The 71,190-nt window shown below is 37.3% G+C and overlaps 7 protein-coding genes and 1 pseudogene across 8 annotated transcripts; 2 read left to right on the top strand and 6 right to left on the bottom strand.

Moving 5' to 3' along the window:
• Positions 2,392-3,734, top strand: LOC104789463. Its single transcript, XM_010515156.1, has 2 exons — positions 2,392-3,502; positions 3,649-3,734. Exons 1-2 carry the CDS (start codon positions 2,392-2,394, stop codon positions 3,732-3,734), a joined length of 1,197 nt encoding a protein of 398 aa, XP_010513458.1.
• On the bottom strand, positions 20,896-22,163 carry LOC109133037. Its single transcript, XM_019245568.1, has 3 exons — positions 22,012-22,163; positions 21,187-21,251; positions 20,896-21,080 (listed from the first exon to the last, which is right to left on the bottom strand). The coding sequence occupies exons 1-3, from the start codon at positions 22,064-22,066 to the stop codon at positions 20,967-20,969; spliced, it is 234 nt and encodes a 77-aa protein (XP_019101113.1). The 5' UTR covers positions 22,067-22,163; the 3' UTR covers positions 20,896-20,966.
• LOC104787359 (protein AUXIN RESPONSE 4-like) lies at positions 24,503-26,707 on the bottom strand. Its single transcript, XM_010512931.2, has 2 exons — positions 25,479-26,707; positions 24,503-24,906 (listed from the first exon to the last, which is right to left on the bottom strand). Exons 1-2 carry the CDS (start codon positions 26,661-26,663, stop codon positions 24,688-24,690), a joined length of 1,404 nt encoding a protein of 467 aa, XP_010511233.1. The 5' UTR covers positions 26,664-26,707; the 3' UTR covers positions 24,503-24,687.
• LOC104787358 (proline-rich protein 1-like) lies at positions 31,349-32,539 on the bottom strand. Its single transcript, XM_010512930.1, has 2 exons — positions 31,960-32,539; positions 31,349-31,863 (listed from the first exon to the last, which is right to left on the bottom strand). The coding sequence occupies exons 1-2, from the start codon at positions 32,495-32,497 to the stop codon at positions 31,550-31,552; spliced, it is 852 nt and encodes a 283-aa protein (XP_010511232.1). The 5' UTR covers positions 32,498-32,539; the 3' UTR covers positions 31,349-31,549.
• On the bottom strand, positions 33,629-37,955 carry LOC104787356 (mitogen-activated protein kinase kinase kinase 2). Its single transcript, XM_010512929.2, has 17 exons — positions 37,516-37,955; positions 37,188-37,229; positions 37,031-37,096; positions 36,826-36,936; positions 36,666-36,746; positions 36,504-36,581; positions 36,247-36,329; positions 36,080-36,161; positions 35,898-35,998; positions 35,758-35,797; positions 35,608-35,664; positions 35,467-35,516; positions 35,162-35,393; positions 34,874-35,044; positions 34,477-34,778; positions 34,092-34,162; positions 33,629-33,967 (listed from the first exon to the last, which is right to left on the bottom strand). The coding sequence occupies exons 1-17, from the start codon at positions 37,810-37,812 to the stop codon at positions 33,870-33,872; spliced, it is 1,962 nt and encodes a 653-aa protein (XP_010511231.1). The 5' UTR covers positions 37,813-37,955; the 3' UTR covers positions 33,629-33,869.
• LOC104787355 (putative UDP-glucuronate:xylan alpha-glucuronosyltransferase 4) lies at positions 43,697-47,056 on the bottom strand. Of its 2 annotated transcripts, none has more exons than XM_010512928.1 (4): positions 46,295-47,056; positions 44,868-45,328; positions 44,469-44,643; positions 43,697-44,139 (listed from the first exon to the last, which is right to left on the bottom strand). In XM_010512928.1, exons 1-4 carry the CDS (start codon positions 47,025-47,027, stop codon positions 43,829-43,831), a joined length of 1,680 nt encoding a protein of 559 aa, XP_010511230.1. In that variant the 5' UTR covers positions 47,028-47,056; the 3' UTR covers positions 43,697-43,828. The 2 variants fall into 2 exon arrangements, with proteins under 2 accessions (XP_010511230.1, XP_010511229.1); XM_010512927.1 differs by having other exon boundaries at positions 43,697-44,192; positions 44,528-44,643.
• Positions 57,258-59,257, top strand: LOC104787354. Its single transcript, XM_010512926.1, has 4 exons — positions 57,258-57,586; positions 57,651-57,818; positions 57,907-58,306; positions 58,495-59,257. The coding sequence occupies exons 1-4, from the start codon at positions 57,383-57,385 to the stop codon at positions 59,106-59,108; spliced, it is 1,386 nt and encodes a 461-aa protein (XP_010511228.1). The 5' UTR covers positions 57,258-57,382; the 3' UTR covers positions 59,109-59,257.
• LOC109132890 lies at positions 60,318-60,886 on the bottom strand (annotated as a pseudogene).

Below are 71,190 nucleotides of genomic sequence, written 5' to 3'. Positions count from 1 at the left end.
AGGAAAAATCTAAGGGGCTAAGTTCTTGGAAGATGGCCCTGAGGTGAATTACTTACTGTTCGCAGATGATAGCTTGTTTATGTGCAAAGCATCAATGAATCAAGTATCTTTTCTCCAAGATACGTTAGCTAAGTATGGGAATGTGACGGGTCAACTTATGAAACTAAGTAAGTCAGCTATCACTTTTGGATCAAATGGGTCCTACTGTAAACCTCAATATTCAAAAGAAGACAGGCATACTCAAAGAAGGAGGAACGGAGGTGTATCTAGGATTACGTGAGTGTTTTAGTGGATCGAAGGTAGAACTCTTGAGTTATCTCAAGGAGAAACTTAAGAGTAAACTGGCGAGTTGGTTCACAAAGTTTTTGTCTCAAGGAGGTAAGGAAATTCTTCTTAAATCAGTTGCTCTAGCTATGCCTATGTTCTGGATGTCGTGTTTCAAACTACCAAAGACCACGTGTAGTAATCTGTCTAGTGCGATGGCGGATTTTTGGTGGAGTAGTGAGGAACATGCTAAAAAGATCAATTAGCAAAGTTGGGAAAAGTTTTTCTTACCAAAGGCACAGGGAGGTATTAGCTTTAGAGATATCCAAACTTTCAACCAAACTCTTTTAGCAAAACAGGCTTGGAGAATTCTACAATTTCCAGACTGCTTATTTGCTCAGATTATGAAAAGCAAGTATTTCCCACATACTACTTTTCTTGATTCTCCTTTGGGATTTAGGCCGCCATATGCCTGGAAAAGTATTTATTTGGGAGGGAGTTACTGAGTAAAGGTCTGAAGAAGAATGTGGGAAATGGAGCCTCTTATAAGGTGTGAATTGATGAGTGGATTGAGGATGAAGAGGGGTGGAGATACCCGTGGAGAAGAAATAACTTCATTAATTCAGATCTTAGAGTCTCAGAACTGTTGGACTTCACTCAAAGGGAATGGGATGGGCAAAAGCTTAGGGAGAACTTTTTCCCGGCTGACATTCAGAGAATTTTAAATATTAAACCAGTTACTGAGCAAGAGGATTTCTACTCTTGGAAACACAACAAAAGTAGGGACTTCACTGTTAAATCGGCGTATTGGCTAGCTTCTCAAACTCGCAATGTATAGGTGAGAATGGATGCCACACAGTTACCGTCTACTAATGATCTATAAGAAAAAGTATGGTATATCCATACGAATCCAAAGTTAAAGGTGTTCCTATGGAAGGTTTTTGTGGAGCTTTATCGGTCGCAAAAGCTTTAAGAGGGAGAGGGATGAGAATTGATGAGAGATGCCAAACATGTGGAGAAGATGATGAATCGGTGAATCATGTTCTGTTTACATCTCCACTAGCGAGACAAATTTGGGCACTCACGGGTATCCCTTCCCCTGAAAATGGATTCCAGAATGGATCAGTGTTTTCAAATATTCAGTACCTACTGCAGAATATAAAGAACAAGGTATTGCCGGATGAACTAAGAAAGTCTTTCCCTTGGACTCTTTGGAGGATTTGGAAAAACAGGAATCTAATTTCTTTTGAAGGAAAAGGTTTCTCACCATTGGAAACTACTCAGAAAATCAGAGAAGATTGGATTGAGTAGAGGGATGCTCAGATTGTGGAAGAATAAGAGGAGGAAGTAGGAGAAAGGGGGGTTAGAGATGAAGTGCCTCTGGTAAGAAAATATGAGGGAAAAAGGAAGAAAGGTTGGAGAGCCCCGGCCTTAAACTGGGTTAAGTGCAATATTGGTGTGTCCTGGTCTATCAGAAATATACTGGCAGGTTTTGCTTGGGTACTGAGGAACCATGAAAGAAAGGTTCTGCTCCATAGTATAAGAGCTTGCGCTGGATTAAAAGACAAACAGGAAGCTCAGTTTAAAGGGTTGATCTGGGCAATAGAGGACATGAGGAGTCATAGAGTAGAGAAATTGATTTTTGCGTTGCAGGATGAAGTACTAGTAAAAGCGGTTACCAAGCCAACTGCGTGGCTTCTTTTAGATACCAATCTATGGAGGTGAGGAGGGTTTTAAGTTTTTTAATTACTGGAATAAAATATAAGGGCTTAGTCTGGTAAAGGGGAAAGGAAAAAGGTTGTTAGACCTTTTAGGTTAACCATATGAAGTGTATGTATTGTACCAACTATTTATTAGAATATAATCATATCTCCAATCACTTCAACCATCATATCTCCAATTACTACAATCATGGATCTATATATGTATAGTAGTATATTCTCTCATTAACTATGATTGTAATACCCTAGCTATATGTGTGTGTATATAAGCTCATCTTTGTGTAATAATATAATCATCAGTTCAATAATATTCTATATGGTATCAGAGCACTCACGCTCCTACACCTACTACAAAAAAAAAAAAAATTCCTTCTTTTGCTTCTTTATTTCTTCTTGCTTGTCGTCAATGGCTACCACACATGCTTCTAATGGTCCTGTCACCACTGCTGATCCGGTTGTCACAACCACACCAACCCTCTTCAACATGAAAACCTCCAGTGTTATGAAACTGAACTCCACCAACTACTTGATGTGGAGTCTCCAGATAAATGCCCTGTTTGATGGCTATGAGCTCTGTGGTTACCTCGATGGATTTGTCGTTCTACTACCTGCAACCGTCACCGTTGACACCATCATCACGGTCAACCCTGCCTTCACGTTCTGGAACAGACAAGATAAACTTCTTTACAGTGCCTTAATTGGCGCTATCTCCTCTCCATTCCAACCTCAGGTGTCGCGTGCGACTATTGCTTCGGAGCTCTGGCAAACACTTGCCGCCACAATTGCTAAACCTAGCCGTGGTCATATTAAACAGCTCAAGACTCAACTTAAGCAATGGGTCAAAGGAGCCAGATCCATTGATGAATATGTTCAAGGCCTTAGCAGACGTATGGATCAGCTTGAGATTCTTGGCAAGCCCTTTGACCTTGAAGATCAGATCGAAGTCATTCTTGAGGGTCTGCCGGAGGAATACAAGCCGGTGATTGATCATATTGAAGGTAAAGATACTCCTCCTACAATTGTTGATGTTCCTGAGCGTCTTTGGAATAATGAAGCGAAGCTCCTCTCCACTGCTGCCGTAGCTTCATTAGCTACCCCTATCACTGCTAATGTTGTTCAATCACGCCACAACTCCAACAACTATCGTACTCAACAAAGGTTCAAGCAAACCAACAATAGTGGTACGGCATCTTCTCAAGGACCGTCCCACCACTATGAACCTCGGGGTTTCAAGCTGTATATGGGAAGTGTCAAATTTACGGTGTCCAAGGGCATAGTGCCAGACGTTGTCTTCAGCTTCAACACCCTCTGTCTGCTGCACCGCTATCATAAGTCACTCTCGTTTACACCGTGGAACCCAAGAGCCAATCTAGCTGTTGCTTCTCCATGGGTTCTGGACAGTGGTGCGACACACCATATCACGTCAGATCTTAATAATCTCTCTCTCCATCAGCCTTATCATGGTGGTGATGAGGTTTTTGTTGCTGATGGCTCCACTGTACCCATAACACACACCGGTTATACCTCTCTCCGCACACCTACTCGTTTTATAAATCTACATAATGTTCTCTATGTTCCGACTATCCATAAAAATTTGATCTCGGTATATAGACTCTGTAATGCTAACCGAGTCTCGGTTGAATTCTTTCATTGGTTCTTTTAGGTGAACTATCTGAGTACGGGGGTCCGTTACTCTGCGGCCGAACTAAGGATGACTGTATGAATGGCCGAAGCCGGTTCACCGAATAAACGCCATGTTTGCTTCACCAAATTCTAAGGCTACTCTCTCCTCTTGGCACTCTCGCTTGGGTCACCCCTCTTCTACTATTTTGAATAATGTTATCTCTCTCATTTCTCTTCCTATTCTTTCTCCATCACAAAAGCTCTTGTCTTGCCATGATTGCTTAATAAATAAAAGCCACAAACTTCCATTTTCTCAATCCACAATTCGCTCCTCTCTGCCCCTTCAATACTTATTTTCTAATGTTTGGAGTTCTCCCATTTTGTCCACTGAAATTTTCAAATACTATCTCCTTATCATCGATCACTATACCCGATATACATGGCTTTATCCACTTAAGCAAAAATCCCAAGTCAAAGAAACATGCATAGCCTTTAAGAATTTGGTTTTAACACAAAGATCAGAACATTCTACTCTGATAATGGAGTGGAGTTTATTGTCCTGCGAGGTTACTTTTCCACTCATGGAATCTTCTATCTCACCTCTCCTCCTCATACACTAGAACACAATGGAATGTCCGAACGGAAACATCGACACATTGTCGAGACTGGACTTACTCTACTCTCTCGGGCATCTGTTCTAAATGAGTATTAGCCTTATGCTTTTGCAGCGACGGTCTACCTAATTAACCGTCTTCCTACACCGGTGTTGTCGCTACAGTCTCCATATCAGATGTTGTTTGGGACGTCTCCAAATTATGCCAAACTCCGAGTCTTCGGCTGATCTTGTTTTCCATGGTTGCGACAATACAATCCTCACAAGCAAGCTGGCCGTTCCAGTCATTGTGTGTTTGTTGGATACTCTCTTACACAAAGTGCTTATTTGTGTCTTCATATACCCACTGGTCGAATTTATGCCTCCCGACATGTGATATTTAATGAACATTCATATTCCTTTGCTGCTGAAACGACCCAACACGTTTTTTTAATATATAATAAATAAAATAATAATAATAATAATAATAATAATAATAATCATAATAATAATAATAATAATAATAAATACTCTAAACTAGTGATTCCATATCCACTAGCCACCTAACCACAACCAAACCAATCAGCGGAAAATAAACAATACCAATATCCAATAAATATCTAAAAATAAAATAACCAATAATATAGCATAACAAATATCCATTAACCAAACAACATAAAACATAGAACCAGCAACCTAGCACTGTTCTATTGACCCAACTCTAGCAATCTTGCAATGCCAGACAACAACCAATCGAGTCCCTAGAACATCCACCTCTTCATTGCCTTGATTTCACGATCACACTTTGCCTTTACCTGCACCACAAACACAAATTGAGATGCATAAGTATTTGATAACCACTCAGTGAGGCAATCCTCCCATCTACTAGACTATACACACAAGCAACTGAGATACCAATGTACAAAACAATCAACAAACAAAACATAGAAACCAGGAAGCAAGTATCGTCTCGATTGAAGGGAGGTGTCGACCGACACTGGCTCTTGGTGTCGACCGTCACTACCCCACAGTGTCGATCGATGCTGCTCACTAGTGTCAATCGACACTGACTCTGCAATCGCGAACCACTCAAAGCCGAAAGTCGAATCTCGCTTCCCATCTCCTCCAATCTGACCAATACTCAATTCCATAGCCATATGAATCCGTAGGAACCCTATAGCAACCATAACAAGCAAGAAAACACCACAAACAACACCAAACAAGCAAGACAAAGGAAATCTCAGGCTTAGATCAGTCATGGTCATGCATTCACCTCTCTGCAGGAAGATTCTGACCAACAGCAACGAATCCAACCCTCCTAGCAAGCTTCTAGCACCTTCCTAGCTTCTGATCTCCAAAGAACAGCCAAGAAATCTCACCAAACTCTCCCAAAAACTCAAGAACGCTTCTTTTCTCTCTTTTTCTCTCAAAACGATGAAACCGCGACAAACAAAACTTGCCAAAACCCTTCTGCGAGAAATCCTTTAAATCTCTCGGTTCAATGGTTTTCCTTAAACCAAACCGACCCCAATCGATAATTAAATTGAACTGGTCGAACCAGAAATTAATGGTGTCGATCGACACTACCCTTGGTGTTGATCGACACCCATCCCCAAAACGCATTGTTTTGGTTCGCGGATGTTACAATTCTCCACCACCAACATAGATTCTTCCTCGAATCTCGAACAACCATCAGACAAGGACTCACGTGAAACTGTCTCCACTGTCCGCACTCCTCCGACCGATCTAAGAAGGTCACCTCTAGGTGATAGACTCACGTTCCAGGCATTATTTACTCTCGACTTATGGACTTTTCTTTACTCATAGGTCTTAACCTTGAGTTTTTATTGGCTCCTCATCAGGCCTAAGCCTGCATGCCATAATGTTGGCTCCTCATCGGGCCTAAGCCGACATGCCATAATATATAAGGAATTCTAATATTCGTCTCCCGGGTAGCCACCCTACAGCGAACCACCGGATCTTCATCCGAAGTCGATATACCAATCATACTCTCCACCCACAAAGTCTCTGAATATGGCGGTACTAGGAGAACTAAAGTTCCCCAAGAGCTGCGAGCAGACAATTCTGAACACGGCTGAGTTCTATCCCTAACCAGGTTTCCTTCCCGTGGCTCGCGTAAGACAACACAATGTCCTACCAACCACATATCCCCTCACTGGAATACCTGACCAGACAAGGATCATATTCATGCCACAAGGGCCGCCACAAAAGCTAAAAAATGTCTTACACAGGACCGCCACCAAGGCCAAACAAATGTCCTAAACAGGACCGCCACAAAGGCCAAACAAATTTCCTCAACAGGACCGTCACAAAGACCACTTGTCCTGAAGGACCGTCACGAAGACCACTTGTCCCGAAAGACCATCACGAAGACCACTTGTCCCGAAGGACCGTCACGAAGACCACTTGTCCCGAAAGACCGTCACTAAGACCACTTGTCCCGAAGGACCGTCACGAAAACCATACATCCCGAAGGACCGTCACAAAGACCACTCATCCCGAAGGATTGCCTAAACAGGCCACATGTCCCGAAGGACCATCACGAAGACCACACATGTCGAAGGACAGCCTAAACATCACATTGGCGAAACGGCCTGCCACAAAGGCCACACAATTGGCTATACAATGTCTCAAAAGACCACCACACACGGGCACACTAACTCAAAAGTCCGCCACGAAGGCCACACCAGCCCCTCTAAGGCTCACAACCACTAAAAATGGACAAATTCTAGCTCCCATAATACTTTCCATTTTTAGAAATTTTCACTTTTGGAAACTTTCCACTTTTAGAAACTTCTATTTCAGGAAACATTCCCTCAAGACCACCGCCTCACGGAATTTTCGTACCTCGAACACCATCTCATCTTGTTACTTAGTCGCACAACCAACCACCCCTAAGCGACCAAGTAAACAAGAGAGATGGGCTGGAATACTCCATTTCCGCTCCAGCCACGGACAATAGATGGGACCAGGCTAGACAAGCTCAAGTCCCGGTTTGCTTCTCATACCACTTGTTAAACCTTGCCTTCATCCTCGCCTTTGGCTCCCAAGTCTTCTCCTCAACACCATCACATTCCCAAAGGACTCTCATCAAAGAAATCTTCTTCTTCCGAAGTTCCTTGATCCTCCTCCCGAGAACTCTATCTCCCACCTGAAACTCAAGATCTCTCCTCCTCTTGTCGGCATAACTCCTCTGTCGATCCTGAGCTGCCTTCATATTTAGCTTAAGAAGCCGAATCTTATCTGAGGTCTCCTGAACAAAACTAGCACCATATATGCCCCTCTCCCCTACCTGAGTCCAGCATAATGGTGTACGACATGGCTTCCCATACAAAGCCACATAAGGAGCCATCCCAATACTCGCCAGATAACTGTTGATGTAAGCAAACTCTACCAGGTTTAGGTGATCTGCCCAATGACCACCCCAATCCAACACACACATCCTCAGCAAATCCTTCAGAGTCTGGATCGCCCTCTCTGACTGTCTATCGGTCTGGGGATGATAAGTTATACTCATATGCACCTTAGTGCCCATCTCTGCCTGAAATGCCCTCTAGAACACCGAAGTGAACTTAGAATCCCCATCAGACACAATACTCGCTAGCACCCCATGCAACCTGACTATCTCCTTCACATATTTCTTAGCCAAGACCGCTGCTCCATCAGTCTTCTTAATGGCCAGAAAATATGCCGACTTAGTCAACCGGTCCACAATGACCCAAATAGCATCAAAAGTCCGAGACACTGGCAATCCTACCATGAAGTACAACGTGATCATATCCCACTTCCACTCTAGAATGAAAAGACTCTTCAGCAACCCGCCTGGAACTTGATGCTCAGCCTTCACTAGCTGACACACATCGCACCTCGCGACCCAACTACCTACATCCTTCTTCATCCCGACCCAGTGATAGTACCTCTTGAGATCACAGTACATCTTAGTTGCTCCTGGATGAATAGAAAACCTGCTCGCGTGAGCCTCCTTCAGGATCTCCTGCCTCAACTCCTCATCCTTGGGCACACAATTCCGCCCGTGCACCAGAATAGTACCATTAGTTGAGACTTGATACTATGAATCAACATCCTTTGAGGCATTCACAAGCCCCAAATCCTTCTGCTGACCCAACCGCACCCTGCTCAGAAGATCTGCTCTATCCGCCGCCTCCAAACCCAATGGCTCCTAAGAAACAACACACAACCTCAATGCACTAATCTCTCCTATCAGAGACTCCATGTCCTTCTCCTGAGTCGAAGCTGTTCTCTTCCGACTCAGAGCATCTGCAACCAAGTTAGCCTTACCAGGGTGGTAGGCTATCTCCAAATCATAATCCGCCACCAGCTCCATCAACCACCTCTGCCTCAAGTTCAGCTCGGACTGAGTGAATATATACTTCAGGCTCTTATGATCTGTAAACACCTGTACTTTTGCACCATAAAGATAAGATCTCCAAATCTTCAGGGCAAAAACTACAACAGCCATCTCGCAAAGCCCTGCACAAACCTCCTGTAGTAACCTGCCTAACCAAGGAAACTCCTGATCTCTGTTGCATTCTGCGGTCTAGGCCAATCCCTGATAGCCTGAATTTCTCTAGATCTACAGAAATTCCCTCTACAGAAACAATATGACCCAGAAAACCTATCTCACGCTGCCAAAAACTGCACTTGCTCAACTTAGCAAACAACTTCTGTTCCCGAAACTTCTCCAGAACTGCTCTCAAATGCACTGCATGCTCCTTAGGGCTCTTAGAATATACCAGGATGTCGTCGATGAAAATGATGACAGACACGTCTAGAAACTCCTGAAACACGATGTTCATCAATCTCATAAATGCTGCTGGCGTGTTAGTCAAACCAAAAGGCATCACCACGAACTCATAATGTCCATACCTCGTCCTGAATGCAGTCTTCCTCACATCTGACTTATCTATCGGTATCTGATGATAACCCGACGCCAGATCTATCTTGGAGAACCAAGTAGCACCCCTCAACTGATCCAACAACTCATCCATCTTGGGAAGAGGGTACTTGTTCTATACAGTGACCCGGTTCAAACCCCAATAATCAATACACAAGCGAAAACTCCCATCTTTCTCCTTAACAAATAACACCGGCGCTCCCCACGGTGATACACTAGGACAGATGAATCCCTTGCTCAACAAATCCTCAAACTGCTTCTTTAGCTCTGCCATCGTTGTTGCAGCCATTCTGTAAGGAGCCTTGGAGAACGGTGTCATCCCCAGTTCCAGTTCAATCATGAAAGGATCAGACCGAGATGGTGGTAACCCCTGCGATGAATGGAACACATCCTCAAACTCCTCAACAACCTGAATACGGTTAACCGTAGACTGCCCCACTGACTCTGGCATTGATATAGTAACCAAATAAGCCTCTTGACCCTTCTCGTTCATCTTCCCAGCCTGCATGGCCGAGATCACGAGACTCCCCGAAGTCGGTCTAATTCCCTGAAAAACCAACTTCCCTCCTGGACTTTCAAACTCCACTCTACCCCGATGGCAATCCAAATGAACCATATGCTGATGTAACCAGTCCATCCCGAGAATGACATCATACAACTCCACTGGACTGATAAGCAAATCTGTTGGCCACGACTCACCTGCGATCTGAATATCAACTCCCCTAGCTCGTCCAATGACTCTCGGAAACTTGCCTCCCGCAACTCTGACTACTCTTGTACGCTCCCCGAGATCTCCTCTAACATCAGCACTCTCTGCACATTCTGCACATTCCGGAGTAATGAAGCTATGAGTAGCTCCAGAATCATACATAACATGGGACTTAAACCCGCCCACCAACAAGGTCCCTACACAAACCTCATGTGTTGAGAACCTAACACTTTATCACAGGCAAAACATAAATTGTGAACCTACTGAAATTCACAAAGATGAAGTACCAAAAATTATACATGTGATCGCCTCGGCACTGGTTCCACCAGTCTCGACCGTCGTGTACACCCGTGGTGCCTGCTCAATCCGTGCTACCTGCTGCACTCCAGGATGCACCACATGTTGTACCGCTGCCACTGCCATCTACTGCAACTTGGGACACTTGGGCTTGATGTGTCTAGGCTCCCTGCAATGATAGCATACACGAACCGCTGCCGTCAGAGCACTCTTCTAGGGAAAGCTAGCTACCTTGTGATCCATGCTTCTGCACCCAAAGCACCCTGCACCACTCGGCCTCTACGTAGCCTCCCACTTCCTCTTGGTTCCCTGCACAGGCTTGCCACCCTTGCTAGAACCTCCATGATGCTGAGCCTTCCTAGGCTGAACTGTTGGACTAACCGCCATTGTCTGTGCTCGGATATCCTCCTCAATCTCTACTGTAGTCTCAATCAGCTCTGTGTGCGTAGCATAACTCCGCCCTCTGCAATGGACCCTCAAGTCATCACGAAGATCCCTCATAAACCTCCTGATTTGGGCCTCCTTAGACTCCATAGCCCGACCCCCATAAGACTGAAGTCTACTGAACTCCAAGTCCAGCTCCCGCACTGACCGTGTCCCCTGAGATAACTGAAGGAACTGCACCTTCAACCCGTCTAATGCCTCTCTCGGAAAGTACTTGCGGTTGAACTCCTCCACAAAGTCAGTCCAAGTCATCTCCCTCTTTACTCTCCTAGCAGCCACTGATCTCCACCACACCTGAGGATCACCAATCAGATTGTGGACCCATGAGGATCACCAACAGTTCAGCCTAGGAAGGCTCAGCATCATGTCCATCCAAAACTTCTCAAGACATTAAAGAGTCTGGATGTTACGTTCCACACTCATCCTCCACGCATCTGCAGCAGTAGGATCCATACCACCCGAAAACCGCGTAGTATCAATGTTACACATCTCCCTTAGCATAGACACATAACGGGAATGAGTTCCCTCATCTGCAGCCACAGGCTACCGCTCCTCCGCCACCACTGGTGGCACTACCTGAGCCTGAGCCGGTGCCACTACCGATAACCGCTCCAATCCCCGTGCTAACAAGTCAGCAAAGTCAACTCCAGGGACTCCACGTGCTGGAACTCCCACACCGGAATCCTAGCATCACCGGCCACTCGAGCGCCAACACTGCCCCCTCCGGTCACACTCATGGAATCCTCCTGGATATCCTGCGACTCGCCAACACCCTCAACTGTCACTCTCTGGTCCACAGTATCACTAACTGCTGGGCCTCTGCCCCTACCACGACCACGTCCGCATCCACGACCACGTCCACGTCCACGACCACAACCAGCAACAGCATCCTCTCTAACCATCTGCACTACCATGAACAGAAGGCTAAGCAAGTAATTTAAACAGAACACAGAAACATAAAATCACCGTGGAATCACACTGTAGGCTCGAAGAGGATTTACTAGGACTCCATGCCACACACAATTGACTAACTCACATAATCAATCAAGACATGCAATCCCAAACATCTACAGCACAAAACCTAATGAACCCAAACCTAGAACCGTAAGGGATATGATACCAAACTGAAACGACCCGACCCGTTTTCTTTTTTTAATAAATAATAAATATAACAATAGTAATAATAATAAATACTCTAAACTAATGGTCTCATACCCACTAGCCACCTAACCACAACTAAACCAATCAGCGAAAAATAAACAATACCAATATCCAATAAATATCCAATAATCAAATAACCAATAATATAGCATAACAAATATCTATTAACCAAACAACATAAAATATAGAACCATCAACCTATCAATGTTCTATTGACCCAACTCTAGCAACCTAGCAATGCCAAACAACAACCTATCGAGTCTCAAGAACATCCTCCTCTTCATTGCCTTGATTCCACTATCACACTTTGCCTTTACCTGCACCACAAACACAAATTGAGATGCATGAGTATTTGATAAACACTTAGTGAGGCAATCTTCCCATCTACTGGGCTATACACACAAGCAACGGAGATAACAATGTCCAAAACAATCAACAAACAAAACATACAAACCAAGAAGCAAGTATCGTCTCGCTGGAAGGGAGATGTCGACCGATACCAGCCAAGTGTCGACCGACACTAGCTCTTGGTGTCGACCGACACTACCCCACAGTGTCAATCGATGCTGCTCACTGGTTTCGATCGACACTGACTCTGCAATCACGAACCACTCGAAGCCGAGAGTCGAATCTCGTTTCCCATCTCCTCCAATCCGTCCAATACTCAATCCCAAAGCCATATGAATCCGTAAGAACCCTATATCAACCATAACAAGCAAGAAAACACCACAAACAACACCAAACAAGCAAGACAAAGGAAATTTGAGGCTTAGATCAACCATGGTCATGCACTCACCCTCTATAGGAAGATTATAACCAACAACAACAAATCCAACCCTCCTAGCAAGCTTGTAGCACCTTCCTAACTTCTGATCTCCCAAGAACAGCCAAGAAATCTCACCAAACTCTCCCAAAAACTCAAGAACGCTTCTTTTCTCTCTTTTTCTCTCAAAACGATGAAACGGCGACAAACAAAACTTGCCAAAACCCTTCTCTCGACAAATCCTTTAAATATCTCGGTTCAATGGTTTTCCTTAAACCAAACCGACCCAAATCGATAATTAAATCGAACTAGTCGAACCAGAAATTAATGGTGTCGATCGACACCAATGTTTTGAAACCCGGATCGAACCGGCCGGTTGAACCGATTTAACCGTGAACCAGAAGGTATCCCGGTCAGGGTTATGCTAAAAACTCAAGCATTTAAAACCCTGCATATAACCGTAAAAACTCAGCTAAAACCGGCTAACGGGCGGTTGAACCAGCGGTTTGGGTTAATTCCAAGCACTAAAATTTTAACTTAGACGAATTTAAAGATAGTGATGCAGGTACCAACTAATATAGTATAGCAATTATGTACTTTTTCCTCCATCTTTCGATGTGGGACAACATATATTTTTAAACTGAAGATGGTTTATTTTTTTATTTCTATTGTGATTTTCTTTTCACCTTCCAATCTTGGTTTTTTTTGTTTTCCTGTAAACACCAATCTCTATTTTCGTTTGGGTTTTACATAATTATGTATGGAAATTTATAATTATGTTTTAAAATAAAACCAATGTCAAAAAAAAAATTAATAAAACCAAAATATACATATATATATAAGAATAATATGTATTGAAATTCAGTAAACATTTGATCCGCAGTCGGACCTGATGATCCGTAAGGCTTTCCGGTTTGCTTTCTGGGTCGGGTTTAAAAACATTGGTCGACACTCATCCCCAAAACGCATAGTTTGGTTCGCGGATGTTACAGCTGCATCTGGATCTGATGTTTCAGCTTTCTCTACCATCAAATCTCCATCCCCTGATTTATGGTTACCTCATCTTGTTAACCCTGTGTCAGCGGCTCTTCCGGTGCAACACCCCTCGTGCTCAACTCTTCACCGTGACAACCTATCATCCACCTCGCCGTCGTTGCCTGCCTCTCCGTCATCTGAGGTATCGTCCTCTTCCTCTGATTCATCTGCTGTTTCTCCCTCCTCTGAGCCCACTGCTCCAAATAATAATGGGCCGCAACCAAGCCTTCTTTCAAACACAAGTCCAACTCCTACAACATCCATAAACACTTTTGATAGTCCATCACACACATAGGCCCACTGAAACTCATCTTCCACTGAAGCCCAAACACAGTCCACTACCGAGCCTCAGACTCAAACACAGTCCCAAAATTAACAATNCTTTAAATATCTCGGTTCAATGGTTTTCCTTAAACCAAACCGACCCAAATCGATAATTAAATCGAACTAGTCGAACCAGAAATTAATGGTGTCGATCGACACCAATGTTTTGAAACCCGGATCGAACCGGCCGGTTGAACCGATTTAACCGTGAACCAGAAGGTATCCCGGTCAGGGTTATGCTAAAAACTCAAGCATTTAAAACCCTGCATATAACCGTAAAAACTCAGCTAAAACCGGCTAACGGGCGGTTGAACCAGCGGTTTGGGTTAATTCCAAGCACTAAAATTTTAACTTAGACGAATTTAAAGATAGTGATGCAGGTACCAACTAATATAGTATAGCAATTATGTACTTTTTCCTCCATCTTTCGATGTGGGACAACATATATTTTTAAACTGAAGATGGTTTATTTTTTTATTTCTATTGTGATTTTCTTTTCACCTTCCAATCTTGGTTTTTTTTGTTTTCCTGTAAACACCAATCTCTATTTTCGTTTGGGTTTTACATAATTATGTATGGAAATTTATAATTATGTTTTAAAATAAAACCAATGTCAAAAAAAAAATTAATAAAACCAAAATATACATATATATATAAGAATAATATGTATTGAAATTCAGTAAACATTTGATCCGCAGTCGGACCTGATGATCCGTAAGGCTTTCCGGTTTGCTTTCTGGGTCGGGTTTAAAAACATTGGTCGACACTCATCCCCAAAACGCATAGTTTGGTTCGCGGATGTTACAGCTGCATCTGGATCTGATGTTTCAGCTTTCTCTACCATCAAATCTCCATCCCCTGATTTATGGTTACCTCATCTTGTTAACCCTGTGTCAGCGGCTCTTCCGGTGCAACACCCCTCGTGCTCAACTCTTCACCGTGACAACCTATCATCCACCTCGCCGTCGTTGCCTGCCTCTCCGTCATCTGAGGTATCGTCCTCTTCCTCTGATTCATCTGCTGTTTCTCCCTCCTCTGAGCCCACTGCTCCAAATAATAATGGGCCGCAACCAAGCCTTCTTTCAAACACAAGTCCAACTCCTACAACATCCATAAACACTTTTGATAGTCCATCACACACATAGGCCCACTGAAACTCATCTTCCACTGAAGCCCAAACACAGTCCACTACCGAGCCTCAGACTCAAACACAGTCCCAAAATTAACAATCCTCGTCCTCATCTTCGTCGAATGCTGCCTCCGCTGCTCCTGTCGTCAATGTCAATCCCAATAATCGACATCCTATATCTACTCGTGCAAAAACGGGTGCATCCAAACCAAATAAAAAGTATCTCGTTGCCACCTCCACACATGAACCGCGTACTGCTCATCAGGCCTTTCAAGACGACCGATGGAGGCCGGCAGTGACATTGAAGATTAACGCCCAAATTCGCAATCATACGTGTGATATTGTTCTGCCACTGCCACCATCAACTACAATTGTTGGTTGTCGATGGATTTTTACGACCAAATACAATCCCGATGGCACAATCAATCGCTGCAAAGAAAGAATCATTGCTAAAGGGTATAATCAATGCCAAGGTCTGGATTACACAGAAACTTTCAGTCCAGTAATCAAGATTACCACCATAAGAACTGCTCTTGGCGTTGCCATGGATTGATCTTGGCCAATTCGGCAGTTAGATGTCAACAACGCCTTTCTCCAAGACACGCTCATGGAAGACGTATATATGACGCAACCACCGGGGTTCGTTGATGCTGATCATCGAGACCATGTGTGTAATCTCCGGAAAGCTCTCTACATTCTAAAGCAAGCACCATGCGCCTGGTACATTGAATTGAAAAACTTTCTTCTTCAAAATGGCTTTGTAAACTATTTGGTAGATACCTCCTTGTTCATACTTCGACGGGGCAAATCCATTGTTTATATGCTTGTATATGTCGATGATATTGATCACTGGTAATGATCCGGCGTTACTCAATCATACCCTTCATGCTATTGGGAGTCGGTTTTCAGTCAAGGATCATGAAGATCTTCATTATTTTTTGGGGATAGAGGTCAAGCGAGGAGTTGATGGACTACATATGAGTCAATGCAAGTACATATTTCATTTATTGGCCAAGATAAACATGTTGGCGGCAAAGTCTGTCACGACACCGATGGCTAAAAAACCACGACTTACTCTTCATTCTGGTGACAAACTCTCTAATCCAACTGAATCTAGAGCTGTCGTAGGAAGCCTTCAATACTTGGCTTTAACACGACTAGATACGACCTATGCTGTTAATCGTTTGTCTCAATTTATGCACGCTCCTACTGTTGAACACTGGACGGCAGTCAAGCGAGTGCTTTGTTATTTGGCTGGAACCATTGATCATGGGACTCTACTTCGCCGTGACAATACTATGTCCTTACATGCTTACTCCGATGCAGATTGCACAGGTGATCATGATACATATCTTTCAACCAACAGATATATTATTTATTTGGGGATGCATCTGATATCATGGTCTTTGAAGAAACAAAAGAGTATTGCACGCTCCTCCACCGAAGTCGAGTACAGGTCTGTCGCCAATACTTCTTTTGAACTCACTTGGATATGTTCTTTACTTCGGGAACTAGGCATCCAACTACCAACAACTCCGGTCGTGTATTGTGACAACGTTGGTACCACATAATTGTGTGCCAATCCGGTTTTTCATTCACCAATGAAGCATGTAGCTCTGGATTATCATTTCATTCATAACCAAGTCCAGTCTGGTGCGTTGAGAGTAGCACATGTTTCGGCTAAGGATCAACTGGCGGATATACTAACGAAACCACTTCCTCGTGCCACATTTCAGAACTTCTCAAACAATACTGGAGAGTGACAAGAGCCCCTCCATCTTGAGAGGGCATATCAGAATGTAATCATATCTCCAATCACTTCAATCATCATATCTCCAATTACTACAATCATGGATTTATATATGTTTAGTAGTATGTTCTCTCATTAACTATGATTGTAATACCTTAGCTTTTTTTTTTTGTCAAACAAGTTTCCATTAAACTTAGATCCTCAAAAAGGAGAGTTCATACATAGAAAAACATAGAAGGTTACAAAGCTTAACAAGGTTACAAAGCATATAAATATATTGGTTTTCCAAGAAGGTGCAAGACTTTGGGAGGCTAGAAAAGCTTGAAAGATCTGTTGGGACCATGGTGGAAACGCATTTGAAGACATGCTCCGCGACTTCCTCGATCACCAAGTGATCAACAATAACTCTTGCAAAAGATGCAGCGGAGCGTTGACAAAGGTGGAACATAGGTGGATTGAGGGAGGGTGCTCTCGCCAATAAGAGAATGTTCAAAACATATTGAGCGAAATTTAAAGCAGTTTCTGGCTCAATTCTCATAACATGGATGAAAGCTACAACCGGGACTCGAATGTGATAAGTGCAATATCGTAACAAAGCAGGTGGGTCTTCCCTCGCATGAAGCCAAAGGCCATGGAGGTTAAGGAGTCCCACACAAAGCTTGTAGCCGATATTGCATTGTGATAATAATACATACCCGAGCTTACACCCTAGTGGAAATTGAAGGAGATTGAAAGATAGGATTGTTTTAAGGTTGAACCTAGGGCGAGGAAAGCAAAGGCGTAACAGAGCAGGTGGGTCCTCCCTCACATGAACCTCAAAGCCATGGAGGTTAAAGGTTCCCACACAAAGCTTGTTGTCGGCTTTGTTGTGATGCACTAAGATAGACACTAGGTTAGAAACAAGAGGCAAGTGGTGATGGTACAGACTAAGGGGTTCAGTGTGCTTTTGGTATACACTTTCTAGCTGATCTTGACAAAGGGATTTACCTAACCATTCTAGGAAGGCAATTACACAACTATATGATTGTTTGCGGCCAACCAAAATAGAGGCAGAATGACCTAACCAAGGTGGATTCGATAAACTTCTAGAGGGACTAATAGGCTTCAGAATTAAACATGTAACCAAGACTAGCCGAAATACTCTATCTACCAGGGTTCGCATATGAGATTTGGGCTCAAACCTGGATCGAGGGGACAGCGGAAACTTTGGCTGGTAGCTGCATTGAGGGCGTGAGTCATCTAAACTCAGTCCAAAAACAGGGTCGACATAAAGCAGAGTGGTCTGGTTTGTGAGGCAAATCTTCAATGGATAAAGCGGCAGATCAGAAGGGAAAATAGCCAAAACCCAAACTAACGAGACCAAGGATGCAGGAGGGGGAAACAAGGTCACCATAGTTGAAGCTTTTAACGACCAGATCTCGCGCAGTTCCGGCGTTAAGACAGAACTCACTTCTAGCATCAACCAAGTAGAACACCTAGCGATGGGGTAAGAACCCAAGGAAGAAGGAGGTGATGGGATTGACATCAAGGGGAACTGGTAAGAGAGGCGAAGAGCATTACACACATGGAGCCCAGAGACCTCAGATCTGTCATCGGCTGGCTGGAGTCTCGAGAGAATCACCTCGTTGAGACGAGCCACCGGATAAGCAGAGAGGGCGATTAGGAGTTGAAGCTGGAGCATGGCCGGAGTAGCATGGCAAACCGAAGAATCTCCTGTGGATTCGAAAGCGGTCCAAAGGCAGATTTGATAAGAGAGGAGAGAACAGCGGTTAACGGAAAACAGCCCAGTGGCACCGAACTGAGTCGACGCCGCCGGGAAGAGGAGTCTCGATTGTCGTGCCAGAGAGAGAAGCGGCTAGGGCGAACTGTAAACTTGTCTTTTTTATTTTCATTGATTATAATACCTTAGCTATATGTGATCATTCCTAGTTTGCACCGGATGTCCATCAACTTAGAAAGCTAAGAAGGTTCATGTTGTATAAAAGAGGTGGTTAAATGTGAATCAATTCATTACCATATCGATGATGCCTTGCTGGATACCTGGTCGTTCTGTTTTAATAGTATAGTTCTGATAGTATAGCTTCTGATGTGATCTAATTTATTATAAGTAATTAATTTGGAATTTATGGCGGTTAGTACCAAGACATGAACATGTTTCTGTGCGGGATCAGACTGTGTTGATACTTGTTCGTCGGGTTTGTAGTCTTGCTGAGCGATTTTTCGCTCACATAAGTTCTGATTCCATGCAGGTAAGTTTTAGAAAATTTGGTGGTCGAGTGATGTTAATCTTAGCTTAAGGATTTAGACCGAGACTCAGTGAATATCATTTGTATTATTCATTTTTAATTTAAGATAAGAATTTAAAGATTTCAACAAATCATAATAATTTTATGTTTAGTGATGTTTTGCAAAAAATTGTCAATTCTTGGATTCATCACTAAGGGTGAACTTCTTTCATTCTCCCTTTATTTATTAGTCAATCAAAATTTGCAATGTAATCTATGTAAATAAGAAAAAATAACTAGTACTATCTAAATAATTAAAGTAATTGAATTAAATCAACATACTATAGTTTAATAAATAAATAAAAACCAAAATATTAATTATAAATTCATAAGCCCTAACATTATTAATACTGTTTTCATAATAAAATCTAAACCTTAAACATTCTTTTATAAACCGAAATATAATTTTATTTAATAATAAAATATAAAGAAAAATAACCTAAAATAGCACTAAAACAAATTTTATGGACACTTATAGCACACATTCCATAAATTCCCAAAAATAACACTATTTAACACATTATAATATTTAAAATTGAAGTGAAGAATGGGGAGTCCACTTCATTCTGGTTTGATCACTGGTCTCCTCTGGGTTGTCTGTATGATAAGATCGGTGACCATGGTTGTATCGCATTAGGTATACCTATGTCAAGCTCTGTGGCTGACGTTATGAACATGGATAGACGACGCAGTCCAAGACAAACTCTGCTTGCAGCGGTGGAGGAGGAAATAAGGAAACAAAAACTTGTCCGCTCACCAAACGAACCCGATGTTGCATTATGGAAAGGGAAACATGGTGGCTATCACAAGCAGTTTAAAACTAAGGACACCTGGGAACAATTACGTACGGCTCACCCGATTATGGTGGACCACCGTGCGATATGGTTTCCTTACGCGACTCCTAAATTTGCTTTTATCACATGGTTGGTAGCAAAGAACAGAGTAGCTACAGGGGATAGAATGGCGAGATGGAACTTAAATACCAATACAGGCTGTGTGCTTTGCAATCATCCACTGGAGACAAGAGAACACTTATTTTTTTCTTTGTCCCTTTTCCAAACAGGTGTGGGAGGCTTTGGTCAAAGAGCTACTCACAAACAAGTTCGCCTTTGAATGGTCAGAGGTCATGACTTTGATTCTCGGTACAGAGTTGGAAAAAACAACAAGATTTTTGTTGGGTTACACCTTTCAAAACACGATACACTCAATTTGGAAAGAGCAGAACGATAGACGACACGGGGAACCAGCATCATCGCCGGAGAAACTGGTGACACTGATAGACAAAAACGTCCGTAACCGATGTAGCACAATGAAGGATGAAGGTGGCAGAAGCATCCAAGCTTGGTTTGCAGGAAGGTTCTACTCAGACTAATTTTAGTAAAAATAAGATTCTTCTGAACATGTTTTTCTTAAAACAGGTCATAAACAATTTGCATTTGTAATGTAACAATGTTTATTTTCTTTTCAATATAATTTAACATTAAATTCAAAAAAAAAATATTTAAAATTAATTTTTATTTTATAACTTTTTTTTAGCTTTGAGTTCTCAATTTTACATTTAGGATATAGTTTTGAGGGGTAAGATTTAGTATTTTGAATTTAGAAAAATTAATTTTGAAATATATTGCTATTTTTGGAATTTTATAGATATTGTGCTAAGTTTGGAAAAAAAACTTATTTCGGTGCTAGTTTTGAGAATCTCCCTTTATTCAAACTAATATTAAACTCATTAATAAAAAGTCTACTGAATCTTGTTACTTTAGTTAATTTTTTTTAAAAATTTTAATTTGTTTTTAAATATAATATTATATGGCAAATTTTGATTGACTATTAAAAAAGAGTGAATGAGAAAGGTTCCCCCACCCCCTAAACCCAAGAATTTTTCGCATTACAATTATAATGATCAATTGATCCCGTCTTAAACATTATTTCTTTATGAGGAAATCTTTTTCTTCATCATAGGATGTGGTGGACGAAAACGGCTTCCTCCCGGTGTGTTGGGGCCTGTTTTTGGATAGTCCATCAGGCTCTCACTACTCTCTTCAACCTGTAGTTTATTAAAAATAATAATGATAATAATAATAAATGATGACAATAATTATGATTAGCCGATATATATGGAAAGTAAAAACGTGTTTTATTGTATTGCTTACCTTGTCCGAGGAATGTTGATAGATAGAACTAGAAGTGACAGTAACACCATTATCTGTTTTAAACCCTAAGAAACAAAATATACAAGACGTATTCTTAAACATTGGTTTTATTAATATGAGGTGTGTTACTGGCGGAACTAGGAAAGAAAATTATATGGGGCACAACTAACTAAGGGTAATTTTTTTTTAGCAATAGAAGCACTTAGGAAAAATAATAAAATGAAAAACATGTAGACACACACACTATGATATTATATGGGGCACTTTTTCCAAATGAGCCAGGTGAAATTACTAATTAGTAAATAATTGAAAAATTCTTAAATTGAGGGTCGGGCCCGTGCCCTACCTCCTAACGTAGATCCGCAATGACAAAAAAGAAACATATTGCTCCCCTTTATATCATTTTATATCTAATGTATAAGATTTTCATATATACACGTATGTAAAGAATTCATTTTAAAAAAAAACATAATTTATTATCTACGTAAACATTTTTTAACCAATGAAAAATAAACTGAAATATACAATTTATAAAATATAAATAATTCATTACTTTTACATTAAAAATGTAGAAGATCACTAAAATAAAATACTTTTCTTTTGGCTAAAACATCTTATCATAAGGAATATTAAAATTCAGGTCATTAGGTATGAAATTCGTAAGAATAAGACTATGTATTGGCTATTAATCCTTACCACTATGTAAACAAATATTTTTTGAAAATCAAATAACAACTTTTGACATTTCTAAACTGTTATTCTTTAAACTTAACCAATGTGTTATATAATTCATTAGCGATTTTATTAATTTAACTTGTGATTTACCCGAAGAACACAATGAAAACATGAGCACGAGCGAGAAAAAAACCACCAACTTCATCCTTGTAGATACTATAAGTCTATAATCGGGTTTGAATATTTGGAGGAATAATCAAAATGTATAAAAATTTGCTAAGGGGCTTCGACCAAGAAAAGATGTTTTATGATGGTGATATTGATCTCCAATTTATAGCCTCTCATGAACCAATATATAATACATGTGCCACGTACAAAAGGTAACTTATCCTTGGAAAATTATTTGAAAAAATTTTGATATAGAAAAAATTGTATTTATAGTACGTACTAAGTAGTTAAGGCAACAAAATATTAAAGTTTAAAAATTGAGGCAACAAAATATTAGTACGTACTATAAATATTAGAGGGGGTATTGAAACAAGGATTTTAAAAGATTTTGGAGTTTTTTAAAAATATGGTGTTATTCAATTTGTGATTTTAGAATCTCTCCTCAAATACCATGTTATTGAATTTAGTATTTACACAAAATCATGCAAAATAATTCGCAATCTCTTGTTATTGAATTAAAGATTTATAAAAATCATATCAAGTCTACTGTTATTCAAACTTGACAAGTATTTTTTTAAAAACTAATAAAAACTGATTTTTAAAGATTTTGGATACATTTTTACTTGAAAAATATGAATAAACAAATCTCACCTCTAAAAGTGTTATTTTGAAGGATTTTAAAAAGAGTTCGTAAAGACAGAAGATATATTCTCATCATCACTCTCGTCAATGTCGTCATCATCACTCTTATCACAAAATGAACAAAAATATAGAATAATCTTCCACACTTCTTCTTCTACACAGTTCTCCTCCACTATCCTGAAACAGGGCTTCAATGGAGGGATTCTCTTTTCAATTTCAGATTGAACCCAAATTTCAATTCTCCAACCAATTTCATATCTTCCATACTTCGGCCTTGATTGGTAGTGTATATAAGTGAGCATATAGATTTTAGAAAGCCAATCACGTTTTGTTTAGAAAGCATAAAGGGAGCATAAAAGGCCTTTAAATGTTCTACAGCTCAATGCTTCTAAACGAAGCATTTCCCAAGCATAATAGTTTTAAAGTTATTAAAATACAATTTTACCCTCATTAATCACCTAGAGTTGTATATTTAAAATGTCTAATTTTGTAATTTTATATCTAAATGCTAACAGCTGTACCAATCACATATCATTGTTAATAAATAATAGCATACAGCTTATGAAGCATACTGCTCATGCTGCATAATGCTAATGCTTCACTAACAGTTGTTCCAATCAAGGCCTTCTTCTTCAAATCCTCAAATTGTGGTATTTATTTGTATCTCCAGTGAAAATTATCTTACTTAAATATCAATTGATCCTCTGAAACTGCATATGAGCTTTGAGGATTCCATTTCATAAATTGATTCGGTTTCCCTTGATATGTTAACAGAAGAGTGAATGCAATCATCGTGTGACGCTGAGCATCAAAAAATCAAAAAGTGAATAGAAAATTGTTATAAAGATGAGTCTGAGCATCAAAACCTTAAAACTAAAGACAAATCTCCTAAAATAATTATTAGAAATTTATTAATAAATCACAAAATATCTTCTAAAACTCCATCAAATCATCGAAAATCCTTCAAAGTCTTATAAAAACTAGAATCCACCAAATCTTTTCAAATCCTTGTTCAATAATTATAGTGAAACGATTAATAATTTAAACTTTTATAAATTGGATGAATTCAAACTAATATAAATGTTATACTAAATAAATATATTTACAAATGTAATACCTCAAACAAAAAAAATCATCCCGTGCAATAGCACGGGTTATTACCTAGTATAAATGATTTGATAAACAATATTAGTGAATTGTGCTTACGTGTTGTGCTCACATCGCTTCTCACAAATTATAACCTTTAATTAATTTGGTAAAATATTAAGGTAACTTTAAATCTAATCTTCTACGTCGTTTACAGATGTTTAAAACAAAATCATTTTTAATCTATAAAATCAAAAAATTAGATTGAATCCACCACTATCGAAGGCCAAAATATTCCGACACAAGCCTCGAAAACACAGGGTTAGATGATGATTTTCATAATTTCATTCAGAATTAAGATTAACTAGTTGATGATTTCCATAATTTCATTCAGAGTTAGTAAGATTATCTATTAGTTGATTGTAACGTCAAAGCATCAACATGAAATGAAAACGTACATAGGCATTTAATAATAAGATGTACAGTAAATTAATATGGCCGATGAGGTAGAAATAGGCCAAAACATCGACAACTAATTTGTGCACCATACCAAATAACATATACACGTTGCGGGCGATCGTTCCTAATTTGGTTTGTTTGTGTTTTATATGTTTACATTTATTATGTAAAGCAAGTTACTGTATATGTGTGCGTGAGACTAGACACTTTCAAAAGATACATTTAGTGAGCCGTGACCGTAAGCTTATCACTAATCGGAACGACCCATAGACATAAGAACTCTATAAATAAAAAAATGTAAGAGGAATTTTCTATTGAAATTTGTTGACTTACAAAAAAACACACAGATTCATATTTTGTAGTATTTAAACCAAAAAAACAAAAAAAAAAAAACGTCTCAAAATAGTCTTAAAACTCACATGGTATAATAATATAACTAGCAACAAGAACTCAAAAAGGCATATCAACTTATCAAGTAGTCATTTCTTCACCAAGACCGTAAGCATCCGTGTAACCAGCATGGGCATGCCCGTGGCCATGATGATGGTCATGGTCACCACCAGCCTTTGCTTCTTCTAACAGTTTCTGTACTTTCTCCGGGATAGGTTCTTCAGTAACCCTTCTGGTGGATCTTGGGAGCTGAGAGACAAATTCAGAAATGTAATCTGCAAGCTCGCCGGATTTGCTTTCCTGCATCATCAAAATGACCACAAGTTTTAAGGACTCAAACTCGAAAAAATCACTACGGAAACCAATATTGAGTTTGTGTGAATACTCTCAGATATGTACCCTTCAGTGATACAAGTGCCAGTAAGAACTCTACATCTAATCGAACACATTTCAGATTAATGTGCCATTTTTATTTTAAAACTAAAAAATTCAACGAGTGTATTGCAGTATTGGATGAACGTAAAGCTCACAAGTTTGTGTTCTTCAAACAAGTCAAGCAACACTAAAAGACAGGCTATAGAGCTAAAGATGCTCTGGTCCTATCGGACTAGAGAGCAGGATGGTAAAGATCCAAACTACTGGTAAAAAGAAGTATGTACAAGACCAAGAGAACAATCAAATTTGAACAACCTCAACTATAGTTGATTACGGCACTCTAAATTTTGAAATTGGATATGGTTATAACCTTACTGCATTACATACTAGAGATTGATTCGGTAGAACTTGCTGTATTTTAGTATAAACACAAAACCTTGTGCTTTGACAAATTCAAAAAAGCTGAAGTAACCTTAAAAGTCCAAAGAATCTCTAACCTGAGGCCACCGGCTGCCTGAGTGTGTGACAAACTTTGCTTTTGGAAGAGCCTTAGCTACAGATTGGCCCTCGTCGCTCCATTCTCTAGAACAAATCACTTGCATCGGGATACCACTGATCCCATCTGAATTTCCCCATTGTCCAATGTCAAAGCTATGGTTCAACTTCTTTAATGAAGCAACAACAGCTTCCCTCCCATTTCTTCCCTCCAAAAGAATCCTATGAGCTTCAATTTGCGGTAAAGTCATCTCCTTTGAGCACCGGAAACTCACTAGCTTCTGAAAACCAAACGAAAACCCTAACAAAAGCTCTCGAACCCCCGGTATATTCAGAACCCACAACGGCAAAGCTGGACTGATACTAGAGTCAATCAGAGTTATACTTCGAACACTCGGGTAATTCTCAGAAACCCAATTGGAAGCCAACCCTAAAGCTGAATCATGAAGAACCAAATGCACAGGAGCTAAACCCAAAGTATCAATCACTTGGCCTAAAACTCTAGCTGTTTCTTCACTCCCTAATTCAATAGCTTTCAAGCTTCTCCTTTTCGAGTTCTGAAGCTTTATGATCTCCTCATAAGGCAAATCTCCAGTTTCAACCATCTGATCAAACGCCCAAAACACACCTTTCTCTTGGATCAAACCATAAACTTCCTTAACTCTAGCCACAAACCCAATCTCTCTATCTCCACCTATCACTACCATTGACTTATCTGAGAACCCATTCCCAGGCAGATCAATAGCAACACCATGAATCCCTTTTGATCCAAGAGACTGAATCACTTGCTTAAAAGCAAACGAACTAAGACCTAACCCATGAACGATTACAACGTTCTCTGTATGAACCGAACCTGATTCAGCTACAAAGACTTGGATTGGTGACTCGTCTGGGTTTACTTGGACTTTGATTGTTCGTCCATCTGAGTAATGTTGGCGAAGAGCTGGTGGGAGTGAGAGAAACCAAGATCTTGGATCGTTGTGAGATGAGAAGAGAGAGAGAGATGTGAAGATGATAGTGGCGAGTGAGAAGATGAGTGTAAAGTAGAACCAAAATGGGAAAGGGTTTTGAGATTGGGGTTTAGGGTTCTTCTTCATAGTCGATTCCGATTTCGAAATGTCAGAGTCTTTCGGTGGAATTAGGGTTTTTGTATCTTCTTCTTCTTCTTCTTCTGTGATAATCGCCATTAGAAAAAAAAAAAGGAGAAAGCTTGGGGGTGAGTGTGAGAGAGAANAAGCTGTGTGGGGAGTGTGAGAGAGAAAGATGATTATAATAAAAGAGCAGACTTTACTGCAAAAGTGATAAAGAGAAACATCATTCAAGGAGCGTGTTTAATAAGATGACGTGACACAAACAAGAGGAACAACTTTTTGATTCCTTCTCTTGTGCCTTAAGCTTAAATCTTGTTCCTAGTCTTTGCAATTGTGGGGTTACAGTTGTTCTTGCCCAAATTTGTTTTAAATTTAGTTATTGATCAGGGGTATTATTACTAACATAACCATGTAATACACAAATCAATAGGAAAAAAGATTGTGACCGCGAGGAAAGAACTAATCTTTGATGATAGCCATTTCTAGCCAGTCGAGATCCTACCCAAGGTTAGTTTCGATGCAAGAGCCTGGCAAGCTGCCCAAACAGCCTTATCAGGAGATCTGAACACAAGCTAAGTAAGTTATTTTGGGTCTTAAAAAGATAATACTGTATTGGAATTCATTTCATTTTTTTTTTTAACCTATAAACAAGAGTGTATTAAAAGCTGAAAAAAATTATAGTAAAACTATGTTTTTTAATATGTCCAAATAAAATAAAAAGGTCAGATTTCTTTTTTCTCTTACCCGTTTTGCAAATGGTAGAGTTTAACTGATTCTTTCTTTTTTTTTTTGTTAAAAGAGAGTTTAACTGATTCTTTATTTTTATCCTTATGCTGTTTTGCACTTACGGGTGAAAAAACAGAAGAATCTATCTATCCTTGATTTCATCTCAGTGATAGTTTCTATCTATCTATCTTAAAGTAAATGCAAAACATCAAATTCACAATTTGACTACTACAGCGCTATAGGGAATGGTTTCTTCATCTCATTGTTTTTTCGTCGTTTCAGTCGCAGTTTTTCTATTTTAGTTTCAGCTTCGGCCTTGAACTCAACAAAAGACATTGATAAATTATGCCAAATGGAATATATCAAAGACAAAGCCTTATCTCAATATATATATATATATATATATATATGATTGAAAAATATATTTTTTTATAATAAAGTAAGGTTTTTCTTTTAACTATCTCTCAAATTGCACAAACATGCATCCTACCTATTTGTTCAAATTGTGAAACATCAGTTTTATACAATTACTCACCACCTTTCTGTAATAATAACGCTCCATTTTCGTAAGTCCACCTCCGTTAGAAACAACAAAGTTTCAGCAATTACTCACCACCTTTTTAGCATTTTTTTTGAATTTATTGTTAATATATTTAGAAAAAAAATAAATGTTTTTACAACTAGTGCAGCTAAATGTTGTAAAGAAAGCTGATAAAAAAACCTAGAAAATTTTGACTAAACGCTAAAGAACAACAATCGCCAAAGAGTTATGGGACTAATTAAACTAGGTCTGGCATAAAATCTCAATCAAAAAATCCAAACCGTATCCGAACCAAAATAAGCGGATTAAAATCAAATCGATATTAAGGAAATAACCGATCGGTTCTTGCCTTTTATTATTTTGGATATCGGATATTATCTGATCCAAACCGATAATCAATAGATATTCGAATATAATCGAACATATGAAAAATAGCTTGATATTCCGATAGATATGCTTCATATCTTTTATGTATTTGTATGGTTCTATGAGAACCTTGTCATTTACTTAATTTCTATCCTTTTTTTTGTTTTAATACTCCATTAGTATGGTTATTTGGGTACAATAAGATTAAAAAGTATTCGAATAAAACATTGTCCAATAACTTTTGGTTTAATTTTGGTTATCGACAATCATATCCGAACCGATCCGAAATCCGAATTATCCGAACCGAAACCGATCCAAATTTTATAAAAATGGATGTTAGAGTCAATATCCAAAAAATCCAAAATCCGAAAAATCCAATCCGATATCCAAACGCTCAGGCCTAAATTAAGGGGGTGTTATTGGATTGTGGTTTTTAAAGGAGTTTGATGTATTTAAGAATCAGGTGTTATTCAATTGGGTATTTTTAAAAATCCATTAAAATCTAGTGTTATTCAATATCTACTGGATTTTGTGTGATTTTGGATTTCAACGTACTTTGCTTCTAAAATATGAACAAACACAATACCACACTTTTCTCAATCATTTCATTTTCTTCTCCTCTCTTTAGATGGATCTCTAGCCTTTGACATATTATTGTTTGATTTTTTTTCTCAATCCTTTTATATAATCACACTTATTCATCAGATATGTATTATTTTTGAGAATTTTTTTTTTGTTTTCTTTAACTTTTTTTTCTGGGTTCATGATCTATAACTTTTTTTTTTGGTTTATGATATAATCACACTTTTTTTTTTTGGGTTCAATCTCTGTTTCTTCCTCCTCAAACCCTTTGTATATAATCACACTTATTCATCAGATCTGTGTTTTTTTGTATTCTTTAATTTTTTTTTTCTGGGTTCATGACATCTGGGTTCTTTAATTACACCAAAAATCTGGATTGAAAACAAATACAGTTTAATTCAAGTTTTCTATGACATGTGTAAAAGTCTGGGTGTTATTAATTTAATATAATTTTGGTGTATAACACAGTTTATGGATATATATATATTTTTTTCTAACAATAACTTTTTAAAAAATCCATAACAATCACCAAAAATACATTATCAATGACTTTCAAATCCACCTTATATGCATTATAAAGTCCACACAAATGCATTAGACTTTTAAATCCACTAATGTCCTGGGTTAATTAAAATCTATTAAAATCCTCAATCCAATAACACCCCCTAAATAAGAGATTGCAACCATCGTATATTCGCATCTTTAGTAACGCTTGAAGAGAAAAACCGTACGTTTGAATACAAAAGTCAATGTGATCTTTGAATTTTGTAAGAGATGGTTGGGCATGTGTCTTCAAAGAGAGGACGTGATGAAGCGCCCAAGCTAAGTGTTGACTACTTCTTCACGGCATATTCAAGTGTTATAAGCAAATTTAGGTTTTTGTTCATAAGACTTTTTTCTTTTAAATTTCAGTTGCATCATCATCTTATCAAAAATCAAATTTAAATATCTGATTTTTACGGTTACATGAAGAATGGATTAGAATTGGTTGTGGTCTTGTGGATAAGCCTACCAGCAAATTGCAGTTTTCAGTCATTAATTCAGATGTGAGTCAAGAAAACTTTATTTGTTTAGTTCTCGGCTCTCTGATTTTCAGAACTTTAAGTTTTCAAGAATACTTTTTGATCCCCATTTGGAAAAGAAAACGATATTATTTTGAAAAAAAACGAAATTATCAGCGGGTAAGCAAGCTATATGTTTCGTGACTCTGCTTTTCATAATCCTCATAAACTAGATTATGACCCGTGCTAGAGCACGGGTTGTAATTCATTTTGTTTATTTTATAATTACTGTAATAAAATATAATTTATATAATTTTTTAATATTTGTTTTGGATAAAATATTATGAAAAAATCAAGCTTTTTAGTCATTGTTGGATCATGCTATACACACGATAATCATTTTCATCGGGAATAATAGTCTTCAAACACCGCATTTGATATAGCATTTAATATTTGCATATTACATTTAATATATATGTAATATTAACATTATATATAACAAACATGCTATAATATTAATTTTAACATTACATGTTATATCATGTAATATAAATAAAAGGAATTTCAATCCGTGCTCTAGCACAGATATTAATTGTTATTATTTGCTTAGATTTTTTTCTTTTTTACGCTTATCAGTATTTTTTCTGTGGAGAATTAATTCGGAATATTCTGTTTATTGTTTTTGTAATCAACGTGATGTAGCAATTAAATCTTTGGAGAATATATTTTGGTGTAAAAGAGAAATAAGATTATCTCCTAAAATCTTCCGTGCACACCTAACATATTGTAACAAATTAATACAATTTTTTTTTATAACCTACTATTAAAATTATATAGTCTACAAATTTGAAGTTGTGTACTTCCGTTTTATTAAATAGGGGATTAAATAGGAATATATATGATTTTTGAATAATCTTTTGTCTACTGACTACTTCTTCTTCGTGTAGCTCTAGGTTTAGTTGGTGTTATTTGAGAAGGATCATTGCTTATTGATCGATCTTTCAATTTATGTATTGGCTTTATGTAGAATATATTCCTACTTAATTTATGTTTGATGGGTTTTTGTTTCAAGCGTTACTTGCTGCTCGGTTCATGATATACATAAAACTTGACAGAGCTACTAAAATATTGTTTGTTTGGTTTTAAAGATAAACAAAACGTTGACGCAACCGACATATAATTTTATTCTAATTATGAAATCTAAACCCTAACCACCTTATTTATAAACCTAAACCGACATATAATTTCGCTTTAATTATAAAATTTAAACCCTAATTCTCATTTATAAACCTAAACTGATATATAAACTTGTTTAATTGTAAAATCTAAACCAAGCCAATATTTAAATTTCTTTAAATAAAAGTATACATAATATGTTTCCTTTATTTGTTTTGTTTTTCAATTTAGTTTTGATTTATTTTTAAATAAAAAATTAGATAGAACATTTTGATTGGTTGAGAAGGAAAGGGGTGAATACAAAGGTTCACCCCAATGACCATCAAAAATAATAAATTGCACCAATATAGCTTAACAAAAATAAAATACATATTAATATTGATATTTTATACATAATCAGAGATTGTTGTTCTTACAATTTTATTATATGAAATAGAAATATATAATGCATTGGTTGTGCAATGAATCAAATGATATTGGAACAAACAAATAAGAACATTTTTCAAGAGAAAAAAGATTTTAAAATAATAAATTGATGAAAGCGACCTCATATGCCATGCAAGTTCAACTTCATAGTAATGTGATGATGATCAGTATTTGGGAGTGGTGGGAGCAGTCTTGGAACCGGTGAAGTAGAAAGGACCAACGTTAAAGAGTTTTAAGTTCTTGTCGGAGTTCATCGATAAAGGAACTCCGATGAGGCCCTTGTTGACATTGGTTGGGTTCTTGCAAGTCTCGATTGGAGATGTGTAGAGCTTGACACGGCAGTGAGATAGGTTCTTGATGTGGGTTAACGCCACGTGGAAGTATCCCTTAGAATCAGTTGGATTACTGTAGATCACAACTTCGTTCTTGCTTTTCCCGTATGATCCCATCTCGGAACACACAATCTTTGCCTTTGCTCCTAAATGAAATTTAATCAACCAAAGTTTCTAATTAGTAACTTTTATGCCTTAGGTTCACACCTTTTTAGGAAGGATATTTTAAAGTATTTTTATACCTTGAATAGGGTAGGTTTTGTAGCTGTTTTTGCATAAGATGATGCCATCAACGGCTTTAATGATCTCTGGGACATATTGCTTGGTGGGTGGAGTGTAGGTTGGTTTTGGTACATATGAACGTGGAGGAGAATAGTTTGGAGACTTTTTGTAGAATGGTGGAGAGTAGACCGGAGATGGGAGAGTTGGCTTAGTACTGTAGACCGGAGGTGAGAGTGTCGATTTGTAGACCGGCGTGGTGTAAACCGGAGGTGGGAGAGTTGGTTTAGTGTATACCGGTGGAGTGTAAGCCGGAGGTGGGATAGTTGGCTTAGTGTAAACCGGAGGTGTGAGAGTTGGCTTTTGGGGAGGTGGTGTGTAAACAGGAAGTGGGAGGGTGGGTTTGTGAACCGATGGAGTGTAAACTGGAAGTGAGAGTGTGGGTTTATGAATCGGTTTAGCGTAAACCGGAGGTGATGAGGGTGCATAGTAATCAGCAGTGGCAATGGTGGCCAAAGAGAGGAGAAGGCAAATCGCGAAGGAGGTGCTTGTGATCGCCATTGCAGAGTTCCTTTTAGCCTTTTAGCTAGTTCGTATTTTGTGTTCTTGGTGTTTGAAGTTGGTTGAAACAGTTTCATCAAATGGAGTTTATATAAGAAAATGTTAAGGTATTCAAAATTTCAAGAGAACTTAAAATACATTATCTTGAAAGGTGACTAATTGGATAGTCATGTTTGGGGGGTTCTAATAGTGTGATGCACGATTAAAAACATCTTTGCCATTTACAAGTTTACAACCATATATACATATGCATGCACTCAGCGCCGCCGACCAAAGGTACGGAGCTCTATAAAGCATATTTCGTTTATATAGCCAATGTCTTTTTTTTTTTTTTTTTTTTTTTTTTNATTAGCCAGTTTAGATTTGTTTATAAATATATTTTCATCTAATGTTAGATGAATATGTCCTCCTAATTGATAAATAATATATATACCCTCTTCTTAATTTTTTCTAAATCGATTTCCTAATATTTTGTTTTGTCATCCAAACCCTTAGAAAAATAGAGAGATCCGAAAAATAAAGTCACCGACGACTTCATTGTTACCATTCGATCCAATTTATCTTCATCAGGAAGTGGATCATTTTTGACTAATAATCGTAAAATCATCTAGGTTTCGACTATCTATATATTTCACTTATGTAAGTATAGTTTCTTCACAAATGATGTTTGAGTTAAGTAATGTGATATGAATTATGTTTCTATGCAACAATTTTATCAGTCTATTTAAGAATGCAACTTCCTCAAGTTCACAATGTGCATCTATATATTGTGATATAGATTTCAATTCTGTTTTAGTATATGTCAAATTCCATATGTTTATTTGCATCGGTATACTGTAGGCCACAATTCTATGTTTAGTCTAGTGCAGTTGATGTGTCTGTTATTGTAGAAGTCTTGCTATTTCTTTGAAATGACGTACGGCGACTTTGTATTTTGTTAAGGAAGTTTTTACAACACTTTATTGTTTTTACAGATCCAATGATTGTAAATTGGTCAAGTTCGCCTATATATATTGTAGAAGTTGTTAAAAAGTCGAATATATGTTGTAAACCAATAGCTAAATGATTCAGATAAACACAAAACATAAACATGTCTGGCAGTTCAACTTATATAACCTATATGCTCTGTGGTTGGCTCAACCCTTAATATGCAATTCAACTCCAACACTCTCACATCACACTGTACTTCAGCAAATATTTTAGGCTTTTAGCTATATATATATTCAAACTGCAAGTTATTGTATACGAGGAACATTTATATATAGGTATATCATATATACTAGTTGAGCAATCGAATAATAAAAAGCAAGCTCTAGAAACTGTAAGAGCTGTAGAGACAAAAGTGCAAAATTGGCTGGACTTTTTGTACAGATCATTTGCCTGGAGATGCAAATCTCGACTTCTCTCTATGTCGACTCAAGCTTCTGTCTCTCGGGGATGATGATCCCATCCCTGCTTGCCGTGTAATCTCTGCAGTAAAATTTGATTTTATATACATATATTGTGGTCAAGATATGATACACCACTAGAAACAACGTGGTCATGACAGATCTGAAATGCTGAAAAAGACGAATGCAATGCGCATTGCAGTTACCTCTTCGCTTTCTTTCAAGTTCTTGATCAAGCTCTTCCTTCCATTTCCTCTCAATCTCTGACAATGCAACACTGCCAAGCCAAAACAACCCATTTCCAGATAATGAACAAACAAGTCTTGGCAAAGTGGATTTCCAAAAAATATTCATTACGAAAATTCAAAAATCTTTTGAAATATTTGTGATTAACATTCTGGCAACACCTTCCATGGACACCCAATTTATCAAATGGAGGGCCATAATAGACCTAAGACATGCATTCATGCGACTACCTTCTGGGATATTGGTTCCTACCTACTTAACGGCGAGTAAATGAAGAAAACGAATCTAAACCATTCATGTTTAACCTTAAAATCTAAGCAGAACAACAGTTGCTGTTAGATTTACCTCTGGCTGTTTGATTCATGTTCAGCATCAGCACTTGCATTGCTATTATTCAGCACACCAGAGCTGCTACCGCTGTCTGGGCTCTTGGAGCAACAGGCTGCATCTGTTGCTCTAGAAGGTGAACGACCAACACGGCCCTGACTCGGAGACTTGCTTTTCGGAGGTAATTTCAAGAAACCACGATGTGTCTCCTCTCGTTTATTGTTACTAGTGTTACTCTCCATGTAGCTGGCAGTGCATGTGATCAAACCGTTGTAGAATTCTTCATACAGAGGCGTCTGTAACTTCTTTAGATCTGCAGCCTACGGATTAGGACATTTTATGAACGAGTTAATGTTTGCAAACTCAAAGTTGGATCTAAATGCACTGAGGAAACAGAATATTGTACATGAGTCACCTTCTCATCTAAGAAAGATTTAATTTTTGACTCGGTCAGCTCATTTTCATCTTCTGAGTACGATGGGTTGTCAACTTCCATACAAATTTTTGTCTCTGTTTCTCCATTTCCAGACTTTTCGTCAAATTTGCACTTCAAAACATCAGAGATCTCACTCATGGTATCACAGCTCTGCGCAAAGATAATTTATAAATTGTGCTTTCAGAAATAATATGTTACACAGTGATTCGATTATTCAGAAAAGAATCTGAAATATAGATGAGAAAAGATAGTTACACACAGGCTTACCTTCTTGACATCAGTATTATTGTCAAGAGTAAGGCCAGTATCCCCATTATATGTCGAGAAATTCTCATCGCCAATCAAACACATATCATCATCATCTTCATCCTCATCATACCCGTTATTACTTTTCAGACACAAACTGTTATTTTGGATTGAATTCTCAGGGAAAGAAAGTGTACAAGTCAGACTACCCAAGTTACAAATGTCTCCTACATCATCACTTGTAGACATTTGACTATAAGAAAAAGAAACAAATGATTAGCAGTCAGAATTCAGCTTAAAAGTTTTGGCTTCAGCGCAGCACTTACTAGCTTTTCATGTCAGTTAACTCTGATGATAGAGGACTGCTTGAATTGTCCTGAAAATATATAGAAAAAGAGACATCCTATCAAAATGCCTTCACAAAAAACCTAAGATGATATGCTATACATTGCATAATCTGAACTCACCATGACTGAAGCAAGAAGTATATCAGATTCCTTCTGTTTGCCCGTAACAAATAGATGCTGCCAATGAACGAAAAGCAAGAACATTGTGTCTCAAAAGAATTAAAATATGTGACCTGATTGGATTTCATTTACTCATGTTAAATATTTCACCTTTAGCAGCTCAGAAGCGGTTGGCCGCAGATTTGGTTCCCTGCAAAAGAAAGGACACAATGTTTCAGCAATCCACAAGACAAGAAGGAAGAGAAGTGACAGAAGTTAATTTTAAAATTTTTGTGTCAAAACTATCGTACTGCTGCAGACACTTGAGCAGAAAATCTTTAGCGTCAGAGGAAAGATTTTCAGGGATTGGAGGATGTGACTTCGTCGTTCCAATGTGGAAGATAGCAGCAATCTGAAAAGAAAATATGTCCACATAAGTTCAAGAAACGAATTATTCATAGAACTGAATAACAAAGCACACTAAACTAAGTACCTCTTTATACTGCTGGCTCCAAGGAGCTTTCCCAGTTACCATTTCAATCACTGTGCACCCTACACTCCAAATATCAGCAGAACTGCACATAATAGCCAAAGATAAGATACAGTTGACTACAAAGCATGTAATCTCGCAATTACAAAAATGTTTGAAGTAATACTTACAAGCTATGCCCAGTTTGAAGAATAACTTCTGGAGCCATCCAATAGGGAGTCCCTTTCATAGATTTGGCACCCGATATAGTAGCCTAGAGAAAAATCCATGTCTATTAAGTTCGAAATCATGATGAAGAATATGTTTGAGGAACGAGTTGAAAAAGTGTTAAAAAAACTCAGAAGCAGATGGTTTTTTTGTTGTTGTCAAGACTCACAAACAGAATGGTTTTACTGAAATAGAAGTTGAAGACCGAATATTGACTTACCAACTCAGCTACCTGTTTGGATGCACCAAAATCAGCAAGTTTAATGCATCCTTGATTATCCACAAGGATATTAGCACCCTGAGAACAGAAGAAGCTCAAAATAAGAAGGGCCAAGATACGAGATGTTTTAAACACTTTCATAGTAAGTGCAAAAATAGATACCTTAATGTCACGGTGCATAATCGCATGACTGTGAAGATACTCCAAGCCAAGAAGCAGTTGGTTCGTGTATGTCCGAACAACCTTAGTCAATCAGTTTAAAGACGTTACAATCATTAAAACATTTCAGAAAACCCCAATAGAGGTTTATATAGTGACTTACAGATTCAGGAAAGGGTCCAAATTTCTCCAAGAGTGAAGATATAGATCCACCAGGAACAAATTCAAGCAAGATGTTCAAAGTTTCATCTTCCCTCACCGTACCCAAATATCTCTAAGGCCAAAAAAGAAGACCAAAGTTTAGAAAAAACAAACAAACAAACAAAGGCATGTTGTAATAGCAAGAAAACAATAACGTTAATGCTTACAACTATATTTGGATGAGAAAGATTCTTGAGTAGCTTAACTTCCTCTTCAAGCTCCTGAATATGAGCCTTTTGTTCACAAAAATAGGAAAGTCATCTAATGTAAAGAGAAAAATGTAGCACAATATAAACAAGAAACAGGTAGGCTCGTTTAGTGAACCTGAGTTTTTTCCTTGGATGCACAATTGGATGCAATCAGGACCTGTGAAAGAATCAGCTCATAATCAAGTCAAAGCCACACAAAATCTAAGTACAAACTCTCTCTCTCACATCTGGGGACCTAAAAACCCTAAAGTACCAAAATCTGACCAAAATCAATCTTAATCCGTTAGAGTTACCACCAAAAACGAAGTACAAATCTGTGATTAAGCTTGCAGATTCCATTAAATTACCAATATTAAGAACCATTAAAGTTACCCTAATTTCAAAATCGAGGAGAAAAAGCAAAATTGACCAAGGAGATTTACAATTTCCGAACTAAGACTAACCTGTTTAACGGCGAGAAGCTCACCGGAATCAAGATTCATACCCATATACACAGTACCGAAAGCACCACGGCCAATTAACTGACCTTTCCGCCACCGAATCGGAGGTTTCATTAGTACGGCGGAGTTAGGCGGAGGTGGTGACTGAGGTTTGGCGAAAACTCTCGATTTGCGGATACAGGAAGTGATTTTATCGGCGAGAAGAGTAGGTAACGGAGGATGGTTCTCTTGGTTGTCATCGTCGGTGGTGGTAGTACGGAAGACTAGTGAGCGGCGAACCGATCCGAAGAGATCTTGCATTTGAAATGGTTTGCTGAGGACTCTTCTTCTCAGTGATGTTGTTGTCTCATCTGGTTTCGATATGGATGGCTATGGGAGAGAATTCAGATTTCTATGCCGATGAGAGCGTTGGGGGAAAAAGGGGGAGAAGAAGATTCCATTTTCAAAATTTTATTAATTTTCAAAGTATTTCCAAGGGAACGTTAACAATATAAAATTTCTGAAATTGTGTTTGGAAAAAAAAAAAAAAAACTATCTCGGTTTATAATAAAAGGGAAGTACACAACATTGTTTTTGTAGACTTTATAATTTTAATCAATGGTTACAAATAGGTTATATATAGGTTATAAATTAATCTATATATTAATTGTAATAAATAAAACCAAAATCTTAAATGGGTTATTCCAAATTGTAGAATAGAGCATGGATTAAAATTCCTTTTATTTATATTATAATTGTAGAATAAATATAATTTATATGATTGATTTTAAAAGTTTTTAAGGTCCTAATCTAGAATTAATTGTGATCTTCGGGATCATATTTTATCCTAAAATTATAATATAAATAAAAGAAATTTTAACCCGTGCTTTAGCACGGGTCTTAATCTAGTTTTAATGGTATTTATGCGAACCCCCTAAACATTCTCAAATCTCAAACATGTTTATTATATACATGGCTAATTAAGATTAACAAATGACATTGTTGCTCTCAAATATTAGTTTAACAAGAAAAATAATCATCAAACCTCTTACAAACACAATTTTTGTAACACTTTTAAAACATTTTCGGACTCTCGCATTTTTTACTACAACTTCTTGTTCTATATGTTATCATTAACAACAGAGGATTACGTCCACGCCAAAAGGATTCAAGCTATCAACCAAACTGTTCTGGAATCTTTATCCATTCCAGAACCTCCAAGAATTGGAATCACATTGAAATCAGTTCATATATGAAAGATATGGATATTTCAAGTCAATAGATCTATCACAGTCCCAGTTTCATGTCTGAACCAAAGATCGTGTTACACAAACCAACTCAGCAACAATTTCAACACGAAATCACTTGGAGGATGTTAATAGATCTCTTATGTTTCCAACAAAATCAATGAAAGAAGATTTGGCCCACGAAATACAAGGATACGCTTCATCTTCCAACGAACGTCAATCTAGTTCTTCACTTGAAAAGCTTTAGGTCCAATTGGTTTAGGAGCTTCCAAAATTATGTTTGGTAACCAAGAGTTTGTTTCTACTAAACCAAAAGTGAAGAAATGATACAGTCCATGTTGTTTCTCATCAGCAAACTGGACCTAGGAGTCAAAGAGAGAAAAGATCAAGAAAACACTTAATGAGTTAATTAAAGGGCTTATAGCCAAAGAGATCATGCAAAAGTCTATTGGGGATGAGGTCTATCAAATCTAGTCTACTTTGAGCCTAATACAAGTCTAAGAAAACCCAAAATAATCACTTTATTTTATGGTCGAAGAAGAGTGACGAAAATGAAGATCAAGAGTCACTTTGAAAGAAGAGTAACACCAAGAGTTGAATTTTCATTCAACTTACTATCTTTATTAACTTTTAGTTTTAAGAATAATTAATACTTGACTTTGTTACCAAATTTCTTATCTCTTTATAAACACATGTAATCTCATTTGAGAAGATATTCAAGACTTTTTCTTTTATTTGACGTTGTCATTCATTAGCTGAGGATTGAAGAGTTGTTATAAGAGAGTCTAGGGCAAAAGGATTTTTGGGATTTGTCTCACCCCCTGTCATCTGTCTCCACGAAACTTCTATCTAAAGTTCCACTGTCTTGCTTTGTTGGTATGTTTTAAGAGAGTTTGGGGCCTAAGGATTTCGAGTTCATCTCACGCCTTATCTAATAGAATGATCCCTCATCAAAGCTAAAGAGATGAGTAAACACACACAACAAACACACGTTTCTTTTGGCAAATCAAGTCTATCCTTCATTTGCTAATCGAAGATGTTTAAATACATAAGAAGAAAGAAACTAACCCACTAAATCTACAGTTAAGATATGTGACTAAGTGGAGATACAATCCCACTAATTTAGGATAAACAAAGACAAGATAATCTCAACTCTATCTTCGACCTAGATAATGTCAGTTTACTCCGGTTAACCGGTAATGTTCTCATCAATAATCCACCGTCCAAAAGAACTTTGTCCCCAAAGTTCATACTTTTTTGAGTGAAACCACCAACTCTAAACTCGAGCAGCTTCTTGTTAGATTCATGGTAACATCCATGGCTCACGCATTGGTGGAGAAAAATCTGGTTGTAGGACTGATCGAACGATATGTTGGTTGAGGAATGACGTGAAAGATTAGATGAGTGTTTCATGGAGAAGTTTTAATGCCTACCACGGTCATGAACGAGACGTCAGAAAGGAAGTTTACAGATCAACAACTTAGTACTGCTATGGTAATTATGAATCTTGCAAAGAACAACGGTTCCGGGATGGTGATGATGATGCTTCTTAGTTCCTATGCTAGTTGACGTAAAATAGTTATTCAGTAAAACCAAAAAATAATTGCATATAACCAAAAATTAAAGGGAAGATTTGATGATGATAATATAGCGTTACAACTTACAAGATGGGTTAAAACCCCCTTAAAGAATGAATTGACATATATAAAAACAATCTCATTAGTCGTCATACTTATACCAATTAACTATTGTCTTTATTATTAGACTGGATGGAAGAAGTAACAAAGGAGAAGAATTATATCAAGGCTTCATCTAGGCTTCAAGTATCATAAAGGGCCAAATTGGTGTCCAATGAAGGCCCAAGATGATTCTACTCTTAGTAAAACTAAGGGAGAAGAAGATAGAAGAATATAGAAAGCCCATCAAAGCCCATGAAAGAATAAGAGGGAAAGATGTTGAATAAGTCAAAGGAATGCAAGTGGGAGCAAACATCAAATTTTAAACATTTACCTTACAAGTATGCTTATAAGTCTTCTAATTTAACTCTGAAAAGAAAAAAAAATAGTCAAATTTCGCTCTATAGTCATTATCTCTCCATAAAACTTATAAGAAGCAAATGAGGTTGAAGCAGACACAACCAAAGTAAAATTGTAGAATATGATTAGAAATCTCACTAACCTTTCTACGGTATTCCAATCAGCCCTTGTAGGCGGTCCACTCTTTTTTTCCCGTTCTCTATCTCCTTAAAGTAGTCATTGTACATCTTGTCTTCCGCCTCCATTCTATCAAATGCCAATCTAAAATCAATAGCTCTTGACAACATTAAGTATGTAGAATTCCACCTTGTTTTGATGTCCAACGGTAAACTCCCTCTAGTCATCTTCCTTGAGACAACTTTCTGCTCAAATGAATCACATCTTGAAGTAGAAGACCTAACATATTGTATTGCATTGCGTATGGCTTTCACATTTTCACCCAATTCATGCAAACCGTCCTTAACAATCAAATTGATTATGTGAGCACAACACCTCATATGCATACACTATCCATTTAAAACAAATGCTTCACTGTTCCTTAAGCTGAATGCCTCCTAATTTTTTTCAAAGTAGAAGTATTTGCAGTTGCATTGTCAACTGTCACCGTTAAAATCGTCTATATGCCCCACTTAGCCAAACAGTCAAGAAGAACTCGTGATATTGTTGCTCCTTTGTGATATGTAATGTACTTAAACCCAATAATTAGCTTCCTCAATATCGCCAAGGAACATCAATAAAGTGTGATGTAATCACCATGTAACTAGCACATATAGCTTTAGCAACCCATATGTCAGTTGTCAAAGAGAATCTTGGCTTACTAGCAACAATCCAAGTTTTCATAGATGCTTTCATTTCCACATACATTCTAACAATGTCCTTTGTAGCTGTTCTTCTGTAATGTGGTTTGTAGAGGTTGAATTCCATGCTTGAAAATGCTTGCAGCTACCCATATGAGCCTTCAAGTGAGAAGTCCCTGATTATGAATCACAACCGTAAGATTTTTGAAAGAAATTGCACTTACATCTCCTATCATTACCATCAAATCTTGTGAAATATCCCCAAGCAATAGATCTTGTACTTGGTTTTCTCTTTGGCTGGACTGGTTGTGAAGCAACTCCACCATCTGTCGGAACATCTGCTGGAGCATCTTTCCTCTTGTTTCCACTCTCAGGTATCAGATTTGGTCATCTTTCTCCTTGTCAATGTTGTCTGGAAATGGTGAGGAGTCCATCTAAACAAAAAAATAATGCTAAGTTAATAAAATAAAGTTCTGTTTCTATCTAAACTTGAAATACACCTTATCCGCATCCTAAATTTTTTGTTTCTATCTACAGAACTATAATTCTCAGAATCAGGATCAGCTTCTGGTTAAGATCAAACACATAGCTAACCATTAGGAGTAAAGAATCAAGCAAATTAAAACACAAAATCAAGCAAATAAAATACAGATTTCACTATAAATTTAATTCGTTTCAAGGAAGAAGAAGAATCATAGAATAACTAAGGAAGAAGAAGATGATAACTAAGGAAGAAGATGAATCATAGACATACCTGAGATCGATTTTTTTAAGCCTATGATGGAGGAAACTGGGGCGACGAGAATGGTATTAGGGATTACAGATTGAAAGTTTAAGTTTTTACCTTTATATGTAGAGAATCGTGAGAGATAAGGGAAGTGGAAGGCAGTGAATCTAGGAGGATAGCGAAAGATAAGGGAAGTGGAAGGCGGTTTATCTAGGAGGATCGAGAGAGATAAGGCAAGTGTTCGGATGTGTTCCGATGATCTTCGGATATCGGTTATTATCCGATCTGATCTGATATCTGACGGGTTTAGAAAGCAATAATCGTTCGGTTGTTGTCATTGCTTCGATTTATATATGTATCTCTCTTTCTCTCTCTCGTAATTGCTGCTTAGGATGTATTTTGGTAACCAGAGGGTTATAAACACATAACTGTTGGTGTAGGATTTGACACCCACGACATACAAACCTAAACCAAAAACAAACCGAATAATCTTCTAATCGGATTAAACTGGGAAATCTCGGTTTAAGGTCCGTTAAGTGAACTACCGGGCAGAAGCCCACGAAGGTGGACGAGCCGACCTCGCCTTGTTTTATGTTTTGTTTTTATTTTCTTTTCCAGTCCGCACAAGTCAACACAATCACAACTCAGGTCTCATCATTTTTTTAGTGTTGGTTTTTATGTATTGTCACCTTATGGAGTGCGTGGTTTTAATTTTCCTTACCACATAACCATGGGATCCTGATCCAGCATGATGGGACCATGGATGTTGTTGAACCACCAGAATAATCAGTTTACAAGATCCCTTTTGCAAGATCTTAATCGCCATGCTATTGTTGTATTGGAAGGCAGAATCTTTGGTAAAAATTTGGCCTTTTGACTTTAGTCCTTGGTGGTAAGTTAACTTATTCTTTAAATTAGAAAGTTGATGTTGAGTCAGAAGATACGAGGATTGTTTCAGAGGGTATCACACGGGTTAAACAAGGTCTGCTGTTTCATTCTGCTATATTCTACTTTTGCTTTTCTCTATGCTGATCAATGCCCAAAGCCACACTTTATATTTTTTTCTGACTTTGTAATCCATCTTTATTACCCCTAGTAGAAGCAAAGCTGATGGTGAAACCACCAAAGACACTAATGATCAGGAGAGAATGGAGAGAATTAATGTCCAAGTTAGCAGAAATGGAGGATCTTCAAACACCGAAAAACTTCCCCTTAGTACCGCCGAAAAACTCAAATGCATTTCTTAGTTCACCACCATATTTCTAGCACAAAATTACATGGTATCACTAAATCACAATAGTGACATGTCTTCTTAAGAAAATTAAAATTAAAATTTTAGAGATTTCATTTGCTATCTATCACATCTCAATTTTCTCGGACTTGACATGGACTTTTGGAGCCAAAAATTAAAAAAAAAAAAAAAAATACTAAAGCAAATTAGCTTTCTTGAATTTAGAAGGTTCTTCATTTATCTGTTCCCAAGTGTCCTTAAGAGTTCAGACTCAAAAAAATCCAAAAACTAAAAACCTCTCACTGAACAAGAAGGTTCGTCTTCCTAGGATCTCTCACTTCAATCTCCCAATGCCTATCAGGTAAACTATTGTTCTTAGCAATTTCTCTCCACTTCTCAATCCTCTTCTCCATATTCTTATTCAAACTACAATAACCCTTCAACTGCTCTGACATCTTGTCATATACTTTCCACCATTTCTTGTGCACCGAATCGCTTGCAAACACGCGTCGTGCGCTCATGTCCCAATTGCAGTCATAGTCTCTATAACATACCCATGGCTTCAATCCCAAGTAGTGCACACCTTCTAGATTCTCCGGAAGATCATGTGGTCGCTGATTTTTTTCGTCGAAGTACTTCATTGTATTCACGCGTTTCGATAACCTGTGCCACCATACAAATATCTCATTGAGGAATCCTTGGTCTCCCCCGTTGTATGACTCGATCTTGAACGATTTCTCTATTAGNTATTCTTATTCAAACTACAATAACCCTTCAACTGCTCTGACATCTTGTCATATACTTTCCACCATTTCTTGTGCACCGAATCGCTTGCAAACACGCGTCGTGCGCTCATGTCCCAATTGCAGTCATAGTCTCTATAACATACCCATGGCTTCAATCCCAAGTAGTGCACACCTTCTAGATTCTCCGGAAGATCATGTGGTCGCTGATTTTTTTCGTCGAAGTACTTCATTGTATTCACGCGTTTCGATAACCTGTGCCACCATACAAATATCTCATTGAGGAATCCTTGGTCTCCCCCGTTGTATGACTCGATCTTGAACGATTTCTCCATTAATTCTTTAAACATACATGCCGATGGCTCGAGAACCTGATGCCAAGAGAACAAAATTAGTATATGTTTTTTTAGGCAGAAAACCGAAAAGAAAAAAAAAAAAACATTTTCAACTAATTATATTCAAAGGATGTGATCCATGAGTTTTTTCAATATTAAATCTAGCTTCTAGGCCAAATACGTCATATTAATTTGTATCATTCAAAACGTTTTACCAAAAAAAACTTTAGATATTTTAAAATAGTATTTGGCTGTATTACCATGATTCCGGAGTTGAATAGCACTTTGTCATTGCCTGAAGCTGAGATTTGTGGATAGTAGAAGAGATAATCAAGTTTCTTGAGGATGATGAAATCTGCGTCGATGAACACAAGTTTATCGTAGTCAGTTACTTGCCACACACGTAATTTGCTATAGTTCCACTCATTATAAGAGTCCTTTTTCGAAAACGGACTGCAGATTCTGTCTATCAACCGGAGATTCCATCCCGCAGCACTGAGACCGATAAGAGACCTGTTGGTTATGGTTTGATCATGGAGGAGAATCATGTCCTTATGAGATCCTGATTGTCTTATGCTTTGCGCTAAGGCTATTGCCCCACAAACATAGGATTCTGAAGAGTGTAGTACTGTCACATAGGCGACTCGTAAGCGACGAGGTAAGGCTATGGCTGCCTTGGACTTAAGATTGCCTTCGGCTTTTGGTCTCCATGCTTCTTGGCCTGTAAATGATAATAGTTTAAAAGTTACAAGTGAGATAACGAGTAAGGAATATATATTTTGATCAATGAAGGAATGAGAAAAAAGAGTGAGACGAGGAAAATTTGGTGAACAGGTAGGGTTTGTGGTAAGCAGGTATAAGGTTGTTGAGGATAAGCTTTTTCAATCCCCACCTAATTGTTTTTAATTTAGAATTGGTTATAATTAATTATGATTATATTTATAATATCTACATATACCTTTCTCTGGTTAAAAATATGTACATATTATATATATATGTTTCCACATTGACATATATACACTTAAATTTGTTGTAATGAATATCTTCTAAGATTTCAAGAAAAAAAAAGACAAGTTTATAGAAAATAATATGGACGTGTCATACAAGAACCTAATCCAAACATGAGTTTCAATGTCAAGTAATTGAAATTTTGGTTTATGATCATCACACGTCCAAAATTCTCGAAGTAAATGTTAATGGTTGTATGTGGGACGAGTCGGACGACACAATGTTTATGCTATATAAATATGCAAAAAATAATCAATCAAACTTAATATTACGTCAACAAAACTATATATGCATACTGTGAGGCACGATCTAATCGCACCAACCATTAGTCTCATATTACTTTAATTACCAACTTTTCATTTAAAACAAGTACGTGTTAGCAATAATGTTTCTACCAAAACACCTCTCCAATAGAAACTTCACCAAGAAGAAAAAAAAGATGCATATAAGTTACATATAATGATTTTTTTTTTTTTGACAACACATAATGATTTAGTAATAGTAAAATGTTTATTAGAAATTACTTAGAAGGATTATTATCAACCTTAAAATAAAATAAAAGAATAATTGTGAGATAATATGTCAGAACACAAGGTTATGATTTATGAAAACTAATATATATATTTTTTTGGTCGAATATGAAAACTAATATTTAAAGAGGGAAAAAATTATAATTTACCAAGTTGGGCAAACGGAGGAGCAACGCGACATGAACCAACAGGCATGAGAAGCTTCTGCTTCAAACTCGGGATATAAGGCTTATACACCCAATAATTCTCAACACGCCTAACTCGCTCATCGCACCTGAAGATCTCATGCATAGGTCCACATGAGCCGATGAACACAACGTACACCGTCGAATCAACCCTTCTCATACCACTCTGGACGGCTAGATTCGCAACGGCCAAGTTAACCTGAAGCCTAAACACATCTCTCAGCCCTTTACTCTCCGACCACCCATCGCAAGGAACTCTAGCAACGATGACGTCCACGTCAGCATCAGAACCTTGTGGCTGAGGGAGAGGGATATCGGGACAGTTAGAAACTTTCTCATCGATCCACTCGGGGTAAAGACTCTTCCAAGTGACATTCTCTGGTATAGGATCAAGTGAAACGTACACGTTCTTTAGTATTAACGGTCCACGAGCCTCGTAGCTCTCGCGCTCTTTCTCGTCGATGTTGAGGAAGCCAACTCGGATCTTCTTCTCGGGTAGATAATCACGGATGAGTCGGAGCCATTTCGGGTTTTTATTGACTTGAGGCGATGGTAGATTAATCTGTAACGTTGAAGATGATGAAGTGATCCGTAAAAGAGGTTTAAAAGGTAAGATCAAACCAAAAAGTGACAATGAGATTAGTATTAGATAGATCATGAATATTTTCCCTCTAGAATTATGGGTTTTTGTCCCCATTTTTTGATAATTATTCTCCTGCGTCTCTCTCCTATACCTATAAGTTTGTTCACGCATTTTTATTTGCAAGGATTTAAAGCTTTATATGCACACTCATGTGTGTTGCAATGGCTCATTTGCATGGACGCACGTTGGTGTGGGAAAGTCAATATGTCTCTCTCTTTTATGGTTGGTTTGATTATGTTAAATCCCAATCAGTAATAAAAGTTTGGTTCACAATAATGCAAAATAACAGAAAAAGAGAAATATATATTAATTTGTTTTTTAAGGACATGTTTTATAAAGAAAAATATCATATCAATGCATGTTTACATTTTATCTTGAAATGGGAATGTATTTGACCAATCCATGCTACAATTCAAAATCATAGCCGTTTCATTATTTTATATTTCTATTGAATTTCACAATTGATAGGTGAAATTATCAAAATTAATTAGTAACTTTTTTTTTTTGTCAAATATCAAAATTAATTAGTAACTTACTATAGAGTTTTACATAATTTTTCAACTGTTGTGAATGGTTAACAAGTTGTGGTGCTTGTGGTTGTTTCTCCACTCAAGCGTCTCATGAAAAATCACTCAAGCACTTCATAACTTGGGGTCATCCGTAGAGACTAGTCCGGGTTTCGGCATGAGATTCTCCCAAATGTAAGAGAATAAAAATGCTGTAATTTTTTAAAAATATTATATTCTGTATGTTATTAAAAATGTAGAAATTTATTTTACAAATTAAGTAATATATCAAAAACATATAATTGAAAATTTTCAGATATTATGTATAATTTAAATTGAGTATTAGAAATTAAGTAATATATAGAAGCATATATAAATACAATATATAACTTGTAGTAAAAGAAGTAAAAATTGGCAATCTGAATAAGAAAATGACACATATATATATATATATATACATATATATATATATATATATATATATCTTTCCACTTAAAGATTGAAACTGATTTCCTAATCTAAGTAATCCTATACATAACAGATGAATGGGGTCTCTCCCCGCGTTGACAGGCAAACTTGTGACATTTAATATTTCATTTCTTTTTTGTAAGAATTTTTTAAACCATACATTACCTCATTATTGCTTCTATATCATATGAAATTTCTCTACTAATTAATTGTAAATATAAATCAATAATTGAAATTTAATTATACTAAATTTAATAAAAGTTTAAATAACATAAAATTAACAAAGTTTAATTTCATATAGATTTCATTATAATATAAACATTAAATAATCTCTATATAATAAAACGGAAGTATACAATCTTTTTTGGTAGACTATATAATATGGGTTATAAGATTAATTATTTGATTATTTGATAGGTTATAGGTTATATTGGTTGTAACCATTAGTTAAATCTCGATTTCAGATTTTGTTAAAAAGGATATTCCAAAAAAATAAAATAAAAACTCCACATAATATTTAATTAACCATATATAGGCAACAAAATCTCAAAAATTAATCACTCTTCTGCGCATTAAAAGTGATTTTCGATTATACTAGGAACAAAATCTCAAAAAAAAAATCAAGTCTTCATATTTAGCATATGATTTTATTGCATAATGTTTTATTCACAATAACTTTTAAAAACAATCACATAAATTATATTTTATATAAAAAATACAATATAAAGAAAAGTAATTTCAACCCGTGCTCTAGCACGCACTACAAGAAAATGTCGTAAAGATAGCACATAAATAAGGCGTTTTTTTTTCCTTTATGCTATAGTTAACATACTGGTGTATTTTAGATAGTGTTTGGGTAATTTTAAACGCTATATTTTGTTTTTAGAAGTTACAGTTTTTTTGAAGCGTGTCTTACATAGCTTTACAAAGTTAAAAACACTGTCTTTAGTTAAGGCGGAAAAATTATTTTCATTTCCCGGCTAAGTACTTAGCTGAAAAAACAAGCGCCCAATATTTCATTATTCCCTCTTCTTACCTTTGTCGAAATATCTCACATTCTTTTCTTTTGCTTCTTTGTTCACGAGCTAGGGTTTTTCATTTTCTTTCCTTTGATTCTTAGATTTTTCGATTCTCTATCTCTAAGAAATTCTTTAGCTCTCTCCAAAATTCTCTTATCTCTCTCAGATATTATGTCTGCAAATTTATCGAAATCGAAGGTACATATTTGAATTTGGTACAATTTTGGGTAATCGATTTTGGGTTTCGAGATGTTTATATCGGTTTTCTTTTCGACAAATTTAGACAATTTTTTAGGGTTTCTGTTTCAATTTTTTAGGGTTTTCTTCGTTTCAGTTTGGAATTCGATCGATTTAGTTCATGTCAAATTTTGAGGTGTCGATTTTTTTTCTCTGACTATAATCAATTCTTCTTTACAAGAATGTTATGGTTTCAATTGGTTTCAGTTTTTAAGGTGTCGATTTGTTTTCTCTGACTATAATCGATTCTTCTTTACAAGATTTAGTTTTGTCTAACTATAATAGACTCTCCTTTTGCAGGTTCTCCCTTTGCAGTCTCTTCTTTACAAAATCCTAGTTATCTATAGGAAATTTCAGTTTTATATGTATCTATGTTGTTTCAGTTTTAGTTGTATCTCTGTTGGTTTATTGAGTTTGAATCTGTCTGATATAAGAATCTCTTGTCACAAATGTATGTATTCGTTTGACTATGAAGCTGTGTAAAATGGACAAGTTTTGGGTTTGGCTTCCAAGATATGGTTTTATATTGTTATTACTAATAATTTCTTAACTTACAACTGAGTTTCTTATGACTGTTGATTGAACTTGAAAGTATTTTCTACCTTATAGGAATAGTCTCGAGTATGAGAAAGGAGCAACTGATTTTGTTTATGCGTCAGCTAGGAGATTGAGAGATCCTCAAAATTTGTTTTGTCCATGTATTGATTGCCGGAATCTGTGCCATCAACCAATAGCCACAGTAGTAGATCATCTGGTGATTAGGGGTACGGACATGATGTACAAGAGGAGTAGATGTTGGATTAATCATGGGGAGACAAAGGATTTAACAAGAGGTGATGATCCAACTTCGGAATTTGAAGCTTATGAGTTGTTTAGAGCTGCTTTCTTTGATGGTGATGACAATTGACAGCCCCATAATGATAATGCAGATCAGAGTGACAATGCAGATCATCATGAAGAAGATTCAGAATTTATGCAAAAGTTGAAAGATGCTGAGACGCCACTCTACTCCAGCTGTTCTAAGTACACTAAAGTGTCTGCTATCATGGGGTTGTACCATGTTAAAGTTAAGAGTGAGATGTCAGAAAACAATTTCGATCAGCTTCTAAAGATGCTTCACGACATGCTACCTGGAGATAACGTCCTTCCAACATCAACAAATGCGATGAAGAAGTTCTCAAAGGTATTTGGTTTTGGTTATGAGAACATTCACGCATGCAAGAACGATTGCATTCTTTACCGGAAGCAGTACAAGGATATGACAAGCTGCCCTAGATGTAGTGCTTCAAGATGGGAGATGGATAAGCACACAAGCGAGGAAAAGACCAGGATTCCAGCTAAGGTTCTTAAATATTTCCCGATAAAGGACAGATTTTAGAAGGATGGCAGAGATCAAGAAGGATGGCAAAGGATCTACGTTGGCATTTCAGTAATGCTTCAGAAGATGGAATGATGCGGCTCCCGGTGGATTCTATAACCTGAGCTCAGGTTAATGATAAATGGCCACAGTTTGCGTCTGACCCGAGAAATCTTCGACTTGGTTTGTGTACTGATGGGATGAATCCTTTTGCGATTCAAAACACCAGGTATAGTACATGGCCAGTGTTTATTGTGAACTATAACATGGCACCTACATTGTGTATGAAGGCTGAGAATATAATGCTCACTCTATTGATACTTGGACCAACTGCACCGAGCAACAACATCGACGTGTATCTTCAACCGTTGATAGAAGATCTACAAGATTTTTGGAAAGATGGTGTGGATGTTTATGACACCTTCGCAAAGGAAACTTTTAATCTTAGAGATATTTTCAATCAGCGACTATCCTGGTTTGGGGACATTGTCAGGTTGTAAAGTTAAAGGTAAACAAGTGTGTAATGTTTGTGGAAAGGATACACCTTTTAGGTGGCTTAAGTTTAGTAGAAAACATGTATACTTGAGCAATAGGATAAGTCTCAGACATGGGCATCCTTACAGACGCAAACGGGGTTGGTTTGACAACACGGTAGAAGAAAGGACTGCATGTAGAATTCAAACAGGGTTTGAGATATTTAAGCATTTGAAAGACTTTAGGAATGATTTTGGTAGAGCTTTAGATAAGAAAAGTAAAAGAAAGAGGTTTGATTTGTGTGAAGATGATGAACTTTCAGAAGAGGAATATGATGAAGACAGTCATCAATGGAGGTGGAAGAAGCGGTCTATCTGATTTGATCTTGTTTACTGGAAGGTTAGCATATTTTTCTATAAAATTTACATAAAACTATATATAACTTTAGTTCTTCACCATTGTCTAACTTAGATATTTGTTTCCATGTCTTAGGATATGTCTATTCGTCACAACATTGATGTAATGCACGTTGAGAAAAACGTGTCTGATGCCTTGTTGTCCCTTCTCATGCATAAGGCTAAATCTAAAGATGGTTTAAAGGCACGACAAGATTTAGAAGATATGGATATTCATGAACCATTACACGCATAAGTACGTGGGAAGAAAAACTGCTTACCACCTGCTGCTTATTGGCTTTCCAAGACAGAAAAAAAAGAAGTTCTGCAAGAGATTGTCTGAGTTCAGAGGACCAGATGGGTATTGTGCGAATATCGCAAACTGTGTTTCAGTTGATCCTCCTACAATTGGTGGCTTGAAGTCTCATGATCACCATGTGTTACTACAAAACTTGTTACCTGTGGCTTTAAGAGGACTGCTGCCAACTGGACCTAGGATTGCAGTGACTAGAATATGCAACTTCTTCAATCGATTGTGTCAGCGTGTGATAGACCCAGAGAAGTTTATAACATTGGAGGCTGAGGTTATTAAGTCATTGTGCCAACTGGAGAGAATCTTTCCTCCTTCCATGTTTGATATCATGTTCCACCTTCCTGTTCATCTAGCAAGGGAGACACGGTTGGGTGGGCCGGTTCATTTTAGATGGATGTATCCTTTCGAGAGGTACTGTTTAATGTTTTTAAAATCTCTTTCAATTATTTGATGTTATGAAAACTGATACTTATTTGCTTGATGTGTAGGTATATGAAAACCCTCAAGTCATATGTTAATAATTATGCAAGGCCAGAAGCTTGTATAGCTGAGGAATACATGGCAGGAGAATGCATTGCCTTCTGTTTGGAGTTTCTAAAGTCTTCTGTACCAGTTCTGAGAGCTGCAGTCTGTAATGAAGATCTTGATCCAAATGAGCACATCCTCGAAGGTCGAGTCTAAACCAATTGTACTAGGTCGAGTCTAAACCAATTGTACTTACAGAGAAAGAGCAGGAGATAGCGCATAGATATGTTCTGATGAACACAACAATGTTTACTCCATATGTTGAGTAAGTTTGCCATCATTTTCTATTATTGTTTTCATGTTTCACTTTTACAAATATCTATGTAACAATTTCGACATTTTTATATAGGATGCACTTGGAAGAATTACAAGCTAAGAATGTGCACTGCCGAAGAAATGAAACTCTCTTATGGAAATTGCATGGAGGAAAATTTACGCAATGGATTAAAGAGAAGGTATGCAGTTAGATAAAGATACACAGCTTATTGTAATTTTGACTATCTAAATTATCTCTAAATACTTGTTTTTCTTCTGCACTAGATCCCAAGTAACTCAAAAGACCATTCTAAGCAGCTAAGGTGGTTAGCCTTTGGACCAAGACAAGAAGCTCAGACATTTAAGGGATACATAGTGAATTGACATCGATTTCACACCCATGATTTAAAACGGAAAACTTAGAACAGTGGATTATCCTATGAAGCGTGCACCATGTGTCGATCTAGTGCAATAGATACAAATCATAAGGCGGACATTGTGACGTACTATGGAGTTATAGAAGATATCATCTTGCTGGACTACCACATGTTCCATATCCCACTGTTCAAGTGTAGATGGGCAAACAAAGGGAATGGTGTGAAGGAAGAAGACGGCTTTACGCTTGTCAACTTGCATATAAACCAATCTGCATTTCGACAAGATCCATATATTATGCCATCTCAAGCAAAACAAGGTTTTTATTCCCGAGAAGATGACTCATCCCCTTGGTATGTAGTTATGAAAGCGCCACCAAGGGGTTATCATGAGTTGGAGACAGATGGAGAGACTTTTGCACCACCATCATCCAGTCAGCAGTTATAAGATTTGTTGAATCAGTCTTCTGATGATGATGAGAGTTACTGTGTTAGGGAAGATTGCGAAGGAGTATTAGTGAAGGATTAGTAGATATAGGCTTAGTAGTTAGTATAGTAGTAGATATAGGCGTAGTAGTTAGTATTTATCAGTAATGATCTACAGATTGTGGCTAAGTATTTTCCTTTTTGTTTTGTTTACAGAAAACATGACTAAAATAGCCACTCCTAAGAAGAAAAGACGTAGCAAGCGTCAGCAAGGCATTGAGGTTACACCTCTTGAGGTGAAAACAGCCAAAAGATTAAGGAAACCTGCAGCTAAACCAGTAGAAGATGAACAATCCGAACAACAACAAGGATCTGAACCAGAAGCTGAACCACCAGTAGAAGAAGAAACTGAACCAGTATTAGAACAAGAAGCTGTACCATCATCTGAAGAACCTGAAGTAGAAGGAGTAGAGAAAGAGACTGAGAAAGACGCTGAACAAAATGGAGAAGGTCAAGAAGCTGAACAACATGAAACTGTAGGAAATTCACCTGAAGAATGTTTAACAGAACAATCAAAGAAGAAGAAGAGGAGAACTAGAGGACCCACCAGGATGAGTAAAGTGGTTAAAAGCCATGAGGACAAAGTAGATGTTGAATTTAACAGCCTCGGTGACCATGTTGGGAAGGGATCAGTTACACTTTCATCTTTTCTTGGAGCTCTTTTAAGGGAGCATGTACCAGTACTTATAGATGATTGGAGGCACTTGGATGAAAAGATAAAGGATACAATGTGGGAGGAGATTCAGGTACAAATAACCAATTTCTTTTTTATTTTGTGTTTTACTTTATGTTGTTAACAAGTTTTTATGATAACATTGGATAAATTGTTGTAGGGGAGGTTCAGTTTGACAGAAGAATGACAAAAGAATTCAGTGCTAATGCAAATGGGGTGCTCATGGAGGGCTTATAAGTCTACGCTAGTTCGAAAACTGCGTGCTACAAAGAGCAAGGAAGTTATACGAAATTTGAAACCAAGCAACATTCCCAATGAATCAGCATGGTTAAAGTGGGTGAAGAGTAGGACTGGCCAATCTTTCAAGGTTTGCATTCAAATACATGATTGATTTGTGTTCGGTTTAGTAATATCTAATGCAAATGGGGTGCTCATGGAGGGCTTATAAGTCTACGCTAGTTCGAAAACTGCATGCTACAAAGAGCAAGGAAGTTATACGAAATTTGAAACCAAGCAACATTCCCAATGAATCAGCATGGTTAAAGTGGGTGAAGAGTAGGACTAGCCAATCTTTCAAGGTTTGCATTCAAATACATGATTGATTTGTGTTCGGTTTAGTAATATCTAATATATTGGAATGACTTTTATAGGAACGAAGTGACCGGTACAGGTCTTTAAGGAAAAAGTAGATTCCACACACAACCAGTCGCAAAGGAAGGGTTCGCCTTGCTCATGAAATGGTATGTCTATGTAATGATGAATTGTATTCGTGAGTTATATCCTATAAATAGTGACTGTGATTACTGCTTGATAATAAATCTAAATTTATTTCATATTTGTAGAAGAAAAAGGCATCTGACCCGAGTAAGATTACTAGAAGCAAGATCTGGATAGCTGGGCATACCCATGCAGATGGAAGACCTGTTAAACCAGAGTTTGAACAAACAATTGTAAGAAGTTCTTAAACTCATATGTTGGTTTTACTTGGTAATGTATATTGATGCGTTAACAAAATTTTAAACCAGGAACAAATTGAATCGCTTGAAAGTGAGATAGGCTCAAACTCCAATGTTAGTCTTAAGAAAGATGTTGTGAGTCAAATTCTAGGGAAAGATAAGAGTGGAAGAGTCAGAGGAATGGGCAGAGGGGTTAGGGCTACCAAGCTAGCGTTCTTACATGCCAGAGATGCACATGTGCAGAAGATTGAAGCTAGACAAGCCCTTTTTTTTGTGAGTATTGAAATACGCCCATAGGGTGCTTCTAATTAAAGCCTAAATTTGAGGTCCTATTGACACAAACACAAACCCCTAAATATGGTATTATCGTCACATGCATTGCAGATAAATATATGTAATATATTTATCCACACAATCACATTTCCTTACTATTATATCCTCCTATATGTACGGATTGCTTTATTGAATGACAATAAACAATTTAGAACCAAAAAAATAATGTTAAAAAAATATAAAATGGGTCGGCGGCGTTGTAACATGACGATCAAACTTTATTGATGGGAGCAAAATGCCTCCGATGAAGTCCATCCCCCTACACTCGGATTTAGAAGCACTGATTTGGGCCATGCAGAGTATTCTTGTTAGTGGGGTTGCTTGCCAAAGTTTCGAGATGGATTGTGCATAATTACTTGCGATGGTCCAAGATCCAGAAGACTGGCCGGCATTCTCTAACCTACTAGATGATTTGCAACAGCTTCGGTCCTCTTTTCCATTCTTTACCCTGTCGATGGTCTCTCGTTCTTCGAATCTAAAAGCACATAACCTCGCTTGGTCATCTAGAATTTTACTCGTAGAAACTTCCTTTGTAAACTCTTTTCCTCCAGTTTGGATTATCAATCATGGAGTTTATTTTTTAATTAATGTGTGGTTGACAAAAAGAAAAAAAAAAAACAGATAAAGCATATTCGTCTCATGAATTTTTTATGTATAAAATTTGTACCACTATATTTTTTTAAATCTATTTTAGCTATGGTTTATATGTACTTATAAGATTTAGAAAGTTTTACAGGTTTTAAAACAAAATAGATCAAAAAAGAGAAAAATATGTTTCGGAACATTTTTAAAACACGATAAGTATGATTTCTTTTTAGAACTTCTTGTATACCAATAAGATATATTTTACTCTATAGAAAGCTAAAAGAGTAAAGATTAACATTGAAGTGGAGATAAGAAAATTTGATCAGCCAATTATTTTCTACACCCGATTGAAGGAAGCACTATTGATATCAGTCATAATGCGTGTGATCGATCGCAAGCCACTTTATAAGACCGGTCACAAATCAAGTGACCGATGTGTAGCCTTCACAAGGAACCGGCCCGTCACAAGACCCATGGCCATGACTAGTTTAGAAGCCCTCATCGTGGCACTCATCAAATGTGAGAAAGTAAAACTAACTTAAATATATGTCGTAGATATTCACAAAAATAAAAATAAATAATTACTTTGCCAGCCAAAAAAAATAAAAGAAGAAAGAAAGGGATAAGGTAAATTTTAAAAAAAAAAGTTGTTTCTACATTATTCAGTTAATTTTGAACATGGATACTGCTCAAATGGAAAGCATTATTCTAGATCAAACAACAAAACATTTTACCAGACAAAGTAAATATTGATGGACTACCATTTATTTTATCTTGGTTTTATACAAAAATTGTCTCCTTTAAAAAAAATTTCCTTCATTTATGGTTTTCTAAATGTATTGTAATACTATTAGATATAACATATGAGATATTTATAAATTAATAATATTTATTAAGATTTAATTAGAGAATAATATTTGTCAAATTCTTTGTATCCCATTTATAAATTAACTTAAAAGTTTCAGCTGCATTATTTCGTACATATATATTCCATTTTCTTGTGCTTGCCAGAAACATATGTTAGGCTTGATATGGTTAACAGAAAACCAAAAAAATTTATTAAATAATTAATAATTAATTAGATAACCAGGGTAAAATTGGAATTTTAGTTTTATTGAAAAATCGTGGGTATGAGAATAACAAAACTTATTATTTTGGGTTTTAAATGACATGTTTTTATTATTTGGTATATTTTTATTCCAATCCAAAACCATTGGATATTAAACGTCCGGATAAAAATAAGATGGGGTTTTTTTTTGGCATTTTTCCCGTATTTATTTTAATGACCGTTGTGACTTGTGTGAGTAAAAAAAAGGATAGCCCACAGATCGAGACCAACACTATTCACTGTCTTGTGTACACGCTTTCGGCAAAAGAAAAAAAAACGCGACTAAAAGAAATTTAGGGAGGACAAGTGGTGAAGCACGACGACGATTGCTTCCTCCGATCAGTCATGCCAACTGGCGATTGCTTCCGTTGTCATCAGCCAGGTCACTGGGCCAACAATTGTCCTCTCAAAACCACTACGGAGCCCGCCTCCTCCGCTGACACCTCCGCTTCCCCGCCGGTCATCCACTGCCCCTGCAACGGCGGACCTTGCAACATTTTTACTTCTAAAACTGGGAAAAACCCAAACAGGAGATTCTACAAATGCCCAGTAAGTCTCTCTGTCTGATCTCTCTATCTCTCTATCTCTCTCTCTAATCTCTGTCTCAACGTAGATCCCAAGCTGTGGATTTTTCAAATGGTGTGATGAAGTAAGTATCATCAAACCGGAGTCAATCTCTGTTCACCCCACTTGCCCTTGTGGCGCTGGACCTTGTAGAAGAGTAACATTCATCGATGGACCAAACGCTCAACGTTCTTACTTTGTTTGCTGCCTTAAGAAGGTAAAAAGAATAACAACGAAACTCATATCCATTACATATTTGGGAGTCTGATTTGATGTTGTCTCTTCTGATGTTTTGTTTTTTTTAGAATTTTGGGGCTTGTGGATTCTTTCAGTGGGAGGATGATGTTCACACTCAACCTGGACCTGAACAAGTAGGGAATGATGGTTCTCCTTGTCCTAATTTGATTGGACATTCGGGTTTTGACTCTGTGGATGATGTTAGTTTGTTGTTACACGAGACTAGTTTGGATTCTAATGGTAATGTAAAAAGGAGTAGACTTGGAGTGGTGGTTGAAACAGATTTGAATCCAAGTTCATCTAATGAGTCTACTCTTGGAAACAGAGTTGTTGAGAGAATTGCACAGCCTGTGAAAGATACTCCTCCAGTCACTATGGGAAAAGAATCAATTCCGGTTTTCGCAGGTTTCAACAATCGCAAACCGGTCTCCAATGGCGTGTTTGCCTCTGCAGATGGCAGAAACCAAGGTATTTTCTCTGTTTCTTTACTTGTGTGTACATTTTGCCTGTTACTTCTTTTGCATTGTTGTTAGCTTTCGCAATATTTTGGTTAGTTCGGTGTTCGTATATCTGATCAACATTGAAACTTTGATGTTACGCATTGCCTTTTCATTTGTGCGCTTATAGTCTTTTATGGTATTTCTTTTCTTTTCTAGGCACTGTCCCTTCATTTAATTTGATTACATTATATGAAGATGCGGTTCACCTTGAGACGGACGAGCAAGTACTTCCTTCACTTGCCCCTACACACGTAGAGTCTTTGTGTAGTGATCTTTTCGGATTTAACGGTAAATCGAGTTATGCATCGGAGGACATAACTGGTGTATGTCAGAACACTAGCGATTCAGTTTCGAATGGCAAAACCAATCCTAACCATAAACATCAACCAGAGCACCAATCTGCTATATCTTATGAAACCGGAGCCTCGTTTTCAGGTAGCTTCTCCTTGATGGACCTCATTGAGCAATATAACTCAGAAAAGCTCCATTTCAAGAGTGTTTCTGTGAAATATGTTGATGCATTGACTGCCTTTACGGGTTCGTACAAGCAATTAGAGTCCCTTCGTGATAGAGCACATAGTCTCAAGAAAGAGCTACGAGATGTAGAGAAACAGGTGACGTTTTGCGAGGCCGAGACCTCTGAATTTGCAATGAGTCTTCAAGAAGTTTCTGGTGAAATGGCGAAACTGCAGAAAAAGATGGTTGAGACGGCAGGGAAAGTGGCTAAGGAAGAGAGACTTAACAAGCAAAGGGGTTTCACAGCTCCGTAGATAAGAGAATGAAGATGAGGATTGACTTGAATGTTTATATAATATGTACAACTATATAGACTGAAAGATGATATATGGTTCTGTAAAACTTATGTATTAGATTATTCAAGGCTAAGCATTTTGTGAATTTCGCACAATATTATCCTACTTCTGTAGTCTTTGCTCTTTCCTTCACTATATCGTTGCTGCAGGATTCTGATTTCGCAGACGACTCTGCTACCATTCATCAACGTTCTCAGTGGCTTTCCTAACGTAGCTCACATTCGCTTATGGCCTGTCATCAGCGAGACATGATCCAGGATTTAGGTGATGCAAAACATCTTTGACATGTTTCATCAATCTTAATTCCACTTGAAACATGGACAAGCAATTAGCGTTTATTTGGTTTTAGAGCACATTGTCTCAGCAAACAGCTAAACAGGTGAAGCACTACGACCTTACGAGGCTAAGACCTCAGAATGCTACCCACGAGCCACTAGCGATAAGCAAGCACAATCAATTTGTTTCATATATACGAATATATAAAAAAATTATTTGATGTTGACAAAAAAAAAAAATTATTTGATTTGTTTCTTATGATCTTATCTAATTAATGAAATTATATAAACTACATTTCTCAATGATATTTACATACTCCTTTCTGTTCTAAATTACTTGTCATCATACAGATTAACAAAACAACTAAAATTTTCTATTTTACAGCTTCTTTAACATATTTTCTAATTTTTTTGGGTCAAAATTTTCTAATTTTTTTAATTGGTCAACATTAAAACAGTTGGGATAAAATTGATATTTTTATCAAACATATGCATTAAAAATCTAAAACGACAACTACTATAAAATAACATTTTTAGTCAAAAACAACTACTAAAAAACCGGAAGGAATAGTTAGCAAAAAAAAATTATAAAAGAAAATTATATAAATGACATTTACGCTGAATTATGTAAAGACTTAAGAGATCGTGAAAGTTTCTGCTAAGAAAGTAGCTCTCGTCTGAGCAAACACTTATTCTATATCAAACAACGACACAATTTACCAATCAAAATGATTATTGATAGACTACCATTTTTATCCTGGTTTTTTTTAAAAAAAAATCTCCTTTAAAAGAATTTTAATTTATTTAATCTTTTCAATGTAAATCTATTATATAATATATATATATATATGATATTGGAAACTATTACATTTCTTAATAAACAAGGATTTAATCAAAGTAGTGTATTTGTCAAATTCTTTGTATCCCATTTATACATAAATTTAAAGGTTCCCGCTGTATTATTTCTTACATATATTCCATCTTACTCTTGCCACAAACATATGTTAGGCTTCCTACCCCCACATACATCATGTATACAAATTTCCTTTCCGAGAAAAACGTTAAATTTTGCATGTTGGACATAAGCAAGTCCCTGGAAAAATATGATGACAAAAAGGATATGTAAAATTCAAATTAGCCACTTAAATATAAAACAAGAAAATATTGTAGAAATATTAGACACAAAAAATAATGTGAAATTAAAATGACATTAAAATGAATTACCTTCCATAATTTGCATCATATCAAAGTATTTGGGTAAACAGTGAATTTAATTATCCATTGGGTACTGTAGGGAAGATAATTAACTTGGTCGTTTTATCTCGGCTCTCTCTACAATTGACCATAAGTTTTTTTTTACCTGTAAGACGATATGTTAAAATATATAAATATAAGAATAGAGTTTATTTTCTTGATGGAGATTAAAAATATGAAGAGGGAACATATTAGAATTTTTCACATCTTTGTTATTTTATTTTATTCTCCTTATAAATATGTATATATATACACTTTTCATATACACATGTGTATATGTGTATAGGATATGCATAAATAACTGCCACAGATATATTTAACTTCATTCATTTATTATTTATTTTTATACTTTTTCTGTTTCGTATTTAATTTTATTACTTATATTTGTTTTTATGTATTTTCTATCTTATAATAAAAGAAGCTGACATGTGACGTCCAGTGTTTTTACATGTGTCTTTCTTACAAGCGAGTGTGACAATTTGATTTTTTTTTAATCATTTAAAAGAAAATAAATAATAATAATAATAATCATCATTTTTATTTATTTTTTCTTTCTTTTCTTTTCACTAGATTTACAGTAACCATCCAAATAAATTTATGATCATTTACTTTATTTTTTTTTAAAAAGCAAGCTCTAAGAAGCTAATACATGACAACAATCCTTTTGACATTTGCTTCTCAAATTAATTATATTAAATCTTCATTATATATTACTATATCATTATACTCATCGGTCGATGCAAGGTCGGTTTTCGCAAACAAGTTTAAGTTAAACGTTGCGTTTTGGGTCTAGGGAAAACCTTTAGATCGTTATAAAAGGTGGAACTCGAGGGTTTGGCCGAGTTTGGCCGTTTCGGGGAAAAAGAAAAGAGAGAAAGAGTTTTTGAGCGTTCTTGGTGAGATTTTTGGGAGTTTGGTAGCTGTACTTGCGAGATCTGTAGTTGGGATCGTTGTAGGAGCTTGTTAGGAGTCTAGATCTGCTTGTTTAAGGTTCAGAATCTTCTTTGTAAATGTGAGTGCATGATTATGGCCTATCTAAGCTTGAGATTTCTCTGATTTGCTTGTTTTATGTGTTATTTGCCTTGTTAGAATGTTGTTGAGTTGCAAGAGGCTTTGGGGAGCTTCTTTGTGGCATTGGTTTGTGTTTTGGTGGTTTAGGGACAGAGATCCGGTGAAGAGCTTCGAGGAAGATGATGTTCGGAATTTGCATCGATCGATGCACTTTGTGCATCGGTCGATGCAATGCGAGGACTGCGCAATTTGACCTGGGAGCATCGGTCGATGCCATGTGGAGGCGTCGGTCGATGCAATTAGGGATTTTGTGAAATGTCGAGCATGCATCAGTCAATGCAGTGTTAGTGTCGGTCGAGGCAACCCCTGTTGGTGTCGGTCGATGAATGGGTTGGTGTCGGTCAATGCAGATGTCCTTGTTTGTTGTTTGTTTGTTGATTGTTGATTGTTGTTTGATGGTTAGGGTTATCTCATTTGCTTGTGTGTATAGCCAGTAGATGGAAGTATTGCCTCACTGAGTGTTTATAAAATACTCACGCATCTCATATGTGTTGTGGTGCAGGTAAAGATAGAGTGTGATCGTGTAATCAAGGAAATGAAGAGGAGGATGTTCTAGTGGTTCGTTGATTGTGGTCTGACTTCTGTTAGGTTGTTAGAGTTAGGTTATTAGAACATTGCTAGGTTGTTGGTTTTATGTTTTATGACTCCGTTGGATTGAATTATTGGTTTATTATTTATGAATAATTGGTTTAATGGTATTGTTTGGTTATTTCCGTTGTTTGGTTTGTTGGTGGTTATGTGACTAGTGGGTATGAGACACTAGTTTAGATTATTACTATTATTTATAAAAAAAAAACAGGTCAGGTCGTTTCAAGGGAGATCCACCAACAGTCTCACCATCATCATTTGGTGAAGACGAAGATAAACGTGGAGATGCTTGCATAGGAGAATTATTGGTAGGATTATATGATGTGATGCTTTTTATAATAATAAATGCTTAATTTAAATAAAAATAATAATTTTATGAAAGTGTTACTAAAATTAAAGTAAAATGGGTTAGTTTGCAATTTTTATATATAAAAAGTGTTAATTGTAAAATAAAAATAGTATTTATTTGGAATATCATTTTTAGAGGAAAAAATAGAGAAAACCATTGGAGCAAAACTAGAGGAAAAAATAGGGAAAATCATTGGAGATGGTCTTATGGAGCTGTTCGACAAACTATGTTTTGTTGTGTTGGCGCTCAAGTTCTTCCCCCATCTCCATTCTCTTGTCTACATGGTCTCGTTGTGATCTCTGGTTTTTTGGTGCCACTTGGTTATCTTAGATCCTTTCTCGGGCACTCGACTCTTGGGAACTTGTTCCCACCCTACATGCTGCCTCCCTTTTCAGGGAGATAAGGATGATTTGTCATGTTTAGTGCGAGTTAGGTTTATAAAACCCCGTAGGAATCTTTGTATTCCAATGTGGTCATCTGTCGTATTGCGACCGGCGAATCGTTCTTGGACAACCCCTCGCCATCTCATAAGGACTATCTTCCTTGTGGTTCACATTATTTTTTTGGCTTTTATGCCTTTGTATTTTTGTATTAGCTTATTTAGTTGTACTTGCTTTCTGTACCCTAGTTGTTTTGTTGGGATGTTGTGGTTCGTTAGGAACCTGTCAATCTTTGTATTGTTACTTTCCCATGTAAGTTCCCATGTAAAATAAAATTGTTTGCTTCATTCGACGAATCTCCGAAACTAATACAGAATTAAGAAAATGGTCAGTTCACTTAAAAATCATTTTCACACAATCTGATACTAACTGTAGCGAAGAATTTCAGTCTCACGTTCGATGCTTCGTTCTTATAGGACAAAGAGAAGTTGACGAAATGTTTTGGATGAAATAAAATACAAAGAAAACAGAGAGACATACCGATGGAAAAAATGAGAATTGTAAGGACAATCCAACGCTGATTTCACATGGTTCTGCTTCCAGAGTTATCTAGAAAGAAATCTGTGTAAAATCTCAAGTGGCATAATCTGAGACTTGATTTTTTAATATGAACCTACAAATCCACATGTACTATTGTGAAACTCAGAATTTGATGAGTATATAAAACCACTATGAACAAACTGAGAGCCAAACTTGTGACATCTGAAAACAGAAATTGTAAATAGAAAGACAAAGACAAAGAACAATCAATCTCGATCTAGACAGCAATACTTAGAATCAAAACGCCGAGAGAAGTAAAATAGAAGAAGAGAGATCCGAGTGATATTTACCTTTGGCCTTTGTAGCCCATGTCCATGAATGTCAACATACACTTCAATTTTGGAAATTCATTATTTCCATTGTTAGGAAGCGAAGAATTATCGACTGCATGGAAGGAGAAGGTCAGTTTCAAACTATCTATTGTTTTTTTCTTCTATCGTATATATATATTTTTTTCAATAGATATATATGTGTGTATTAAGAAAAAATGATGAGAATGAAGTGGAGATCTTGGATGGAACAGTTTAATTTACCAATAAAACCTATTTCACACGGCAATAAGATTTTTTTTATTTTATTTTTATTTTATTTTTTCTACACGGATAGTGTGACACGATCATTTGTAAAAAAAAATTGATTTAAAAAAAAAATAAAAAATTTGTGATGTGGCTTAATCTTATTGGATATGTGACTTGTGCTTTATATGATACTAGTATTAGACCCGTACTTTCCTTTTTTTTCTTTCCTTCCAATAACTTTATTAGAAACCTGAATCACAATCATTGTTTACAGCATGGAGTAAAAATTGTGGACAATATTGATACAAAGCAAACATCTGAGAGCTAGTTATTATTTGTTTTGCAAGTAAATCTGCATAGACATTTTGTTCTCGAGGACGCCATGTGAACTGGATGGAAGTGAAGCATGTTCTCCATTGCCTTATGGTCTCTATGTAGTGTCGTAATCTAGGAGAAGTTGCTTGACCATTTATGAGATTAACCACTGTTGAATTATCCCCTTCAAAAATAATCGAACGATATCCAAGTGCCCAACTCAATTGGATGGCCCAGATTAGAGCAGTGTATTCAGCTTCCTCTATTGTGGCTCGACCTTGATATTTACCCATTCCACCATCCAGGAAATGGCCATTAGAATTGCGGATTATCCATCCTAGTCCCGAGTCTCTGTCACCAGCATAGTGGGAGGTATCATAGTTGCATTTGACCCAGTCTTGAGTTGGTCTTTGCCAGTTATCTCGTATTTGTTGCGGTTGTCGGTTGCCATTCTGTTGTTATGCAGTTTGGTGTCCTTCTGGAGTTGTAACATTGTTCAGCCATTCTTCCGTATCAGAAATAGCTTGATTTGCTATGTCATTGGGAGTGATCAAACGCCGGTTGAAAACGAGGTCATTCCTGCTTTTCCAGAGTCGTCACATTAGTGAGATAGGAGCATACCTGTGGAAATTAGTGATGGTGGGATCATTATGAATGGTGAAGATGTGACGTAGTTTATTCTCAATGGTTGTTAGTGGGTCTCCAAGAATGTGAATAGGTATCCCAAGCATTCGCCGTATTGGTATCACATAAGGGCATGAGAACAGAGTGTGGTCACTCGTTTCAAAGGCTATAGATCAGCGTGAACAGTAAGGATTTACATTAATGTTTCGACGCAGTAGGTTCTCTGCAACACCCAAGGCACTGCAATCCTCCATAGAAAATGTTTGAGTTTTGGCGGGATATGTAAGCGCCAAATTTGATTAGCAATGTCAAGGTTTGTTGCTAATGGTGCCTTTGGCGCATCTTCCTCTCTATCCATATTAAGTGCTTTCCAGTATCCTGATTTAACAATATACTTCCCGTCTTTGGTATCACTCCAAATGTAACTGTCTGCTGTTTGGTGTTGTGGGAGGTAAATTTTGTATATAAAGTGGTGATCCTCTGGAGCAATATACCGTTGTATAGTCTTGGGCATTCGGCAGAACCAGGTTAACCTGAACCAAGGAAACCAAAACATTCGGTTATCGGCACTGAATGTGTGAGAGAGAGCAAAATGATCGGCCAAATTAATTTTAGAATTCGGTTAGTAATTCGGTTTGGTTCGGCAAGGCATAACCGATCGGGTTCACGTAAACCGAAGTATATAGAGAGATAAAATTTCATTAACCCTAATCCCCTTTCATTTTCTAGCTTCTTCATGAGGCTGCCTCTCTTTAGCTCTCTCTCTGCGCAAATCGTGAAAGCCTAACCCTTAGAATCTGAGATAACTCAATCACATAATCACTAATCATCATCGTCACTTGTCCATAATCGTCTTCCACAACTCGTCTATTGCTCTCAATTTCCCCTAGAAGAAGAAACTCCTTTGTCTGACGACCTAATCCGAATGGTAAGCTCTTATTTTGTTTTGTACTCTCTTTAACATAATGAGATTTTGTTATTTTGCTTTAAGCTCTTCTTCCTTCTCGGGAATTAAGGATTTCAAATATTCAAAGCCTAAACCTAATTGTTTTCAGATCGATTTCGTTGTTCTTCTTCTGGTTTTACCTCTTATATTTCTTTGAATTTCTTCATGTTTTACTTAGTTAGTTTTATTTATTTGTGCATTTATTTGGCTTAGAGATCTCACTACAGATCTAGAGAGGTTTGTCTGATGTCGTGTGGTCATGTCTAATGTCTACAGATCTACTGATCCAGAACGACCTAGTGTTTGAAACACACCACTCTTGTTATCAGACGGGAAAGATCAAACCATTTGGAACCATCAGAGATGGGGAGGGGAGATCGACTTTGTCAGATGCCGATGACACCGCACCCAGCCTCCCATTGTTGTCGGGATATTGAAAACCCTAATTGTTAATGGGTTTGGGCTTTGTAATTGTAAATATGTTAAATTGGATTGTTATTGGGTTTGTAATTAGATTTGAGTCCCATTTTTTTCCGTCTAATTTGGCTAGAATTAACCAAAGTAGGAAAAAATTTGGTTTATTTCGGAACATAAATTTTAGCCTATAACCGACCCAAACAAACCGACTTCCAAACCGACCCGAACCAAATTCTATTTTGGGTCTATTCGGTGGGATTTTAGAAAACCCAAATTTTCCCAAAACCGGATAACCCGATCCGAACAAACCGTTTAAACCGAATGTCCAGGACTACCGTTGTACCTGAAGTTCATTCCATTGTTGCGTCTGCGGGTCAATTAGGAGCCGAACAGGTAGTTCGATGTCACATTCTTGTAGCACACGAGGTGGTCTTGGTGGAATTGTTGGTAGCCATGGATCAACCCCCATTTTTGTAGTATTGCCATCACCAATAGTGTATTGTATTCCACTCTTTAGTAACTCAGCCCCAAAGCGGAGAGAGTTCCAACCATAGGATGGTTTGTGTCCCTTTGATGCAGCAAATAGTGTCGTGTCTCGAAAGTAATGAGCTTTGAGCAGGCGGTAGATAAGGCTAGTGGGTCTTTGTAGTATTTTCCAGACTATTTGCTAATAATGCTTGGTTGAAAAGATGGAATTCTCTGAAACCGAGACCTCCTTCTTTTTTTGACTTTACAAGCTTCTTACAGGCAATCCAGGACATCATTCTTTTGTCTTGTGTTGATCTCCACCAAAATCGTGCAACCAGACTGTCTAGTTCAGAACAGAGTTCCTTTGGCAGTTGAAAGCAATTCATTGAGTAGACCGGCATAGCGTACGCTACAGACTTGATTAGGATTTCCTTGTCTGCAATAGATAAGAATCTGTTTTGCCATCCATCGGTCTTTTGTTTAACTTGAGTATGAATATATTGGAGCATCTCCTTCTTCCTTCGGCCAAACTGTTCAGGGAGCCCTAGATATTTTCCTCCTCCACCGACGTTTGGAATTTGTAATGTGTTCTTGATTCGATCTCTTGTATGTTGGTAGACTCTGCTGCCAAAAGTGATTGAAGAAATTTCAAAGTTGATTATCTGACCTGACGCTTTGCCATAATCTTGGAATATCTGGAGGATATTGGTGATGTTACGATGATTTGCTTTGAGAAAGAATAATGAATCATCAGCAAATAAAAGATGTGAAATCCTTGGGCCACCATTTCTTATTTAGATTGCTTGTATGTGTCCTGTTCGAGTGGCTTGTGATAGCAAAGAGCTTAGTACATCAGCACACAGTATGAATAGAGATGGATACAGGGGATCGCCTTGTCTTAGGCCTCTACTTGGCTGAAAATGACCATATGGACTGCCGTTTATCAGAACCGAGAACGATACTGAGCGCACACATTCCATTATCCACTGTACCCATTTCGAAAGGAATCCCTTTTTCATCAGAACCGCCTCCAAGAATCTCCATTCTACTCGATCATAGGTCTTACTGATATCGGTTTTCACCGCCATATACGAATTAGCACATCGTTTTCTAACTTTGAGCGAATGAAGAACTTCATGAGCAATGAGGACGTTATCCGTAATATGTCTACAACTTTTGGGAGCACAGATTTCAGGCGCTTATTCAAGATTTTGGATATAATCTTGTATGTGATGTTGCACAGGCTGATGGGGCGTAAGTCTTTCATCGTTTTGGGGTTTCCATTCTTTGGTATCAGACACAGGTTAGTGTGGTTCCATTCCTGTTGCATTTCTCCAGTGAGGAAGAACTGTTTAACCGCAACTTCAATGGCTGGACCTACCAAGTCCCAGTAATGTTTGTAGAAAGCAGCATTAAACCCGTCTGGGCCAGGGGATTTTGTAGAACCAATGGAAAATAGAGCTGCTCTGATTTCTATGTTGGTGACTTCGGAAACAAGGAGGTCATTCATCTCATCAGAAACCATAGGTTGTACATTTTGGAGAACAGTTGCTAAGTCTTCTTGACCATCACTTGAGAAAACTTGCCAAAAATAATGGATCGCCTCTGTTGCTATGTCGTTGGTACCGTATAACCGAGTGCCATGTTCATCAAGGATTGTTGTTAGCTTATTTCTTGCTATCCTGTTCTTTGTTGAAGCGTGAAAATATCTGGTATTGCGATCTTCGTGGTTGAGCCACTAGTTTCGGCTTTTCAGATGCCAGTACTGTTCCTCCTCTTTGTATGCCTTAAGCAGACTTGTTTGGAGGTCATGAATCTGAGCTAGTGAGATAGACGGGTTTGTGTGTGCTGCATCAATCTCTTGGGTGAGCTCTTTAATTCGGGCTGCGGAGTTTGTAGAGTGTATACGTTTCCAAGCAGATATTTCCTTCCTACATTTACGAATACATTCGTAAAAAGACAAATCAAAAGACTCTGCCTCTTTCCAGCTTTGCTCAACAATTCCTTCAAACTCTGGAACAGTACAAAGACGTGTATCAAACTGAAATGGTTTGATTCCTCTATTTGTAGTACGCTTAATCTGAATAATGGCTGGTCTATGATCTGTATCTATCATTTCAAGATAGACAACCTCAGAAGCAGGAAAACTGGCTTTCCATTGATCATTTGCCATTGCACGATCTAACCAACATTCAACCGTATGTGTTCTTCGTTTTCCAGCCCATGTCATGTTGTTACCCTTGAATGGGAGATCGAAGACTTTGCAAATATTAACCATATTCCTGAAATCTGTGACGCTCCAGTTTTCTCTTAACGGTCCTCCCCGTTTTTCATTGCTGTTTAAAATCTCATTAAATCACTGCACGTCAAACATGGACCATTTCTGTTTAGTGATATTCATTGTAAACATTCCCAGAGATTATGGCGCAGTTTGCGAATAGGATGTCCATATACACATGAGAAATAGAAAGAAACTTCATCATTATTGATCTTGCAGTCAATGATTCTTTTGTCTACATCATAGAAACAAACAGAAATAGTCTTCTTCCATAACAAAGCTAAACCACCCCCAATACCCAAAAGAGATACACACTTAACACAATCATAACCCAACTGAACTGCTACATCGTGAATGACATCATCTGGATTCTTGGTCTCGATCAGAAAGAGTACGTCCGGGGAATAAGTTGCCTTAATCCCTTTGAGGCGGCGAACTACCAGGGACCCTTTCAAGCCCTGGCAGTTCCAAAAGGCTGTATTCATGGCGCTTCCGGTGGCTTATGGCCCACCGTACCGTCACCATGGTTGATCGGAAACTCTTCTTTTGTCGATGTTGGCACTTGCTCCATTGGTTCTGTTTTGACCATTACCCAGTTGCGTGTCTCAAGTACCTCGGATTGTCTGCGATTGCGTTTAGCATAGCATTGGTCTGTGTCATCCACTGCAAAGGTGTGACGCATGTCACAGCACAATAAAGGAAAAAAAAGCAGCGTAGTCCGGCGTAGGTGATGTCTTTGTCTTCTGCTTTTTAGATGCAGCAGGGTTTATGTCGTTCTCCCTTGTAGCGTTGGCTGTGGAGCGTGGTTGGTCTTGCAGGTCTTCAGGAATTTCAACATCCGGGCTTTCTGGATTGTAGTCAGTATCATCATTGTCCTCATCTGCTGGTGGAGGAGGAGGAGGGTTGTTTCCAAGAAGGGCAATCAGAAACATCATGTGTCATCAGACCCGTACTTTCCATACGGGAAAACGAAAACAATTTTAAAGATTAAGGTGTCAAAAAATTAAAATGACTGAATATTCACAAAAAAAAATGATTTATCTCGGTCCTTCCTTCTATCCATATAACTAACATATAAATCAATTTCTTTAAATTTCTTTGTTACTTGTTGTCTTAGCATCTTTGTTATATATAAAACCGTTTTCATTGAGACTCAGTTATCCATTATAGTGCTTAACCTGCTTGAATTAAGTTACTGAATTTTTGATTTCTCTTGTTTTAGTCGTCATTCTTTGATGTTGTTGTCCCCCGGTTTTGCTACACGTCGTCAGGAGAATCGTCTTCTAATCTTCCTTGTACTTTCTCATTCACACCATTATTTTGTTAAAATAGGGAGAAAATATAAAAAATTCATTTATAATGTTTTTAATTATTACATAAATACTGAATGAAAAAACTGTGTAATAGCAAGCATTGATCATTAATCAATTAGTTACTACGAAAAGCTCCATATCCCACTTCCTTCTCAAGTAAACTCAAAACTATACTCACATTCAATTAGTCAAATGTCTTACATGACCAGAGATTTCAAGTATGCATTTGAATGAGACACAACATATTTAGATTGGACGTATTACTCATTACCTTCCTCAACTATTTATGCGGAAGCAAATATTGGGTTATTTGTTAGCTTGAATCCCTGTCACAAATAAATCAAGCAATGCTTAGATTTGTCTTGTCTTTTTAAACAAAATCTAAACTAAAGAAATCGTTTTCATCTAATACCATAATTAAGAATTTTACAAATTAGAAGTTATAATTCGTAGAGAACAACCATGTAAGTATTTTCGGATTTTGATGGCTATTGGCAATGTTATCTCCATAGTCGTACATATCCTCGTATGGGGAACATAAATCTAACTGAAACAAAACCAAAACTAAACAATTGATTAAAAATTAATTGGTTTCTCATCCCATCACTTTTAAAATCAGGTTAGTGTACCTTTTTTATCCATCC

This window comes from Camelina sativa, chromosome 5 (genome assembly GCF_000633955.1).
Source record: "Camelina sativa cultivar DH55 chromosome 5, Cs, whole genome shotgun sequence".
NCBI lineage: Eukaryota > Viridiplantae > Streptophyta > Magnoliopsida > Brassicales > Brassicaceae > Camelina > Camelina sativa.
This window is presented reverse-complemented; position numbering and strand designations above follow the sequence as displayed.

Excerpts from the sequence above, each read along its gene's own strand:
- LOC104787359 (XM_010512931.2), bottom strand. The coding sequence starts at position 26,663 with ATGGCGATTATCACAGAAGAAGAAGAAGAAGAAGATACAAAAACCCTA. Across the intron at positions 24,907-25,478 it reads CAGGCAGCCGGTGGCCTCAG|GAAAGCAAATCCGGCGAGCT; the intron begins GTTAGAGATTCT and ends TTGATGATGCAG.
- LOC104787358 (XM_010512930.1), bottom strand. The coding sequence starts at position 32,497 with ATGGCGATCACAAGCACCTCCTTCGCGATTTGCCTTCTCCTCTCTTTG. Across the intron at positions 31,864-31,959 it reads CAAAACCTACCCTATTCAAG|GAGCAAAGGCAAAGATTGTG; the intron begins GTATAAAAATAC and ends AATTTCATTTAG.
- LOC109133037 (XM_019245568.1), bottom strand. The coding sequence starts at position 22,066 with ATGAAGTTGGTGGTTTTTTTCTCGCTCGTGCTCATGTTTTCATTGTGT. Across the intron at positions 21,252-22,011 it reads GTTTTCATTGTGTTCTTCGG|GGTTTAAAACAGATAATGGT; the intron begins GTAAATCACAAG and ends TTTGTTTCTTAG. Across the intron at positions 21,081-21,186 it reads ATCAACATTCCTCGGACAAG|GTTGAAGAGAGTAGTGAGAG; the intron begins GTAAGCAATACA and ends AATAAACTACAG.
- LOC104787356 (XM_010512929.2), bottom strand. The coding sequence starts at position 37,812 with ATGCAAGATCTCTTCGGATCGGTTCGCCGCTCACTAGTCTTCCGTACT. Across the intron at positions 36,937-37,030 it reads TTTCTCATCCAAATATAGTT|AGATATTTGGGTACGGTGAG; the intron begins GTAAGCATTAAC and ends TTTTGGCCTTAG. Across the intron at positions 35,517-35,607 it reads TACTTCTTGCTTCAGTCATG|GACAATTCAAGCAGTCCTCT; the intron begins GTGAGTTCAGAT and ends ATATATTTTCAG.
- LOC104787355 (XM_010512928.1), bottom strand. The coding sequence starts at position 47,027 with ATGGGGACAAAAACCCATAATTCTAGAGGGAAAATATTCATGATCTAT. Across the intron at positions 45,329-46,294 it reads TCCTCCGTTTGCCCAACTTG|GCCAAGAAGCATGGAGACCA; the intron begins GTAAATTATAAT and ends TATCATTTACAG. Across the intron at positions 44,644-44,867 it reads TATTCAACTCCGGAATCATG|GTTCTCGAGCCATCGGCATG; the intron begins GTAATACAGCCA and ends TCTTGGCATCAG.
- LOC104787354 (XM_010512926.1), top strand. The coding sequence starts at position 57,383 with ATGCCAACTGGCGATTGCTTCCGTTGTCATCAGCCAGGTCACTGGGCC. Across the intron at positions 57,819-57,906 it reads TTGTTTGCTGCCTTAAGAAG|AATTTTGGGGCTTGTGGATT; the intron begins GTAAAAAGAATA and ends TGTTTTTTTTAG. Across the intron at positions 58,307-58,494 it reads TGCAGATGGCAGAAACCAAG|GCACTGTCCCTTCATTTAAT; the intron begins GTATTTTCTCTG and ends TTTCTTTTCTAG.
- LOC104789463 (XM_010515156.1), top strand. The coding sequence starts at position 2,392 with ATGGCTACCACACATGCTTCTAATGGTCCTGTCACCACTGCTGATCCG. Across the intron at positions 3,503-3,648 it reads TGTACCCATAACACACACCG|GTGAACTATCTGAGTACGGG; the intron begins GTTATACCTCTC and ends TGGTTCTTTTAG.